This window comes from Phyllobates terribilis, unplaced genomic scaffold (assembly GCF_046119375.1).
Source record: "Phyllobates terribilis strain yellow unplaced genomic scaffold, ASM4611937v1 Scaffold_1__5_contigs__length_1240528914, whole genome shotgun sequence".
NCBI lineage: Eukaryota > Metazoa > Chordata > Amphibia > Anura > Dendrobatidae > Phyllobates > Phyllobates terribilis.
Genome location: NW_027362761.1, coordinates 427,874,928 through 427,947,016, shown reverse-complemented (window position 1 = coordinate 427,947,016; position 72,089 = coordinate 427,874,928).

Below are 72,089 nucleotides of genomic sequence, written 5' to 3'. Positions count from 1 at the left end.
CAGCCAGTTAACATGGATTAAAGTTGACTCAACCTCTGTCCTGTGTCCTTGTGTGTACCACAATGAGCATGGAGAAAAGAAAGAAGACCATAGAACTGTCTGAGGACTTGAGAAACCAAATTGTAAGGAAGCATGAGCAATCTCAAGGCTACAAGTCCATCTCCAAAGACCTGAATGTTCCTGTGTCTTCCGTGCGCAGTGTCATCAAGAAGTTTAAAGCCCATGGCACTGTGGCTAACCTCCCTAGATGTGGACGGAAAAGAAAAATTGACGAGAGATTTCAACGCAAGATTGTGCGGATGGTGACTAACATCCAAGCAAGTTCAAGCTGCCCTGCAGTCCGAGGGTACAACAGTGTCAACCCATTCTATCCGTCGGCGTCTGAATGAAAAGGGACTGTATGGTAGGATACCCAGGCAGACCCCACTTCTTACCCCGAGACATAAAAAAGCCAGGCTGGAGTTTGCCAAAACTTCCTGAGAAAGCCTAAAACGTTTTGGAAGAATGTTCTCTGGTCAGATGAGACAAAAGTAGAGCTTTTTGGGAAAAAGCATCAACATAGAGTGTACAGGAAAAAAAAAGAGGCATTCAAAGAAAAGAACACGGTCCCTATAGTCAGACATAGCGGAGGTTCCCTGATGTTTTGGGGTTGCTTTGCTGCCTCTGGCACTGGACTGCTTGACCGTGTGCATGGCATTATGAAGTATGAAGACTACCAACAAATTTTGCAGCATAATGTAGGGCCCAGTGTGAGAAAGCTGGATCTCCCTCAGAGGTCATGGGTCTTCCAGCAGGACAATGACCCAAAACACACTTCCAAAAGCACTATAAAATGGTTTGAGAGAAAGCACTGGAGACTTCTAAGGTGGCCAGCAATGAGTCCAGACCTGAATCCCATAGAACACCTGTGGAGAGAACTCAAAATGGCAGTTTGGAGAAGGCACCCTTCAAATATCAGGGACCTGGAGCAGTTTGCCAAAGAAGAATGGTCTACAATTCCAGCAGAGCATTGTAAGAAACTCATTGATGGTTACCGGAAGCAGTTGTTCGCAGTTATTTTGGCTAAAGGTTGTGCAACCAAGTATTAGGCTGAGGGTGCCAATACTTTTGTCTGGCCCATTTTTGGAGTTTTGTGTGAAATGATCAATGATTTGATTTTTGCTTCATTCTCTTTTGTGTTTTTTCCTTGCAAGCAAATTAAATGAAGATAATAATACCAAAGAATTTGTGATTGCAATCATTTTCAGGAAGAAACTGAGTATTATCTGACAGAATTGCAGGGGTGCCAATACTTTTGGCCACCACTGTATATGATGTAAATAGGGCTTCCAAAAGGCTTCTTCAAAGTTTCCAAAAGTAAAATGACATAACTGTGGAACTTGTCTAGTTATAAATAGTGTTGAGCCACCCCCGTAGTGTTCGAGTTCGGTTCGGTTCGTCGAACACCCGTGTGTTCGCCGAACTGTTCGTCGAACTGTTCGTCGAACACCTTCGAACACCGTTAAAACCAATGGCAGGCAAACAAAAACACATAGAAACACATAGAAAACACCTTCAAAGGTGTCCAAAAGCTGACAAACTGCTCAGAAGACACAACTAACACATGGAAAAGTGACAAGTACATATAGTCATGCGAAAAGAAAAGAGGTGGAGGAGTAAAAGGAGGGGGAGACACAGATAAAGGCATGTCATGCCCTTCTAAAATCCAAAAAGTGAGAAGCCGACACGTTCAGTCCGCTCCTGCCCGTGCCACCTCCGCGTCGCCGGGTTTGTGCCAGAGCCGCGGTGAACCCTGACGGCCAGCCCCCCTCTCCCAATACTGGTGCCTGTCCGCTGGTGGGTCGAGCGAGCCCCCCTGTGGTTGAGGCAGCTCTAAGCTTTTTAATTTAAATTGTCTCTCTAATTTGAATGAATACACTTTAAATCCATTTACAAGGATCTATTGGAGGGCAAGTCTCATGCCAGCAGCCGCGTAATTCCAGCTCCAGTAGCGTCCACTAAAGCTGCTGCAGTTAAAAAGCTTTTATAAGGATCGAGCTCGGCTGTCCACCGCAAGGCATCCTACTGCCAGTCCCAGCCCCTATGCCTTGGGGTGCCTCCTGATGCTCTTCACTGAGTATCCCGTGGTCCCGAAGCATTTCCTTTGAAAAAATTAAGTGTCCAAACTACAGGTGGTGTAGCTTGCTTAACAGCCGGGATAATCCGCTGACTAGCAGACCCTGCTACTAGGCACAAAGTATTTCCTGGGCTAGATGCAGTTAAAAATTTGTAATTAGATACTCTCGTTGGATGCTGAGAAAGCATTCCATAGAGTCTCCTGGCACGCCATATATGATTCTCTTAAAAAGCTTGGGGTAGGGGTCTAGGGGACCCTTTTATAGCCCAAATCACGGCCCTGTATCGCAATACGTCACCTAGGCTGAAGATAAATGGAACTGTAGCACCCTGAGGGCTCGGTTGCTACAGAGGTATTGCACCTCACCCAGAGGTATGATATCTCACTCTCAGGTAAGGATGTAGTGTGGATCAGGACCCGACACCTGCATGCATTACACCACATTGCCGTGGGGCAGGGCGACCAATATGCCCCTGAGATGGGCACGACAGTCCCTGTCCCTGGCTGGAGTGGGGGGAGGGAACACTGAGGAAGGGGAACCCTGTAGTGCAGGAGCAGGGAGGAAGCAGTTCCTGGGTGTATTGAGAAGGGAGTATAAAAGGTGGGCACCATCTTAGTTCAGTGCAGAGAAGTCTGAGCAGAAGTGGCAGGGAGCAGGGGCTCTGCATGAGCTCTGCTCCGGAGGCGGGCCTAGTAACAGAGGCCCAGGCCTGGAAGAGGGAGAAGGAAGGAAGAGGAGCGGAGAAGGCTCCAGGAACGAGGAACGAAGGGATCCCAGGGGTGCGGACGGGCGAGTCGCCACCGCACGCCCGAATCCACCTGCGTGGAGGGGTCAGGCCAAAGGGGGAGACCGGTCCCCGAAACTAGTGGAGGCAGGAAACGACCCTCAGCTAGAAACAGGAGGCTGTGACATTTTATGTGGCGCAGCCCCTCGCTACACCCGCTAGGAAGGCACCACATAGGGTCAGGGAAACTGGCGCCAAGTTTACCAAGAGGAGGCCCGAGGCAGCCGGACAGAAGGGTTGGTAAGAAGGGCCAGACAAAGGACACACAAAGGGGGTCCTGTGAAGCGCTCCAAAGTTATCTGGGAGTTGTCTGAGCCCCTCACCTGGTGAGCACAGTACGACGTGGGCAGCCGTTACCTGCAGACGTGGTCTGGATAATAAGAACTGTGAGTAAAGGCCCTGGACTGCATCACTGACTCCGTGTCGTTACTGCTGCTGCCCTGCACCATCACCCCCATCCTCCGCATACACTGCCCTGAGGCTATACTCCTCCCGTGGGGAGTTATGCTACGCTCTGCTGCACCCACAACACCAGCCTCAGCGGTCTGCCCTGGAGTGGCGGTTCACTCTGACCGCAATCCACGGGTGGCGTAGTCGGACATTTAAACATCAAAACCACATAAATAGTTCCGCCAGTGGTTTGACCGCCCTGAGCCACGAAACCGGGTCGCCGCCACGGAGACTACAACCACCAGCATCCACCAAAAAGGGTCCGACTCCGGGTGTCCCAAGGCCCAGGGGGCGCGTCAGAACATTTTCATCACCTTTCACAATCACCAATGGGACAAGGCAGGGATGTTCTCTGTCCCCTCTCTTATACATCCTAGTGACGGAGCACCTGCTCTCATCAATTCGCCATAACCCCAATATTAGGTGGATTGAGGTGGGAGGCACCGAGTACAAGTGCTCTTTATTTGCTGATGATGTCCTAGTATATATCACTCAATCACATATATCCATCCATGCTGTTATGGCTGAAATAGATCACTTTGTTACATGGTCAAATTTTAAAATCAATGCAGCGAAGTCTGAGGCCCTCAATGTCTCCCTCCCCAAATCCATATAGGATTCCATCCAGTCCAACTTTCCCTTTGCCTGGCCCTCACAGGGTATCAAATACTTAGGAATTCCTATTCATAGAGACCTCTCCCATCTATGTTATCTTAATTTTGGGCCCTTTATTGAACAACTCCATACAGACCACGGTTGGCAAGTTAGAACTGTAAGATTCACTACGTGAACCACTGTTGTTTTGTGGAAAAGCACATGTACACTGTGTTCCAAATTATTATGCAAAAAGTGTTTAGGAGTGATAAGGGAAGAATTTGTTTGTTTGTCAGTTAAACTCATTGATGGTGATGTGTGTCAGGGCTCTTTATATCACTGTAAGCAATTGCAGACACCTGTGCTAATTAGTTTGGCAGGTGTGTCCAATGAAAGGCAAGACTACTTAAGAAGGCTGTCTCACATTATTAAGCAGCCTACATTTTCTGCCAAAATGGGAAAGAAAAAGGATGTGTCGGCTGCTGAGAAGCAACAAATTGTGGAGTGTTTAGGTCAAGGCATGACTACAATCAACATTGTGCGATGATCAGGATGAAGTGTCTTGGCAATCAAGAAGTATGTAGCTGATTCACAGTACACACGTGTGCGTGCTGATAAGGGCAAATTGAGGACTCTTTCCTACAGGCAATTACGTCAGGTTGAAAGAGCAGCGGCAAAAAAGCCTTGTCATAGCAGCAGACAAGTTTTTGAAGCTGCTGGTGCCTCCAACATCCACCGAACAACAAGATGCAGGGTCCTTCAGAGGTTTGCAGCTGTGCATACGCCATCCTGTCGACCTCCTCTATCCACTTCACACAAGCAGAAGCGGCTCCAGTGGGCCAAACATTACATGAAGACTGATTTCAAAACTGTTTTGTTCACGGATGAGTGCCGTGCAGCGCTCGATGGTCCAGATGGATGGAGTGGAGGATGGCTGGTTGATGGACACCCCACGCAAACACGGCTACAGCGCCAACAAGGAGGAGGTGGAGTAATGTTTTGGGCTGGAATCATGGGGAGAGAGATTGTCGGCCCCTTTAGGATCCCTGAAGGCGCTAAAGATGAACTCCATAATGTATGTGGATTTTCTCAAACAGCACTTCCTGCCATGGTTCAAGAAGAAGAACCGTGTATTTCACAGCAAGATCATTTTTTTGCATGATAATGCACCATCTCATGCTGCACATAAAACATCTGCATCTCTGACTGATATGGGCATAAAAGGGGACAAACTTATGGTGTGACCCCCATGCTCCCCTGACCTCTACCCCATTCAGAACCTTTGGAGCATCATTAAAAGGAGTGTCTATGATGGCGGGAGGCAGTTCACATGTAAGCAACAGCTCTGGGAGTGTATTCTGTCCTCATGCAAAACAATTGAAGCAGAAACCATCCAAAACCTGACAAATTCAATGGACGAGAGAGTTCAGAAGCTCCTTTCGAACAAGGGGTCCTATGTGAAAATGTAACATCACCTAGAATAAAGTTTTGAGTTGAAAACTGTTTGATTTCAGTTTCTAACAACCTGCTAATGCTTATAATTTCAAAAATGACCATTTTTTTGGTCTTTATTAAAATGAAAAGGTTGATCGAAAAGTTTGGGGGATCTAAGAGTGTGGCTACCCAGTAGTCATGATTACTTCGAATTCTGACAATATGAGGGTCATGCTGCAGGTAGTGCAGCAAGAAGGCACTTATGTGTCTTGCGCATCTCGGAGCCCCAAAATTATTTTCCGGGCTAGATGCAGCTAAAAATTATTATTAATTTTAAATCTGGTGAAGCTTTAGTATAGATGGCCTAATAGGATCAGTGCTGCACACTGCTACAAAGCCCAAATTATTTTCCAGTCAAGATACAGATAAACATGATTAGTAATTTTAAATCTGGTGGAGCTTATTATAGATGGCCTAATAGAATCAGTGCTGCACACTGCTACAAAGCCCAAATTATTTTCCAGCCAAGATACAGATAAACATGATTAGTAATTTGAAAGCTTAAAACGGTTGGTAGGGTGATTTTAACCAATCATCAAGCTTTTACTCTCCCCAGGATGACACAGGGGTAGAAAAGTCGTTTCGGATCCATGATTTGTTCATCTTTATGAACGTGAGTCTGTCTACATTATCAGTGGAGAGCCGCGTGCGCTTATCTGTCAGCACACCACCAGCAGTGCTGAACACACGTTCAGACAGAACGCTGGCTGCGGGACATGACAAGATCTCCAAGGCGTAAGTGGCTAGCTCCGGCCATTTATCCAGATTGGAAGCCCAAAAAGAGCAAGGGTCCAGTGACACAGTCATGGCTTCAATGTTTACTTGGAGATACTCCTGTACCATCGTCTCTAGGCGTTGACTATGTGTCAGACTTCTTGTCTCCTGTGGCCTTGCAAAGGATGGGCTAAAAAAGTGGTGAAATGATTCTGCAAAATTGATGTTACCAGCAGATACTGTGGTTCTGTTACGGTTTGAGTGCTGAACACTTGACGGTCCCACGGTTGGCAAGTTGGAACTTTGAGATTCACTACGTGCACCACTGGTATTTTGTGGAAAAGCACATGTAAGATTCTGCAACAGTCTCTGCTGATACTCCTGCATGCGTGCATCCCTTTCTATAGCAGGAATAATTTCTGCAAATTTACTTTTGTACCGGGGATCAAACAGTGTGGCAACCCAGTAGTCAGGATTATTTCTAATTCTCACAATTCGAGGGTCATGTTGCAGGTAGTGCAGCAAGAAGGCACTCATGTGTGTTGCGCATCCAGGAGCACCAAGTCCCTGTTGTGTTGGTGGCGAGGTAACAATCATGCTTCCTTCCTCTGTCCTCTCCCCCCAACCTCGCACAACAGAAATGTGATCAAGGTCTCCCTCATCTGATGAGTCTTCCATCAGTTCGTCCTCCACTTCTTCCTGGGCTCCTGCACCTTCCTCACTAGTTTGGCTGCTACCATGCGCCCTGGTAAAACCATCTCCCCCACCCTCACATGCCTGCCGCCTTGGTGCTGCCGACCGTCTGGACCTTGCAGATGTTAGCCCTTCCGCATACAACTCCTCCTCCTCTACTTCCTCCACCTCCTCTTGTGCCACCACCTGACTCCGAATTCTGTTTAACATGTGCTCCAGCATGTAAATCACCGGAATAGTCATGCTGATAATGGCATCGTCAGCACTAAACATCTTCGTCGCCATTTCAAAACTGTGCAGAAGGGTGCATAGGTCCCTGATCTGAGACCACTCCTCCAGCGTGATTTGCCCCACCTCTGGATCTCGTTGGCCCAGGCTATACGTCAGAACGTATTGCACCAGGGCTTGTCGGTGCTGCCACAGTCGCTGCAACATGTGCAGAGTTGAATTCCACCGGGTAGGCACATCGCATTTTAGCCGGTGAAGTGGCAGGCCCAACGACTTCTGTAGAGATGTAAGTCGCTGAGCTGCGGGATGCGAACGGCGGAAGTGAGCACACAGCGACCGTGCCCTCTGCAGAAGGCCATCTAGTCTGGGATAGTGGGCTAAAAATTGCTGGACAACCAGGTTCAACACGTGAGCCATACAAGGCACGTGTGTGACATTGCCCCGGCGAAGGGCCGCACCCAGGTTTGCAGCATTGTCGCACACGGCCTTCCCTGGTTTCAGGTCCAGTGGAGACAACCATTAATGAAATTGGTTCTCCAGAGCTGACCACAACTCCTCAGCTGTGTGACTCACATTTCCCAGACATTTCAATGTAAAAACCGCCTGATGACGTTGAGCCCTACTGCCAGCATAGTAAGGAGGTGTGCAGGATCCCTTCTGCGCAGTTAGAAAGCTTGTGGCATGACCAGACAGGCTTTGGGTGCAGGTGGAAGACCGAGAGGAGGTTGAGGAGGCAGAAGCAGTGGAGGAACTTTGACATAAAGAGGATTGATGCACAACTCGTGGGGACAGCAAGACTTGGACAGCAGCCCCTTGTCCTGCTGTCACCATAGTTACCCAGTGCCCAGTCAGCGACATGTAACGCCCCTGTCCATGCCTACTCGTCCAAGTGTCTGTGGTGAAATGCACCCTGTCACACACAGAGTTTCTCAAAGAAGCGGTGATGTTGTGTGCGACATGCTGGTGGAGCGCAGGCACACCTTTCTTTGAGAAGTAGTGCCGACTGGGCATCTGGTACTGGGGCACTGCGACGGACATAAAGTCTCGAAAATCCTCTGTGTCCACCAGGCGGAAAGGCAGAATTTCTGTAGCCAACAGCTTGCAGATGGTGAAATTCAACCTCTTAGCTTTCTCATGGCTAGGAGGAAATGGTCTTTTACTTGTTCACATCTGAGGGACCGAGGGCTGGCTATTGTGCTTAGACGGGGTTGATAAGGGTGTCCCCGTCAAACTACCGGTCTGTGAGGAAGATGCAGGCGGACATGTTAGGTTGCCTTGATCCAAAGGTGGTGCTATCGATGTCAGACAGCGCTCAACACCAGCTGGTGTTACCACCTCCAAAGAAAATGATGACCTGCCAATCACGCTGGCTGTTGCGGGTAAAGAGGTGGCAGGTCTGCGCCCCAAAACAGGTGTGACTGCTGTCCCCCCAGTCACAGAGGATGAAGAGGCCGCGGATGCACAAGATATGGCAGACGGTGGTTGGCCCGGCCGGCTAGGCCGCATTGTAGCACACTGAGCTTCCCACTGCAACTTATGCTTCATGTCCATGTGCCGGTTCATGCATGAAGTACTCAAACTATGTATTTTTTGGCCTCTACTTAGCTTTTGCTGACAAATGTTACAGATAACACGAGTTGGGTCATCTTTACCGATCTGAAAAAATGCCCAGGCTATGCAAGGCTTAGCACCCATGCGACCTGAAGAGCCACCACAACTTGTGGTGAGAGGCAGAGTTGTGTTTGAGGATGCAGTTGTTGACGTGCTTCCAGTACTACGTCTCTGTCCAGGAAGGCACAACCTGACCTCGTCGTCACTAGCATCTTCCTCCACCTCCTCTGCTGACCTCATCTCTTGGCTGACTGTGGGTTGACAGTAAGTGGGATCTCCAACCTCATCATCATCACCCTGTGCGTTATCACACCCGTCGTCCTCAGAGCCAACCTGTTCCTGCCCTGACAAAAAACTAAAGTTGTCGCTCCAATCAGGTATTTGAGTCTTATCATCGTCTTCCTCATTGTCTCCACCAACAGGAGTTACAGTTTGGGAATGAGGGTCTACATTATGGTCAGAACCTTCTGCGTCTGGTCCTGGATCCGACTCATAAAGATTCTGGGCATCAGTGCAGATCATTTCCTCGTCTGGATTCACAGAAGCGCTGGAGTCGACCTCTGATTCCCAGGCTATAGTATGAGTAAACAGCTCTGCAGACTCAACCATCTGTTCTACCTCATACTCAGACGGGCAGCTGGAGATTTGGGAGCTGTGAGGAAGCAAGTGCGATTGGGGTGACACCTTTGAGGACTGGAGTATTTGTGATGTTGAAGTTGATGTGGAGGAGAGCCCACTTAAAGGAGCACTTGATATCCGTTGAAGCACCTGCTGTTTTTGTGCCTCATCTGGAATTTGTAGCGATTGGCGTGGCCGTAAGAAAGGGATCTTATCACATTGTCCGCTAAAAGAAGTAGACATTTTAGTTTGGCTGGAAGATGGTCTTTCTTCTGCAGATGTTACTGTTGCTTTAACACCTACCCCACGGACACAACCTTTTTTCCCCTTCCCAACACGCCTATTCCCCTTTCCACCAGCAGCAGGCCTTTTTCCACTCATTTTGGTGGTTAACTAATTCACAACTCTGGAGTTGTTTGCACAAAAAAACAATGGATGGGAACCGAGCAGAGCTGAGTGGCCAAACTGTGGTATTAGGCCAAAACTAGTGGCTGGGTTAGATGCAGAAAAAAATTATATTCAATTTGCAACCTGATGGAGGTCAGTATAGATGGACTAATAGAACAAGTCCCACACACAGCTAGAAGCTCAAATATTTTTTCAGAGGTAGATGCAGAAATTTTTTTTATTCAGTTTGCAACCTGATGGAGGTCTGTATAGATGGGTTAATAGAACAAGTCCCACACACAGCTACAAGCCCAATATTTTTTCAGAGGTAGATGCAGAAAAAAAATATATTCAGTTTGCAACCTGATGGAGGTCAGTATAGATGGACTAATAGAGAAAATCCCACACACTGCTAGAAGGCCAAATATTTTTTCAGAGCTAGATGCAGACAAAAAATTATTTTGAATTTGCAACCTGATGGAGGTCAGTATAGGTGGGCTAATAGAACAAGTCCCACACACTGCTAGAAGGCCAAATATTTTTTCAGAGCTAGATGCAGAAAAAAATTATATTCAGTTTGCAACCTGATGGAGGTCTGTATAGATGGATTAATAGAACAAGTCCCACACACAGCTAGAAGCCCAAATATTTTTTCAGAGGTAGATGCAGATAAAAATTATTTTTAATTTGCAACCTGATGGAGGTCAGTATAGATGGACTAATAGAGAAAGTCCCACACACTGCTTGAAGGCCAAATATTTTTTCAGAGCTAGATGCAGATAAAAATTGAATTCAATTTGCAACCTGATGGAGGTCAGTATAGATGCACTAATAGAACAAGTCCCACACACAGCTAGAAGCCCAAATATTTTTTCAGAGGTTCTATAGATGCAGATAAAAATTATTTTTAATTTGCAACCTGATGGAGGTCAGTATAGATGGACTAATAGAGAAAGTCCCACACACTGCTAGAAGGCCAAATATTTTTTCAGAGCTAGATGCAGAAAAAAATTATATTCAGTTTGCAACCTGATGGAGGTCAGTATAGATGGACTAATAGAGAAAGTCCCACACACTGCTAGAAGGCCACATATTTTTTCAGAGGTAGATGCAGAAAAAAATATATTCAGTTTGCAACCTGATGGAGGTCTGTATAGATGGATTAATAGAACAAGTCCCACACACAGCTAGAAGCCCAATATTTTTTCAGAGGTAGATGCAGAAAAAAATATATTCAGTTTGCAACCTGATGGAGGTCAGTATAGATGGACTAATACAACAAGTCCCATACACAGCTAGAAGCCCAATATTTTTTCAGAGGTAGATGCAGAAAAAAATATATTCAATTTGCAACCTGATGGAGGTCTGTATAGATGGATTAATAGAACAACTCCCACACACAGCTAGAAGCCCAATATTTTTTCAGAGGTAGATGAAGAAAAAAATATATTCAGTTTGCAACCTGATGGAGGTCAGTATAGATGGACTAATACAACAAGTCCCACACACAGCTAGAAGCCCAATATTTTTTCAGAGGTAGATGCAGAAAAAAATATATTCAGTTTGCAACCTGATGGAGGTCTGAATAGATGGATTAATAGAACAAGTCCCACACACAGCTAGAAGCCCAATATTTTTTCAGAGGTAGATGCAGAAAAAAATATATTCAGTTTGCAACCTGATGGAGGTCAGTATAGATGGACTAATACAACAAGTCCCACACACAGCTAGAAGCCCAATATTTTTTCAGAGCTAGATGCAGAAAAAAATTATATTCAATTTGCAACCTGATGGAGGTCAGTATAGATGGACTAATAGAATGATGCTATGCCCAAAAGATTTTACTTCACTAGGTGCAGTAAAAAAATTGGTATTCTATACACAGGTGGTATATCTTGCAACACAGATAGGCTACTCCACTGACTAACACACTCTGCAATAGGCCAAAAAGGATTAGCTTTGCTAGATTCAGCCAAATGCTGTGAAAAAAACTTGTACAGCACTGGCACAGACCTGCCTGGCAAAAACTGATAGGAACTGATGTAACCTAGTCCTGAAAAGGACTCCAATTACAATTAGTCTTTACTCCCACAATCTATCTATTTAAGAGCACAGACCTGCCTGATAAAAGTCGTAGGAAATGCTGTAACCTAGTCCTTAAAAGGACTGCAATCACAACTATTCCCTACTCCCAAGCTATCTGTAGATTTGTGCGAAAATTGGCTTGAAATTAACAAGGTATAGCGCACACAGCAACAGCGGTGCCGTCTAACACGCAGCTGCAGCAGTGAGAAAATGGTGGCGACGGGGAAAATGGCTTGGTCTTATAGGGCAAGGACATGTGACATACACTGCCAATGACACATGCCCTTGCTTGTGTGAAAAAAAGCACTTCGCTCCGTGTGTGCGCTGCTGATAGGCTGACAGATTGCACCTCCCCACTGTAAATGCGGGAAAGAGAAAAAAAAATGGAGATCTTCATTGTTCCTGCAGAGATCCATCCCCTGCCCCTCCCCCCACCCCGCTGTATACTCAAACTGCGTATTAACATTAATTTTCATCATTACTGAGAAAAAATCCAGTTATGATTTTGGTGCACGAACAGTTATCGAACATAACCTCGAACAGCCGAATTTTTCTCAAATTGTTCGTGTTCGCCGAACGGCTCGAACACCGCCCAAAACAGCTCGAATTTGAGATTGGCGAACAGTTCGAGTAGAACAACGCTCATCTCTAGTTATAAATGTGCTACCGTCTTGTGTATACAGATCCTGCAGAATATGCAAACCTTTATGTCTCAGTGGCTACAAATCACAAACCTTGTGTGTGAGTGTGACTCCTGGCTTGGGAAACAGACAAATCATAAGTGAGATAATTTTTTGCATTTCCATCACATTATTTTGTAAGGTCAGGGTGTTTGTAAAGTCAGGGTGTTTTTTCTTAAAAAAAAATTTAAATGAAAAAAGCAAAATGTTAACATTTCAGAAATATATTTCAACTGTCTGTGTTACAAAGTGTGAGCGTATTAAAAATGTTTTACATTTCTTTGCTCACTTTTGTTGTAAAACTCCAAGATTATACCAGGACACACTACCTGAATATAGTGACGTGTTGCAGGTTCTTCTTTTTGCAACTTGACCCTACCTAACTTTTCTTGTCATTTCCTTTTTGTTTAAGGCCTGGGGTTCTAATTTTTTCACATTTTTTTTATATTTAAATCTTTAAAAACAGGACACATTTAAATTTTTACACCCCTGTTTTATCAGTCCAATTTAGCAACCATACGTGATATAACAATACTGCTGGCTTTTGTAGTTCTGTTCCTTTCTGTGTGTGTACTTATCTAGTGACAAAGATTTTTAGGGTTATGTAATTTTTGTCTAGAAAGAAGGAAAATTTAAACTGGAAATGTCTATGAACAAAATACAAAAAAATGGTTAATGTTTTGCATAACATTTACTAGTCCAATTTAACAACAGTACGTGCCACAACAATACTGCTGGCTTTTGCTACATCTTCCTTTTCATTTGTGTATCTATGTAGTCATATTAAAAAAAAGGTTAATATTTTGCTTATTTACAAAATTTGGGAATTATACAACCCAATGAGCTGTTGACGCATTTGCAGGTCATGTGCCTGCATCCTGGCATTTGTTGTTATGTCATCCTTTTTGGGTAGGGGAAATTAATATTCTTAACCAAAAATATGAACAGAAATTATTACACTAAATCGAGACATTTCAGTGTGCAGCTCTCTTTTGGCATTCCTGTTTAAGGTGTCAAATTGGAGATAAGTAGATGTCAATCCAATACTGTGGGCAGGCTGGTGCTGAATTAGCCTTTTTCTTTGTCAGGTGTATTCTACCTAGCATTTCTGGTTGATACCATATTTTTCCATGGTTGGTTAAGTATGGTGAAAATTTTTTGTAAAGATTTTATACACTTTTGTACAAACTGTGTGGTAAATGAAAAAGTGGTGCTGGCAATGAATGTGGTGGTGTTAGAGAAAAAAACAGATACCACTGCATAAAATGAGTGAGCCACTAGCATTAGCATGGGCACTGCTTGCACCAGCCACCCCAGCAGTAGAACCACCAAACGCAGGTCACACTTGACCTCTTTTGCCTCTGGCAAGCATATTAGAGTGGAGGAAATGGAGCGCATAATGAAATACATGTCACACTCATCTCAGTCAAAAAAAGATAATGTTACCTCTGAATGAGACCCCATCAGCTTGATTCGGTGTCCACTTCCTACGCTGGCATAACACTCTATGTTGTAAATAGCGAAATTTCGATTCCATCAATTACACCTGTTTCTGTTACATAGTAACATAGTAACATAGTAACGTAGGTTGAATAAAGACCTGGGTCCATCCAGTTCAACCTTTCTCCCCCAATTGTACTCCCTACACTAACATACTAACTTACTGGGACTTGGCCTCACAAATGTATTGTTACCATTTTTATTATTGCTGCACTATTACAATTAAAAATGAACCTGCTTATAATTTTTCTGATTAGTTTTATATTTTGTATTACTCTTATGATTCTAATAATGATATTACTAAAATCCCTATGCCGAAATCTGTTGATCCAGAAGAAGGCAAAAACCCTAGGACACATTCAGCCAATTTGCATCACGGGGAAAAATTCCTTCTTGACCCTGAGAAAAGGCGATCAGTCCTAGAACCCTGGATCAAAAGTAATTATGATACTACTTATGTAATTACCATTATCATATTAAACGTACTACTATAGGGGTAACATTTTGTTTAATTTAACTGTAACCCACAATTTTATGTGTTTCGAGGAAATCGTCCAGCCCTTTTTTGAAAGCTGTTATAGTGTCGGCCATTACTGCCTCTTGCTGTACGGCATTCCACAGTCCGGCTGCTCTGACTGTAAAGAACCCTTTCCTGTTTAGGTGCCAGAATCGCCTTTCTTCCACCCGTAAAGAGTGCTCCCTGGTCCTTCATATGGTCTTTGGAAGGAATAAGTCACGTGCTAATACTTTGTACTGACCACACATATATTTATACATGTAAATGTGATCCACTCTGAGGCATTGTTTTTCTAAGTTAAACAAGCTCAACTTTTTCAACTTCTCATCATACGAGAGGCCTTCCATCCCTTGTAATAATCTAGTTGCCCGCCTTTGAACTGACTCTAACTTCTGAATATCCTTTTTAAAATGTGGAGCCCAAAACTGGATCCCATAATCCAGATGTGGCCTCACCAGTGATTTATAAACAGTACATTGGGATCGGGGGATTTTATTTTTCTTTTAATACATCCTAAATTCTTGCTTGGTTTTGTGGCTGCTGCTTGACATTGAGTACTGCTGCTCAACTTACTTGTAACCAGAATACCCAAGTCCTTCTCCTGTTCTGTAGTCTCGAGTATACTCCCATTTAATGTACAGTACAGACGAAAAGTTTGGACACACCTTCTCATTTAAAGATTTTCCTGTATTTTCATGACTATGAAAATTGTACATTCACACTGAAGGCATCAAAACTATGAATTAACACATGTGGAATTATATACTTAGCAAAAAAGTGTGAAACAACTGAAAATATGTCTTATATTCTAGGTTCTTCAAAGTAGCCACCTTTTGCTTTGATGACTGCTTTGCACACTCTTGGCATTCTCTTGATGAGCTTCAAGAGGTAGTCACCGGAAATGATCTTCCAACAATCTTGAAGGAGTTCCCAGAGATGCTTAGCACTTGTTGGCCCTTTTGCCTTCACTCTGCGATCCAGCTCACCCCAAACCATCTCGATTGGGTTCAGGTCTGGTGACTATGGAGGCCAGGTCATCTGGCGTGGCACTCCATCGCTGAATGAGATTCAGCGGTTTGTCAATTACTGAGCTCAATTCCCTCAGTATGCGTTGATGAATAACATCTGTGCCGGAAGATTTGTCATTTTTTAATTTGCTCAAACGCAGGCGTTCTTCTTTTTGTGTCAAACTAGTTCTATCAAGTGGTGAACTTTGATTTTTGCCCTGTTCAAAGACCCCTGGAACAGATGGTTTGTTGGTGAATATGGATGAAAAGTGCCTGTTTAATATCTCAGTCTTTTCTTTGTCCTCTATAATTATCTTCTTGTTATCGTCTTTTAAGGGGAGAATACCATCTGATTTTTTCTTTTTGGCGTTGATTTTTGTATACAATTTTTGGGGATTTATTTTAATGTCATTGGCTATTTGTTGCTCTGTAGATAATTTTGCTAGCTTGATTTCTTTTTTACATTTCTTATTTAGATCTTTATACTCTTGAAATTCTATTTTTATATTCTCGGCCTTCAAGATTTTGAATGCCCTTTGTTTTTGTGTTATTAAACTTTGTACTGTCTTATTTATCTTATTATAGATGGTGGCCCGATTCTAATGCATCGGGTATTCTAGAATATGTATGCGGCCGACCGGGCGCGACTAATCAGAGAAGCAGTGTTTAAATGGGTTGTGCACTACTTTAAATTAACCCCCCAATGTATTCCCCGGGGCCCCTAATGAATTTTGTAATTACGTCATGTTGTCAATACTGCTTGTGACAACATTGCTGACCACGCCAGCACGTAATTCCCCCGGCTGCAACCGGCTCTTGCTTCCGCTTACATCACGACTATTTGCGGCTGTTGCCAGGGGTCTCCTGTTCCGCATACTATGGTGAATGATGGGCTGTGGGCGGGGTTATCCCCCATCGTGTCACACCCAGCATCCACCGCGCGCTTTGTCTCTGCCATGACCAATCAGAGAAGCGGTGTTTTAAATTTTGCGCCAATATCGCTGATTGGTTGTGGCCGGGCGGGTGCGACCAATCAGCGAAGCGTGTTTCAAATCCGCCGCCAATTCGCGGCCGGACTGCGCTCGTTGTTGATTGGTGTCGGCCGCCGGCCGTGACCAATCTGGACAGCGGTGTTTTAAATTTCGCGCCAATATTGCTGATCGGTCGCGGCCGGCGGCCGCGACCAATCAGCGAACCGTGTTAGTGAGGACCGGGGAGCGGCGGTCATCTCCCGGCTGCATCGCCACTGACCTCCGTGCGGCAGATGAGCCACTAACGGCCGCCATCTTGTTCTAAAATCCCGCGTCGCTGATTGGCCGCGGCCGGACCAATCAGAGACGTGGGATTTCCTGGACGGATAGACAGACGGGATAAGCCGATTATATAGTAGATAATGGTTTCTTTTTATTCCTGGATATGTTATTACTAGAGGGTACAAATTTTCTTCAGGATTCTAGTAGTATTTCCTTATACATGTCCCATTTACGTTCGGTATCCCCAGTTACCATGGCATGGTCCCAGTCTACTCGATTAAGTTCTTAATTTGTTGAAATCAGCTTTCCTAAAGTTCCAGATTTTTGCATTTCCTTTTTGAAATGTTTTATTGAATATTACATTGAAACTTACCATATTATGGTCGCTGTTTCCCAAATGCTCCCGGATCTGTAGATCTGAAATTGTATCTGGTCTATTTCACATAACCAGTTCCAGCAAATTACCTCCCGTGGTTGGTTCATCTACCAGCTGAGAGAGATAATTGTCCTGAACTGTGGATAAGAACTTGCAGCTTTTAGCACAGCTGGAAGATTCTGTCCAATTAAATATCTGGATAGTTAAAATTCCCCATAACAAGGACCCTATTATTTGCTGCATTTTTAATTTGTTGCAGCCTTTTGTCCACTATTTGTTCTACCACATAGTTTCCTATCCCACAGCACCCATAAAGCAATGGAATAAACTTTATCAGAACAACTTAATCAAGATGATTTATTGGTAGAGATGAACAGTCATCCTCCGTACTCAGATGATTTGATACCGTAGGAGATGGAAGTGACATTTCAATCTACTAGCTTTACTGCTGTCTTTGTGAACCACACTCGTAGGAGCACTTACAGTGGCACTAGCACTCTGAACCAGGGTAAATTTATTTTGGGGATTCAGGTAAGGATGAGGGGAGGGTAGGCAAGGATGAGGGGAGGGTGCGCAAGATGATCAGGAAATTTTCCACTTGGAGGAAATTATCAACTGATTTAGATATGACAATGATAATAAGTCTGTGGTGGACAAAACCTGGAAATTGGCAAGAAGGTGATGTCATTACAGGAGCATAGTGTTGGCTTTGGTGATACACAGTAGAGGTGACATGCAGCTCAAAGATCCTCTGGGGCAATATCTACTTCTTCTGCAGTCACCTCCAGAGCAGTTAATGACACATGTGCTGTCAGTAGAAGAAGCTCAACAGCATCTGAAAGCACTGGTCGTGGTGGTGGTGAGTCATACATGCAGGCATCGCATGTGTGGGAGATCTTTTCCTACGTTGCTGCCAGATAAATTTTTGGCCATCTACAGGAAGAAAATAAATTGATGATGTACCAGTTCGCATAGACTAGGAACTTTGTTTCTCCATCAACACATAAGCAACATTGCATTCTCATTTGGGAAACAAAAGCCGACCATCAATCAGAGCAAATATTAAATAGTCCTCTTACTCCCTGTCCTCATGCTCTTCTTTATGTCAGAAAGGCCCCATTCTCAAGTGCTACCTGGTTAGGGTCATCATCACCATCATCGTCATTCACTACTACTGTTTGTCATACTCCAAGTACTACTCATTCTTCACTGTTGCACAAGCCATTCCTAATTGTGTGTCAAAGAAACAGGCAAATGCTTCCAGTCCTAACTTGAGTGACAACTAAACTCTCATCTGGTCATGTTACCAGTGGAGCAGTTGTTGCAATACTACCTAGAGAAATCATCTGCCTTTTAAGAAATGATAGTGTGCACTCAGCCTTGCTGGAAGATACCCAGTCCCAATTATTTCTTGCAAGTATGGGTGCCCACTCTGTGCCGTCATGTGCAGGAGAACATGGGAAGTTCTATTGACTTGTCTTTGAGTTCCAAAAACGCATTGCATCGTTGAAACCTGCAGCAACAACTATGGGTAGGCACAAATCATAAGTTTCACAGCCCACTGGGTGAAAGTTTTTTAGCGGCAGCAATGCACCAATTAGGCCAGCTGATGAGCCTCTGTGACTGTTGTCAATCTCAAAAAGGGGATAAGTTTTTCATTCCTAGTTGAGAGGCCATTGCTTCTTCACTTTCAAAACAGCTCACCTGTTTCTGCTCCCTAATTGAAGAGATATTTTTTTAATGGTTTAGCAAAGAACAAAGCTCTTGATACTCCATAAAGAGTGATAATGTTTGACCTATCTCTTGTGAAAAAGCTAGCGCTTCTTCTGTTTACTATGCCTGTGTATAAACATCAACAAAGTAGGTATATGCGCTCAAAAAGGGATCATTTTTGAACTGTTATTAATATTAATTGCCTAAAAAGTCTGTTAGTGCAGTGTGTTATTAAATAGCCTGTTAGTTATCACTTATGATTATCTATTTTCTCCCAACCAGATACATTAACAGGTGGATATGGCAGAAGAAAGGTGTATAGATATCTGCGCTTCTCCGTATGAAAAGATGATCCGGTGATCAAAAGGGTTAATTGAAATATTTTTCTTCTGCCATATCCACCTGTTGATGTACCTTGGAACCCTGATTTGGGCTGGTGTTGTCTGCAGCTCTCTACACAAGCGCCTACATGTGTTGTGCATTAACACAACTCTACGAGGTGAGCAACTTATCTGCATATATTATTATTTGTCATTTGGTAATGGCACCACCTGTGCCCTTTTCTCTATTTCTTTTTCCTTACTCCCAACCAGATAGAAATTCCAAACTGACCTCAACCTAAGGCCGAATTAGCATTAAAGCGATAGAAAGGGATTCAATACATCTCTAGATGACCTCAGAGTCTTAAACATCTTTTCTGGGCAATTATTGGTTTAGTAACACTTGACATTAACAACAAATCAATTTGCCATGAATCAAGGACAAGATCCAGAAACAGAATATGGGATCTGAGGGGAATAGAGTAGCAATATGAACCACGACATAGAAAAGAAGGATAACAGGATCATTGCCCAGTGTTAGAATATCTTGTGATCCTCTGCATTAAAACTAGAACTATAAAAGTTTATTATTCCTCAGGGGCCAGTTGTTCTAAGAGGCTAATAATAATAGCCCAGTAAGTAATTCTTTAACCATGCTGGCTGCTGACTTAATGGCTGATTTAACCCTATTTTAATGGCTGCTTTAACCCCAGTAAATGGGAGAAGCAGACCTGGATTTAAGCTTCATGCTCTGGATCACCCTGGGATGATTGCTTGAGTTCTTTGTAATAAATCACTTACTTCTCTCCACATTATAAAATTACTTCTCTTGGATGAAAACTAATTATTGAACCTGTGATTTCCGCCAACATTGCAGCAAATTAAATCACAAGCTGTTGAGTCCTAGACGAATGAGTAGTGGCCCAGGGAGAACTCTTCTATCTTATTACTTCTTCAGTTTAGTGTCTCTAGTTGAAAGGCTGCAGTTGATATGGAAAAAGCCCATCCTCCCATGCTTAGAATATTAAATAGATACTTTGTTCTGTCATCCTTATCATGTTACACAGTATAGGATAATCCCTGGATAGCTAGTCTAATGAAAAACCGGCACTGACTGTGAGGCTACAATACATTTTATGTATTTTAACTCAGTGCATCTATTAGAGGAATTAGTTCAATCAAGATCGGTGTGATTTGCAAGGTATACAATTAATTTAAAAGGATTGTCCAAGAGTTTTAAAAGTTAAACAAGCCTTAGGAACATAAAATAAACAAAAGTAAATGATTACTCACCTGTAAAATCCCCCTCCACTCCAGTGTAGATTCTCTGGTGGTCCTCTTTGGTCTAAATTTACTTTTCTTGATCGATGACATGCTGTAGCGGCACATGACTGCTGAAGCCAATCACTGATTTCACCAGTGATGCAAGAATGTCACATGACTGCTGACACCAATGATAGACTGATCTGATGACATTCTACTAAAGCTTGCCATATCTTTAGGATATTGACTAAAGACATACAGGAACTATGAGAGCATTGGACCCGTAATATTTACTTTTTGTTTCATCATTTATTGCAGATAGTTTAATTTCTTTAATTCTCATGTAACCCCTTTAAGACTTGATAAATATACAGTAATGAACAAGAATGCAGGCCAAGCAAAAAGCTTATATTGCAAAAGGAAAGATATTGTTTATTAGGTTAAATATTAGTCATTTTTGAAAGATGCTTTATTTCTCTGCATTAATTTGTGTGATTTGTATACATTTGAGAACCCAATATCACATTGCAAGGTTTCACCAGCAGTGAAGCAGAAAACAATAAAAGTGGGTCATTCAAAAAAGCAGCAATCACTCCATGCATAACATTAATAATAATACTAATAATATTAATAAATATCATCATCATATTTTAAATTTTTGAATATTGAAAAAATCACGTCCTAATGAACTGTTCAAGAAGCTCAAAGAGTAGATATCACCAATCTGCGGTTGGCCCTCTTATTTTAAAAGTGGGCAGCCCCAGACTAGTGACTTTTCAACATGTAAGTTATTGTCCACAGTGGGCAGAACACTTCTTAATGCGTCCAGAAAGGGTCTAATTTTCTAGCAAAACATGTAGCTGAACTTCTGGGTTGTGGGATCCTGGCATTTAGATATCAGGATCTCATAATCCTGCACCTCTCACAGTGAAAGTGTGATTCAGATTCAGCAATGCTGCATGCTTTACTAACTGGTGACCAAATGGTAACATTATTACAGCAGTTACCGTTCAGTAACTGCTTTGTAAATGATGCAACAGCACTGGGTTTTTGGTGCAAACAGCGACTCTCGATAACAAGATCTAGCGCTTTACTGTGAGAGTGGTTGTGAGGGATTGTGGGATCCCAGCATACATAACGGGCTTGACTTTTGCCAAAAGGACGGTCCATTAAGGGGGGGCATTAGGGAGTGTTCTTTGCACTTTGGACAATAACACTTTCCCTATTATGATGTATATGAATGTCAAATGTCTGGCAGAAGTTAAGTTGAAATATGACAAATGTAAAAGTCAACTTTGATGTGGTCTTAAATCAGCTTAAAGGAAAGTTCAAAATAAGAAAGATAATAGATACTTTGTTGTTAGAACAAATTCACTGACAGATTCACTGTTCACTATATGAAATCTGCTATGTACAATGATCTATAGAGGCTGTAGAAGCCAAAAAAGTTCAAAAATTATAAGGAAATACTAATGCAATAATGATAAAAAGGCTTGCCGTATGGCTCAAGAGATTATGCACAATGTGTGAAATCAATAAAAATATAAAGACAAGAAATGATAAATAAATAATACAAAACTAAAAAGAAGTCACCACCAGTCTGAATATCTGTTTTTATCCACACCCCATTTTTTTAATAGGGGTAGAGGTAGATGTAAGGGTCCTACAGGTGGAATTCCAACCTAATACATTTTATTGCTTATCCTTTGAAAGCATTTTATTATAAGATATTATGAAGTAAAAATTATAATTTTCCAAATTTGAATCTATCAATCACAGTCTAAAAATCATCAAATATAATGTAAAATATCAACTCACGTGGTGTCAGGAATTTCAGAAAAAAATTCTGCATCTATATATGTGCTGCTTCTCGGTGCCATGCTTGTTTATGCTCCCTTAGCAGTCATGTAAGGTCTAACTATAGAAAGTAATAAAATAAGAAGTGAAATACAAAATCCAGAGTTCTTGCTTCATGGGCTAACAACTGTCTTTTAATTTATAAATGGTTTCAAAACAAAATAATCAAATTACATTTTCTTCAAAGTGGAAAAAAGGTTTAAAGTAGGTGCTCAGTGGTTGTGGTCTAGCTATAAAATCATAATGGAGCAGGAGAACCCCAGGGAGCCTAGCAGGTCAAATTAACGACATGTTAAAACTAACACATTTTCTGAGACGGATGTAACAAAAAAGAGTAAATGCTTCATTGAAACGTACACATCAGTTTCTTAGGCAGTTCATGTCTGTCATATTGTAACTATACTTGACATCTGCAAGCTGAGGGACTTTTATAGTTCCCCAGGATAAAATATGTATCGTTGTGTTTCATCTAGCTGCCTTGCTGAATTTTTAATAAATGTTATTGGCAGAATATATGTGTTTAATTCTTAATTGCACTTGATAGGGCACCATTGGTACCTGCTAAATTAGCATTCGGGTATTATACATAAAAAAAAAATCTGAAGGTATCGGAGAAAAAAAACTGTGTCAAATAAGAACTGACAAAATGTAAAATGAAAGAGAGAATCCCCAAGCACCTTAGTGCTATCACACCTTGTGATGATGGAAGTGTCCTTGGCTGGATTTTACAAAATCAATTTCTTTCAGTGATGATAAGTTGATAGTCTTTAGTTGTCACAGGGACCCAAGTTACATTGTGAAATGAAGGTTACATTGTACAGTACATAAAATTACAGGAAAGGTGGGAAAACACTTTATTATTAGTTTGTTCTATGCATCATCATTGTCTTAACCAAAAATCTAAAGGTCCAACTTCATAGTTCAAGAACTTTCATTTTTCTCTTGAACGTCATATTTTGACAAATAGATTTACTGAGCAGAGTTCATTTTTTTCCTTCAGCAAACTGCTAAACAGCATGGAAAGAAAAGGTTAGGCAAGTTGGGGAATCGATAGCTAATTATTGGTCTGGATATCTTCAGTAATGTAAATATTAAGTGAAATGTGACTGTGCCCTTTTCTTCAACTGCTTAAAAACAACTTATTTAGTTGGATGTGCTATTTGTTGAGTATAATCCTTCTTGGTTCATATTCTTTCAATGTTTAGTTTAGTTTAGTTAGTTATGGAATATCTTATGTCTTATCTTAGGTTATGTGCTAACCACACTTTATCTTTAGTGGAATCAAACTTGAGGTAAATGCAATAGTCCACATTTTCCCAATAGTCTCCTGCAAACGAAAGACTGTAAGCTGCACTTTATTATAGCATGGGAACATCACTAGTGTCAGTGGAGATTGAAGCATGGGCAAGAATTTTATGTACATAAAACCATAAAATCCACAGCTGCGCACTATAGTCAGGATAATACAATGTCCAGAATGGAAAACATTTTACTGGAGTTACAAAAAGGTCCACTTTCAGTCAAAAATTATTTATACTAGTTTTATTTTCATTAACTCCCAGTCAATAACCAGAACCTACATATTAGTCTGAAGCAAACCGGCTTTATTACGATAAAGGGATGTTTCGGTACCTAAAATTAATTTTATAACTATCTATCTTTACATCCTAACCACTTTTGTAATGAGCTCTATTATACAACATCCTACACTTCTACCTAATCTCTTAATGTATTATTTACTGCATTTCCTGTGATGTTTTGCTTGAGAGGAGTCTCAAATGTGACATGACAGGAGGCTGGGGCTGCACTCATTCCCCGCAGCGTCCATCACTTCTCCTGGAACAGTGCATCACAGGGGTCAGCGCTGCAGTTACTCACTAGTTTCTTGCATCACTGAATTGCAATGTATTCGCAAAATTTGATGACCAGTATGGGATCCGATTTTTTTTTTGGCCTGCCCATAGACTTGAATAGGCAAGTTTCATCCAAAATACTTAAGAAACTAGTGCTGCATTTTTTTCACATGGTCACTTGTGAAAAAAATGACATCTAGACAACTCTATGCAGTAACATTCAGTGTCAGTGTGCTATCCAGTTTTAACATGGACAGCACAATTATAATATGTTAGAAAAAAGGATTAAGGCTAGTCTTAATAATGCTGGATCCTACCTGCCCTATAAATTTAAAGTTTTTGGTCCAAGAGGCATGTTTGTCAAAAGTATGAAAGGAAAGGAAAAAGGTTTTCCTACCGAAACGTGCGTCGGGGTGACGGTAGCAGAGCCTGTCTGGTGGCCTTACCCAGGTACATAGCTATTTTAGCTTATTTATGACCAATTGTTTGTATTGCTTCCATCTGTATAAGGGTTTTAACCCTTTTGTTTCTGGGTATTTTGATTGTGATGGGATATTATTGTTTTGGGGGTACAATTTGGAAAAGGTATTCTTGATGGGTGGTATATATTTATTAATACATGTGACCCTGTTGCTGTCCCCCTTATATTTCCACTTGCTATATAGGCTGACCTTTCGGGCGCTGTGTCACAGTTTTTAACATTGTTTTATTCATGTGGATCCAGCACTCTGTGCCTACTCTGTCATCCGCATTTATCTTTGTAATTTGTGTTTACTACATGTGTTAATAAAGGGATTTTCTTATTTCTTTACAATTTTGAACTTGTGTGGCCATCTTTTTGTTTCTCTGCTTCACAGAGGAACAATCCCCCCTTTCCTTTACTGTTACAAGATGATGGCCCGTTCTCTTTATTAGTCCTATATGCAATAACATGAGTCCATTGGGATTAGATTTATCTTCACTGTGTTGTTTGCATCTGTGTTTCTGTCTCTCACCAAAAGTATGAAAGGAAAGGTTGCCTTGTCATGGCTGGCACACACTAATTGGCCAATCTGTGGGCTAAGGACCTCAATTTTACAACTATAGTCTATTTGGTATTATTACAATTTAAATAATTCATATATTCAATATTTGCATTAATCAGCATGTTGCTGTATTCTTTGATTTGCATGATTATATGTTGCAGGACACGCTCATACATGATTCTTGTATAATAGAGTATATTGCAAATAGTTCAGAACTTACTCCACAAGCTGTGTTCTTGTAAACTTATTGACTTGTGGATTTATCATCCTGTTGTGTTCAAAGCCTGTCATATCCTTTGCTGTTGCAATGGGTAATTTTGACTGTTTGCAAGGAAGGGACTGGTTACTTAAGTTGGTTTATTTACTTGGTAAAATCTATATTCATGCTTATGCTGATTTTATGTTGTTTTCTCTGCTGCGTATAATTAGCCAAGAACTGTTTCTGGATACTCAAGTGTCTAGAACAGTAAGGTATATCTGCACTGTAAAGTACACTGACATACTGTAACCCGAGGTGTATCTAGGTTTTCTGGCACCTGGGGCAAAAATTCAGTTTGGCACTCCACCCCCAAGCACATATGTGATTTGCACACTTAGTCATGCGCCGACGAGCTGCTCTGCCTACTTCTCTCAATGTTCAGTGAAAAACTGAGAGAAGCAGGAAGAGAAGCTTGTTGTCAGGTGATGGTAAGAATGAAAATTGCATATGAGTGAAGTGACCATGTAATGACCTCTGGAACCAGCAAGCAGAGCTGAATCCTGACAGCGAGTATATTACACACTGTTAGGATTGGCTACAATGTTTCATTTTATAATTAAAGGGCTTGTCCAGGTTTGAAATTAAAGTCTGCAGTCACTCTATGTCTTCAGGCATCAGAATTCTCACAGCGCATGCACTGCACACTTTTAGGGTATGTGCCCACGATGCAGATTTGATGCACAGCGTTTTTGTCTCTCCCTGGCAGAAGAAATGCATGCAGATTTACATGCATTTTTTTCTGCCAGGGAGAAGCGTTTTTCAGCGTTTTGACATGCGTTTTCGCATGTGTTTTTTCAAGAGCTTTTCCAAGCGATTTTGAGCATCACTTGGAAAAGTGCTTGACAAGTTGGTCACACAATATAAATCCATGCAACTGGCATGGATTTATATTGTGTGACCAACTTAGATGCTTTAAATGCTGCATCTATAGTAAAAAAAAAAATAGAGGTCGTGACCATCAGCTGATTAAATGACATCACCGCAGGTCCTACCAGTACTCCACGGGACGCCGAGGAGAGAGGATCGCCACCGCCGGGAGGAGACCGGAGAGGTGAGTATACAGGTTTTTTTATTTTTAACTTTTTTATTTCTTTTTTTCACTGCGTGGTAGCTGGGATGAAGAGGAGTTGTAGTCTCCTCTTCACCCTGGGTACCACACGCACCGCGATTACGCTGTAAATTCGACGCCATTGAATGTAATTGAAACGCAGCAAATCCACATATACCTGCGGATTTGCTGTGTTTCAATGTTCCATAATGGCTGCGAATTTGTGACGTAATCGCGGTAGAAATGGTCATGCTGCGTTTTGCAAAGCAATGCGTATTTGGCGCGCTATTTAGAGCATCATGTGCACAGCACATCCGAATTCACATTGCTTTGCATGGCAGACGGTTTTACAAGCGTTTTTGCGGTGTTTTCGCGGCCGCAAAAACGCCGCAAAAATGCTACAAGAACGCTACGTGGGCACATAGCCTTAGGATTCTCCCTTGACGGTGCGCACTGTGAGAATTCAGACTGCTGCAGTCACATAGAATGACTGCAGACTCATCACAAACTTGGACAAAAGTTTACATACACTATATAAAAATACACATATGCATGTTTTTCTCAATATCTGACATGAAATTAGAATAAACCTTTCCCGTTTTAGGTCAATTAGGATTACCATCATTTTTAATATTTGACAAATGCCAGAATAATGAGAGAGAGAGAGAATGTTTTAAGGCATTTTTATTATTTACTGCAAAGTCAAAAGTTTACATACATTTCAATAGTATTTGGTACCATTGCCCTTAAACTGAATGACTTGGGTCAAACGTTTGGCATATCCTTCCACAAGCTTCTCACAATAGTTGGACAGAATATTGGCCCATTCCTCCTGACAAAACTGGTGTAACTGATTCAGGTTTGTAGCTTGCCTTGCTCGCACCTGTCTTTTCAGCTTTGCCCATATATTTTCAATAGGATTGAGATCAGGGCTTTGTGATGGCCACTCCAAAACATTGACTTTGTTATCCTTACGCCACTTTGTTACCATTTTGGCAGTATGCTTCTGGTCATTGTCCATTTGAAAGACCCATTTCCGCCCAAGCTTTAACTTCCTCGCTGATGTCTTGAGATGTTGCTTTAGTATTGCCGCATAATCTTCTTTTCTCATGATGCCATCTATTTTGTGAAGTGCACCAGTCTCAAAACAACCCCACAACATGATGCTGCCACCCCCGGGTTTCACAGTTGGGATGGTATTCTTAGGCTTCCAAGCGTCTCCCTTTTTCCTCCAAATGTAACGATGGTCATTATGCTCAAAAAGTTCAATTTTAGTTTCACCAGACCACAGGACATGTCTCCAAAAATGAAGGTCCTTGTTCCTGTTTGTATTTGCAAACATTAATCTGGCATTTTTATGTTTCTTTTGGAGTAATTGCTTCTTCCTAGCACTGGCCTTTCAGCCCATGTTGATACAGTACTCGTTTCACTGTGGATATTGACACAATCTTACCAGCTTCCGCCATCATCTTCACAAGGTCTTTTGCTTTTGTCCTTGGGTTGATATCACATGTCGGACCAAAGCACGTTCATCTCTGGGACACAGAGCCCATCTCCTTCCTGAGCAGTATGGTGGCTGGACATTCCCATGTTGTTTGTACAGATAAACGATGCACTTTTGAGGTATCTTGAAATTGTACCCAAGGATGAAACTGACTTGTGCAAGTCCACAATTCTCTTCCTGATATCTTGGCTGATTTCTTTAAACTTTCCCATGATGCTACACAAAGAAGTAGTGTGTTTCAGGTGTGCATTAAAATACATCCACAGGTGCTAGCTAATGCAAGAAGTCTGAACTGGAGACTCCTATGTCGGTCACAGAATACGATGTGGTGGGTATTACAGAAACCTGGCTGGATGAAAGCCATGACTGGGTGACAGACATAGAGGGATACACTACATTTAGAAAGGACAGGAATGACAAAAAAGGTGGAGGGGTGTGTATTTTTGTAAGATCCAACTTAAAACCTTTGCTCAATGAAATCATTGGGGGAAGCTGCGACAATGTAGAGTCAGTCTGAGTAAATGTACATGGTGAAGGTCAAAATGGAAAGCAGCTAATTGGAGTTTGTTACAAGCCTCCTAATATAGCTGAACAGATAGAGTACGAAATGCTGGAACACATTAAAAATGCAGCAAATAATAATAGGGTCCTTATTATGGGGGATTTTAACTATCCAGATATTCAATGGGACATAGAATCTTCCAGTTGTGCTAAAAGCTGCAAGTTATTATCTACAGTTCAGGACAATTACCTCTCCCAGCTGGTAGATGAACCAAGCAGGGGAGGTAATCTGCTGGATCTGGTGCAGTCAAATAGACCAGATACAATTTCAGATCTACAGGTCCGGGAGCATTTGGGAAACAGCGAACCATGATATGATAAGTTTCAATGTAATATTTAAGAAAACTTTTCAAAAAGGAAATGCAAAAACCTGGAACTTTAGGAAAGCTGATTTCAGCAAATTAAGGGAAGAGCTCAATCGTGTAGACTGGAACCATATCATGGTAACTGGGGATACAGAACGTAAATGGGCCATGTTTAAGGAAATACTACTAGAATCCTGTAGAAAATTTATACCCTCTGGAAATAAAATGTCCAGGAATAAAAAGAAACCATTATGGATAAGTAAGACAGTACAAAGTTTAATAAGACAAAAGCAAAGGGCATTCAAAATCTTGAAGGCCAAGAATACAGAAACAGCATTTCAGGAGTATAAAGACCTAAATAAGAAATGTAAAAAAGAAATCAAGCTAGCAAAATTATCTACAGAGCAACAAACCGCCAGGGACATTAAATTAAATCCCAAAATTTTTTATACATACATCAATGCCAAAAAGAGAAAATCAGATGGTATCGGCCCCTTAAAAGACGATAATAATAAGATAATTATAGAGGACAAAGAAAAGGCTGAGATATTAAACAGACACTTTTCATCCGTGTTCACCAACAAACAGTCTGTTCCAGGGATCTTTCAACAGGGGAAAAAAAATCAAAGTTCACCACCTGATATAACTAGTTTAACACAAAAAGAAGTACGCCTGCGTCTGAACAAATTAAACATTGACAAATCCCCTGGACCAGATGGTATTCATTCACAGATACTGAGGGAATTGAGCTCAGTAACCGATAAACCACTGTATCTCATATTCTTAGACTCTGGTAACAGGGGTTGTGCCACAGGATTGGAGGATGGCCAATGTGATACCGATTTTTATGAAAGGTAAGAAGGTGGATCCAGTTAACTACCGTCCAGTAAGTCTGACATCAGTAGTGTGCAAAGTTTTTGAGGGCATCATAAGGGATGTACTGCAGAGTTATATTGCAGAGAGTAATATAATAAATGATAATCAGCACGAATTCGTGAAGAATAGGTTGTGTCTAAACAACATGTTGGGGTTTTATGAGGAGGTAAGTGTAAATCTTGATGTTAGTAATGCAACTGATGAGATTTATCTGGACTTTGCGAAGGCATTTGATACTGTACCACATAGCAGCCTTATACTGACGCTACCGAAGTAGGGACTTGGGGGAACTATATGTAGATGAGTGAGGAAATGGCTAAATGATAGAAAACAAAGGGTCGTCATAAATGGTACATTCTCTAAATGGTCAGCAGTAGGATGCCACAGGGATCTGTGCTAGGACCAATTCTCTTTAATCTCTTTATTAATGACCTGGGGGATGGGATTGTGAGTAAAGTGTCAGTTTTTGCTGACGATACCAAACTATGTAGGATATTAAAATCTGATCTTGATATTACGATATTGCAAAACGATCTGGATAAGATGACTGAATGGGCAAACCCTTGGCAGATGAGGTTTAATGTAGATAAATGTAGAGTCATGCACCTAGGACGGAATAATCCTATTGCTACATATACATTAAATGGGAGTATACTTGGGACTACAGAACAGGAGATGGTTTTGGGTATTCTGGTTACGAGTAAGCTGAGCAGCAGTAATCAATGTCAAGCAGCTGCCGCAAAAGCAAACAAGATTTTAGGGTGTATAAAAAGAGAAATAAAATCTTGTGATCCCAATGTATTATTAACCCTTTATAAATCACTGGTGAGGCCACATCTAGAATATGGAATACAGTTTTGGGCTCCACATTTTAAAAAAGATATTCAGAAGTTAATCAGTACAAAGGCAGGCAACTAGATTATTACAAGGGATGGAAGGCCTCTCATATGATGAGAGGTTGAAAAAGTTGAGCTTGTTTAGCTTAGAAAAACAACGCCTCAGAGGGTATCTGATTTACATGTATAAATATGTGTGTGGTCAGTACATAGGTCTAGCCCATGACTTATTGATTCCAAAGACTATACTAAGGACCAGGTGGCACTCATTACGGGTGGAAGAAAGGCAATTCCGGCACCTAAACAGGAAAGGATTCTTTACAGTCAGAGCAGTCAGACTGTGGAATTCCCTTCCACAAGAGGTAGTAATGGCATATACTATAACAGCATTCAAAAAAGGGCTGGACGATTTCCTCAATACACACAACATTGTGGGCTACAGTTAAATTAGACAAAATGTTACACCTATAGTAGTACTTTTGATCCAGGGTTCTTGTACTGATCGCCTTTTTCGGGGTCAAGAAGGAATTTTTCCCCGTGATGCAAATTGGCTGAATGTATCCTGGGGTTTTTGCCTCATTCTAGATCAACAGATTTAGGTATAGGTATTTTAGTAATACCATAACAGTAATACAAAAATAAAACTAATTAAAAAATTTAAACTGGTTTATTTGTAATTGTAATAGTGCAGTAATGATAAAAATAAAAATGGTAATTCATTTGTGAGGCCTTGTTCCAGTAAGTTAGTGTAGTGCTGGTATGGGGAGTACAATTGGGGGAGAAAGTGAACTTGATGAACCTAGGTCTTTATTCAACCTACGTTACTATGTTACTCTCAGTCCGGGGAGCGGCAGAATGCAGCTGCCGGATAAACACCTCGGACCGCCGCATTAGGCACCCGACTGCACTCAATGCCGGCTGCGCCCGGGGCACATGCCCCACCTGCCCTCCTTAGATATGCCTCTGACTGTAACAATAATTGTATACACACAATACTATGCATACGTATTAGGTAGGAGACGTTTTTCAACACTACAACACTAGGCCTCTTGTTGCTCGCTCTATTATGAGCAGCCTATGTGGCCTAAACATTCTACCATGGCCTGCAGAGTCCCTGGACTTATCTCCCATCGAGCACATTTAGGATGTGCAATTTCAATGTACAGCAATATTTATTTACCTACCGTATTTTTCAGACTATAAGACACACTTTTCCCCCAAATAGACTGAATGTAGCTTACCCAGGGGGTGCCGGCAGCAGTCAGGCAATACTGCAGGCCCTGGGCTGGGAGGAGGGCATATTCAGAGGTGCGACGCTGCGGGGCTATGCTGCAAGTCCCAGGTTGGTGCTCGGCGGTGCTCAACACTAGGGGTTGATGCTGCAAGTTCCATCCCAGGCTGGTAGTGGTGTAGAAGGGGGTGTTCACTGGAACTCGGCGGTGCGGTCGCTTCGCCGACATTTTGTGAAAGCTTGAAGCCCCCGCACTTACATGGTTTCAATGGGACGGACACCATGAAAATGGCCACTGGAGGCAGTGGAGATTGAGATCTCTGCAATGAGATCTTGTCTCCCGAGATATCGGCTCCTGAGATCTCAATCTGCGCATGCGCCACCTCTGGCGGCCACTTACCCGGAGTCCATCGTATTGAAACCATGGAAGTGCGGGGGCTCCGGACTTTCACAAAATGTCAGTGGAGCCTTCGCAATGCCCTGTACCGTCAAGCACTGAACATCCCCTTCTAGCCTTTTACCAGCCGGGGACGGGACTCGCAGCATCACTCTACAGTGTCTCACCTACTGTGACCCTGATCCACCACTGCCACCGCCTCCCCTGTTGGTAATCTGAATTCGGACTGTAAGACAGACCCTCATTTGACGCAATACATTTTTTCCCCTATTTTCCTTCTGAAAATTTGGGGTGCGTCTTATGGTCTGGTGAGTCTTATGGTCTGAAAAATATGTATATGTTGAAATGTGAATATAAAAAGTCATACCAAGAATAATTTCAGAACTTTTTCTACCTTTAATGTCACCCATAACCTGTATAAATCAATTAAGAAAGAAACTGAAATCATTTTGAGGTGGAAAATAAAAACAAAACTAAAATTATTTGGTTGCATAAGTGTAAACACCCTCTTATAATTGAGGTTGTGGTTGTGTCCAGAATTAGCCAATCTCATTTAAACTCATGTTAAATAGGAGTCGGTGCACAGCTGTTATAATTTAAAAGTATTTCTGAATAACCCCATATAAAGTTTAGCTGTTTTAGTAGGATTTTCCTGAAATTTTCTTAATTGCATTTTACAGCAAAAGCCATGGCACGTAATGTTATAAGAGAGGGCCTAGCTCGCAATTTACATAATACTTCATCCCAAAGGTGTTTAATGGTGTTGAGGTTTGCTCTCTGTGTGGACCACAGAAGTTCTTCTGCACCAAACTCATCCCACCATATCTATATGGACCTCTGTTCACTGGGGCACAGTTATGCTGGAATAGAAAGAGGCCTTTCCAAAATGGTTGCCACAGAGTTGGAAGCATACAATTGTCTCAACTACCTTGGTATCCTGAAGTGTGAAGGAAATATATAATTGTAAGGGAAACTATAAAATAACTAGTTAATGCTCCATCCACATCCTGTCTTTACACACACAGGAAATCACATCTGCCTGCTCTTATTGCAGGAACTGCAAACTGAGGAGGGTCCCCTTGGAGAATACTAGAGGTGTCAAACTTGGAAGCTCGGCCTTGGAAGCCTTAACTTTAAAGAGCTAGCAGATCGGCTGTAACTAAGAAAAAATATTTCCTTTTGTCTGTATAAGAGAAAGGAGGAAACACAGGTATTTGAAATGCAACACATGCAGGGATTGCCTGTTTGTCAGGCAATCTCTGCATGTCTCGCGGCTGTCAAACAGCCATAAGTCATTGAAGCTGCTTGGATAATACCTTATCCAAGCATGTTTGTGCAATACTACTCATCGTCAACTCACAGACAGCAACGTTTGAGTGGGCCAATCCGGGTCTTCCTGGAAATATGAGCCTATGGTGAGAACTATAAAGAGCTGGGTAGCAAAAAGAGAAGGGGTTCACATGTGAGGGGGGCTGCCTATGCTGATGTGCTCCATAATTCACTTCTCCTTCCCTCAAAGAAACAGGATAACTGTAGACGGAAACATTTAGGTATTTCTGTTGTTTCTCCCTTTTTAATTTATAATTGTATTACATATTTGTGTGTCATTTTATTTATATCTTTATATATCTTTTATTGTAAGAACTGTATATTTTTAAATTAAAGCTTAAAATCTTTAACAAGTTGATCCTTGTATGCTTTAAAGAACCTATAGCCTTTAACAGAGTGTGTGACCTTTTTGATTGTCAGACAGTAACATAGATTGGGGATTCATCACCCTGTGTGTTTGATGAGTGGTGGCAGCGAGTTAAGAATCGGGGTGTGCTGAATGTGTCGAGGTGTGATTTATTCTCACTTTATAGCCTAAAAAAGAGGTTGAGTCCTGGATTGAGTGAGATAAGATAAATTAACCATTGCAGGCATACTCCATGTCATATACTGAGAATTGTGTACGTATCATGAAGCATTAAGTTTTCCTTATATTTAGGGATCTAGGCCAACCCCCTGAATAACAATCCCGTGGCATTATTCCTTCTCCAACAAACTTTACAGTTGGATCAATGCAGTCAGGCAGGTAACACTCTCATAGAATTTGCCAAACCCATACTCATCCATTAGACTGCCAAATAGAGAAGCACTATTTATCACTCTTAAGAAAAGTTATCACTCCATACAACACTTGGTATTGTGCTTGGTGATGTAAGGCTTTCATGCAGATGCTCGGATATGGAAACGCAGGTCACTAACCTTCCAGCACACAGTTTGTGTGCTGAGGAGGTTTGGTCCTCTGCAGTTATTGAGTCAGCAGAGCATTGGCAACTTTTATGTACTATGTTCCAAGGCACCTGGTGACTCCGTTCTGTAACTTTAAAACTCGGCCCCTCTAAAAACAATCCTTCATTTAGTTATACCAATGGAAAAATATAAATAATCATATACAGTATACAGTGTGAGATACCATGAGGACAGCAGGAAAAAAATATAAAAAGAGATGTAATTTAATAGAACCAGTCTCCTTACCTCACAATCGTATATAAAATACCAGTGAATACTATACAAAAATACTATACAAAAATATACATAAACAGCCAATTGTAAAATTATTAACCTTTATTGAATTATTAAAAAAAAAAATTGAACTATTAAAATTAAAACAATTAAAGAAAAGTAATTCAGGTAGAATGGCCAGCTTCAGGACACAAATACATTAATATGAGTATTATCCAGTACCATGAAAAATCCCTAAGAAGCACATAGGGGCTAATTTATCAAGACTGGAGAGAGGCACACACCACTTAATGGATTCGGCGACTATAGAAAGAAGCATGTGCCTCCATGCTCTGCACCAGAAATACTACTCTAGTCACAAACTAGAGTAGCATTTCTGGCATGGAAAACACCAGCAGATTTGATGAATTTAACAGGTGGTGTAGTAGCGCCACTTCCTCCTCCAAGCTTTGCCTATTTCAATACACCTGATCCAAAGTGTCGTGAAAATGCCAAGTATTAAATTGTTTGCGCAACTCTGCTTTGTGCAAAAATTTTGCGACTTTTCAAAGTTTTTATACCACTTCTATGGCATAGAAATGTTGATGAATCAGCCCAATAGTAATCTTGAGCTGAATAGGAAGTTATACTCCTCTATATGCACAGTGCACAAACAAGTAATCACATGATGTGTCTAGATAATGTAGCTGTAACCTGTCCACTTGGTGGCTTGGCGCCAACCCCTACGCATGTTTCAACGCTTGTCTTCTTTCATGGATGATCTTTGTTTAAGCATCTTGCCATTGTAAATGAAAGACTTACTTTTTAATTCTCTGTTTTTAATAATTCATTAAAGATTAGTCATTTTTCTATTGGCTATTTATGCATATTTCTGTATCGGATTCAATGGAAAAATATAACATACGTTTGACCTCTTGCAATGGGATGATAAAAAAATTCAACTGTAAATACTAGAGACAATGGAGTCTGAGTACAAATTAATGACTACCTATGACTCAGAATAGAAATGAAAGTATTGCACGGATTTATGACTTCTTATTTCAATTAGGAATGTGCCCTCAAACCTAGTGGACAACATAACCATGGATAAGATCATGATCATAGGACAATAAAAATGTCACAATCCTTATCTTTGAACTGCTCCAACAATTTACTGCTACACTTTTGTGTATACATCTGTGACTTTTAAAATATTGTGTTATACCATGTATGATGAAGAGAGCTTGCTACTGTAAGTGTCAAGATCTTTACAGTTAGCCAATGAAAGGTATGAAAATCTGAGGATTCTAGATTTTTACCTTTAGAATTGGCATGAAATTTCACTTGCAAAATAGTGTGAAAAATAGAAGTATACAACATTATTAAAAAAGGTTTTTGTAAGCTAGGTAAAAACACAACTTTTCTGTTCGAACAAAACAGTCTAAAGCCCTCAACAAGATTCATAACTTTCTGCCTTGCCAGCAGAATAAGATAATGAGCCAATTATTCTCCAGGTAATTTTAAAAAAGGCAAGCTCGAGTTTATGGAGCCAAGCTAAAGTTCTTGGCTTTACTGTTGCTAATTTACAGTCATCTTCATGTAAAACATGCTTATGAATTGCATTATGTTGATAAGTAATTTTTCCTGGGAAGAAAAGTGACACAGCAGGGCATTTACATTTGCAATTCATTTTTTTTTTGTGGAAGGTACTACGTTATTATGTCTTATACAAAGACTATTTGCTATCTCATTGATAAACAATTCTGACAGGAAGAATAGTGTTCCTATCCTTAAGAATCAGAAAGCATACAGTAGTTACTTACATATTGGTGACGCTTAATGCACTGTGGACCAGAAATAAAATAGTCTAGACACAGTAAAAAAGTTGATTAATAATCCAAAGACAGAAAAAACTCATGCATATATTTATCTAATATTCTCACTCAGAGTAATACGATATCCCTTATTTTTAGGATAATTGACAATGTTACAATTCTTCTTACCAACAAAATATTTAAGCCTTTTATCACCTTCCTTGATTGGAACGTCCACCCTTTTTTATTTTACAAATGGTCATGCAGCGCTACTGAATTACTGATCCTCCGGCATGCCTCTGTACAAGTCCTCCATAAGTCTTTTCTCTTCCTCTTCCATTTGGGTCAGCATGTAACAATTGCAGACAATCAATGGCCCCATGAATCAGGGGTTTTATGATTTCTTTGTACATTGCGGCCATTTGTAAAATAAAAAAGGTGAACAACCCCTTTAAAGTGAATGACCAACCTTGAAAACGATTTTTTGCTAATCTAAGTAGGCAAAATCTAAGACAGAACAAAAATGAGCATATACCCTGCTGTAAGTGAGCAAATAGTTTACTATTTACTTACAGCAGGGTATATGCTTACTTTGCTTCTATATTAGGTTTTGTCTGTTAAGTAGCCACAGTGTGAACATGCTCCTCCTATACATTGCATGTATTCTTCTCATGTACTGCACCATGGAATCAATGGCGCTATATAAATAATAATAATAATAATAATAATGTATTCCAACTATTGCTCTGGCTCATTTCTTTGGTTTTGCTGTAGTTTCTTGTTCTTTGTGCAAACAGGGGTCTGACCCCCTTTTTGAGCTAGGCATTTCATTTATATACCGTAGCTTCTTATGGCTGGGTGCCTGAACAGTCGAGCCTCGACCCTGCTCTAGCCCACCTACATTGAGGTCGTCTGACACAAGGTGAGGTTTTAATACTAGAGGATAGGACTGTCCCGATTGGGGTACGCCTTGTCGCAGTAGGATGACTTTTATGCTTTTTTGATCAAAAACAGTGTTTACTAAGTACCAAATGTTATTTATATGCACTATTACTATTTACTTACAGCAGGGTATGTGCTCTTTTTGTTTGTATCGTAGGCTTGGTCTGTTAAATGGCCACAGTGTGAACATACATCTATACGTCGCATGCATACCAACTTATGCTCCAAATCATTTCTTTGGTTTTAATCTAAATAGGTGCAAAATTGGGCTGCTTCATTATTATATTTAAACTATGTTAAGCACTAGATAATAATATTACATCTACATGCAGTTGCAACTGTGAGTTAAAATCCTAAACTTCATCTAGTACTTCCGAAAGCCAGAATTTTCATGGCTCTTTAACCCCTTGCATACTTTGGTCAGTAGCTTCCCTGGGTGCCTATGAGTTGCCATGGAACCCAGGACCTAATTCAATTTGTTACTAAAAGGCAATAATGCCTTGGAAGACTGAGTCTATCAAAGCATTATATTAGCAATCAGCAGATCACATTGTAAAAGTGTAAACACTGAAAAATAAGTACATAAAGATTAATAGAGTTCACAGTAAAAAATGCAAAACATTATTTTCCATAATAGTGTTTTTATTTTGCCAACATCTCAAAAACATGAATCATATGTTATCGCCATAATCGTAGTGATCCACATAATAAAGTTCATTAATTTATCAAATGTTAATCAATACGATAAATATACACTAAAATAGGAACTTTTAAAAATACAACTCATCCTATAAAAAACAACCACATCATGTTAATGAAAAAATAAAAAAGTTATGTCCCAATGAAAAAAAAAAGTAAATAAATACAGTAGATTCCTTTGATCCATAGGCTTGGTCCTTAAAGTGTAACTGTCATATTATAGAAGTTTGTATATATTACAGGCAAAGCATAGTGTTTCGGATCACTGGTGGTCTGAGTCCTGAGACCCCCACCGATCGCACAAAACACTGCTTTCAAGTCCGCAGCTCCTGCTTCTAGCTCAGTGCACAGAGAGGTATACGGCCTAATTAGTAAGTCTATGGGTCTGTGCACAGCTCTATGAGAGGGAATGTATGGAACCATGGACTTAATATTGATTACTGTGTGCGCAGCTTATGCATGAGCTGCAGACTTCAGAGAAGTGTTTTCAATGATAGGTGGGGTGTCAGGCCACAGGCCCCCCACTGGTCAGCAACACCATGTAGCACCAGTAATATATAAAAACTGGGTGAAGAGAACCATATATTTACTTAAAAAAATGCTGTAATACCAATTCATCTGCATCCTTGCTAGAGATGGGAGAATGCATTAGAGTGGAATTTAAAGAAGTTGTCCACTACTTTTCCATTGATGACCTGTCCGTAGGATAGGGCATCAATGTTTGATCAACTGGGGTCCCGCACCCGGTACCCCTGCTGATCAGCTGTTATTAATGCCAGCGGTGGCGGGCGCCGACCTTAAGTACTTACTTGCGGTGCTTGGCAGTCTAGCTGTAGTGGCCCCTGCTGGGTACTGCACATCTGCCTCCCATTGAATTGAATAGGAGGCAGATGTGTAGTACCCCGCAGTGGCCACTACAACTAGACAGCCAAGCACCGCAAATAAGTACCTCCGGCCGGCGGCTGGCGCTGCAGGCACCGATAACGGTTGATCGACAGGGGTGCCGTGTGTGGGACCCCAGCCGATCAAACATTGATGCCCTAGCCTACGGACAGGTCATCATAAGTCTGGAAAAGTAGTGGAAAACTTTTTTAATTCTAATTGAATTTTACAAAAATGTGCATTCCATAGAATTTGGATTTTTTGTAATTCGCTTCACACAAAATTCTGCCAGCTGTAGTCACCATATTTTCTGAACAGTAAAGGGTCAGCAAAAGGTTTAAAAAACTAAACAAAAACAAACACTCACTTCACTGCTCACTTCTCTGGATGCCCTTGCTACTCCCTGCCCACTGTGTGGTCCTCCGCGCCTCTGTTGCATCTCATATTTAACCCAGTGTTCACTATAGGATATGGCTTCTGGCCATGAGCAAACCCTAAAGTTCACTACAAATGCACTGGGGACAACTTGAGGCCAGAAGCTCCGGGCCTAGAGTGAACACTGGGTTGGAGATAAAACACGACAGAGGCACGAAGGACTGGACAATGGGCAGGGAGCAGCGGAAGCAGCTGCAGAATTAAGCGGTGAGTATAAGTATTTTTTTTCACTTTTTACATCTTAAAGGGAATCTGTCACCTCCAGGGACGTTTCTACTATTAATATGGGAATAGAGGTAATAGAATGGTTAAAGAATTCATACCTGTATGCCCATATCTGTGGTCTTGATGTGCAGAAATCGCCTTTTATTCATGTATGTTAATGATTTCTTCCAGGCTCTAGGGCGTGCGGTGCTTGGAAGAAAACTTGGCCTCTGGTCTTCATTTGCATACCGCTCCCATCAGCATCACAGTGCCCTGTGACGTGTATTGATTTTCAGTAACAGTGACTTTCTGGCGCCTGCATAGAAGAACAATGAAGCCAATGCCTATAGCAGAGCAGAGAGGTAGGTATAATCGCGGGACTCCGGGGCCAGCTATACATCACAGGGCACTGTGACATGCATGGGAAGTGGGTGGTATGCAAATGAAGACTAGAGGCTGAGTTTTCTTCCAGGCACTGCATGCCCAGAACCTGGAAGAAATCATTAGCATACGTGAATAAAAGACGATTTCTACACATCAAGACCTCAAGGGAATACAGGTATAATTTTTTTTAACCATTCTATTACCTGTATGCCCATATTAATATGTAGAAACATCCCAGGTAGGACCGGCATCAGCACCTGGCACACCCGGGCAAGTGCCAGGGCCCTGAGGAAGGGAAATGTCCCCACTCGCCTTTGGGGACACCGGCACACTATGGGGCACTTGAGTCGGCGGGGCCTGGTGCCAGTGCAGGCAATGGCATCAGGCTTCCCCAGTGATTTAAACTGTTTGAAATACTTTACTCTCCCTGTTCCTCCATAGCTCCAGTGTCTTCTGCGTCTTCTGACTCTGTGACATCTCAGGGCAGAGGACGCAACGACGTCACTACAGTGCACCATCTGTGCTGAGCAGTTACAGTGCAGAGTGCGGGAAGACGCTGAAGAGACCGCAGCAGCGGCCAGCAAGGAGAGGTGAGTATTTAATTTTTTTCATGTATGGAGCATTATATGGGGCCTATTATGTATAGAGCAATATATGGGGCCCATTATATATGGAGCAATATATGGGGCCCATTATATATGGAGCATTATATGAGGCCCATTATATATGGAGCATTATATGAGGCCCATTATGGATGGAGCCTTATATGGGGCCCATTAGGTATGGAGCATTATTATGGGCCCATTATGTATGGCGCATTATTACAAGCCCATTATGTGTGGAGCACTATATGGGGCCCATTATGTATGGAGCAATACTGTATACGTGGCCCATTATGTATGGATCATTATATGAGGCCCATTATGTATGGAGTAATATATGGGGCCCATTATGTATGGAGCATTATATGGGGCCCATACGGTATGGAGCATTATATGGGCCCCATTCTGTAAAGAACATTATATGGGGCCCTTTCTGTATGGAGCATTATATGGGGCCCTTTCTGTATGGAGCATTATATGGGTCCCATTCTGTATGGAGCACTATATGAGGCCCATTATTCTGTATGGAGCAATATATATGGGTTCCATTACTCTGTATGGAGCATTATGTGGGGTTCATTATTCTGTATGGAGCATTATGTGGGGTCCATTATTCCATATATAGCATTATATGGGGCCCATTATTCTGTATGGAGCAATATATAGGTTTCTTTATTCTATATGGAGCAATATATGGGGTTCATTATACTGTATGGAGCAATATATAAGGCTCATTATACTGTATGGAGCATTATATGGGGTCCATTATTCTGTAAGAAGCAATATGAGGTTCATTATACTGTATGGAGCAATATATGGTTCTCATTATACTGTATGAAGTACTATATGGGGCTCATTATTCTGTATGAAGCAATATATGGGGTCCATTATACTGAATGGAGTAATATATGGGGGCCATTACATGGTATGGAGCACTATGTGGTGCCCATAATACTGTATGGAGGACTATTCTGTCTGGTCTAAAATGATAAGTCTGTAGTCACTCTGTGTGACTGAAGACTTTTTAATCCCCCCAGGGCATGCACTGTGCCCTGCGAGGATTTGCTGGTTTCTGAGCTATTGAAGAATTTACAATAGATATCACTCATGTAATGTAAGAAGTGAAATGTTCGGCATTGTACTATATCTATATTTTCTGCCGTATCTGTGCATCATGAATCGTGATATGTGTTAAAGGGGCCCACTGGGACTCTGTCGCCCGAGACCCATGAAAACCTGGAGCCGGCCCAGGTCTCAGGAGGTGACAGATTCCCTTTAACCCCTTCGCAACCTTGGGTTTTGTCGTTTTTGCTTTTTCGTTTTTAACTCCCCTTGTTCCCAGAGCCATAACGTCTTTATTTTTTGGACAATATGGCCGTGTGAGGGCTTATTTTTTGCGGGACAAGTTGTACTTTTCAACGCCATTACTAGTTTTACCATATCGTGTACGGGAAAACGGGAAAAAAATTCCAAGTGCGGTAAAATTGGAAAAAAAAGTGCAATACCACAATTGTTTTTTAATTATTTTTTTTACCACGTTCACTGAATGCTAAAACTGACTTGCCATTCTTATTCTCCAGGTCATTACGAGTTCGTAGACACCAAACATGTATAGGTTATTTTATATTTAAGTGGTGAAAAAAATTCCAAAATTTGGTAAAAAAACCTAAAAAAAAATAGCGCAATTTTCCGAGACCTGTAACGTCTCCATTTTTCGGGATCTGGGGCTGGGTGAGGGCTTATTTTTTGCGCGCCGGGCTTATGTTTTTATTGATAACATTTTGGGGTAGATCCAATGTTTTGATCGCCCGTTATTGCATTTTATTGCAATTTTGCGGCGACCAAAAAACGTAATTCTGGCGTTTAGAATTTTTTTCTCATTACACCGTTTACCGATCGGATTAATTCTTTCTTTATATTGATAGATGGGGCGATTCTGAATGCGGCGATACCAAATATGTGTATGTGGGATTTTTTTTTTATATTTTATTTTGAATGGGGCGAAAGGGGGGTGATTTAAACTTTTATATATTTTTTATTTTTTTTATATTTTTAAAAACATTTTTTTTTCACTTACTGCATGCTTCAATAGTCTCCATAGGAGACTAGAAGCAGCAGTTGTCTGATCGTCTCTGCTACATACAGGGGATCAGCAGATCCCCTGCATATAGAAGAAATGGTCCTGTGCTATGAGCGCCGACCACTAGGTGGCGCTCATAGCGACGAGATCATGACAACCACAGGCGTCTGCTGCAGACCCTGGGTTGTTATGCCCACCCATCGGTGACCCGCGATCACGTGACGGGGTCGCCGGTGGGCGGGGCTTATGACGTGCAACCGGAAGCACGCGTTAAATGTCGCTGTCGGAGATTGACAGCGGCATTTAACATGTTAACAGCCGCGGGTGGATCGCAATTCCACCCGCGGCTGTTGCGGGCACATGTCAGCTGTAAGAATCAGCTGACATGTGCTCGGTTCAGTGAGGGCTCAGCGCAGCAGCCCTCACTGAACGGGGGGTACGCAAATGTGCGTACTAATACGGCATGGGCTCTAAAGGGGTTAAGTTTATTTTGCTCTGGAGTCTAGAAAGACCCCAGAGCATATCCAGGGACATTAAATGGGCAGAGAATAACTTCTAAGCAAAGTGAATTTCCCACTAAAATATGCACCTACGGGTGAATTCAAATTTTGCCTCATCCCCCCTCATCTCTAATTTTTGCCTCACCAACATGTAGATACATTTGAGCAGAATGGTAGCACCTGGGATACCAGACAGCAGACCTGGGTCAAATGCCCATGCTTTGCAATGTCACTGGTTACAATTATTTGTATATATTCAAATATATCGTAAGCTATCTGTACAATTTTAGGCTAGTAAATATTTTACCTTTAAATTGTTTTGCTGATAAACAGTATCCTTACAGTGGCATTGCTAGAACCACAACCAGGGTCACACACCTATAGATATTAGTCTGGTGCCCCAAATCTCCAGGCATCAGTGATCACAGCATTTAGTTATATCTCCTTTCAGCAGTATTTCATGGCAACCTAGGTATCTTCAAGATCTAAAACACCTGGTATGTATACAGGGGTGGATTAAGAGTAGCAAGGGCCCCAGGCGGTAGCCCAGATTGCCCTCATCATAATCCGCCTATGTATGTATATGTATAGAATGTTTTATAATTTTGAGCTGATCTTCAATGTGAAACAAGAATTTCCACTACAATTCTGAACTTCAATTTTCACATAGATACAATCTATATTCTAGTCGCTCTTCAATAAAACAGGTTTTCTAACACTCTCATCAGTGTTTCATCATCAGACATCTGAATGCTCCCTCATGCATCCTGCATGGCTATAAAACATGTCGCCGCTGTGTGTTCTACTCCTAAAATAATATTAAAGCGATAAAGTTATGCAGCACCAGGACTTCTAGTCTGCGCCTCTTATTAACTCTGCTCAGTTTTTATTACAATTTGATCTTTGGTTCTTTCAGGCTGCAGTGATGAATATCCTGATGTGTGCAGTAAAGTGATGCAATTATGTTGTGAATATAAATACACATCAGAAGCAACAAAGGGGTAATAACAATACTCCAGCCGACACAAACTTTATTGGTATTTTCAGACTTCAGTACCATGCATGTAATGTGGATCATAATTTATCTTGCAGGCATCACTGGGGTAGAAAATATATTTAGGCTTTTATGTTATAGATGTAATTTGTGGTGCCTTGTTTATTATTTTAGCTTTTGGTGAAAGAACAAGGCCTATAGATAGATAGACCTATATAAAAGTGAATGTGAAACAATGTTTTTGGGCGGAATGTCAACCTTTTTTTCCAAAATATTTCATGTATAAAATATAATAACCCTTTCATGTGGAAATAAAAAATAATCTCTATTTGTTTTATAAGTTGTTCTACTTTTTAACTACTCAAGTTCTTGCCGGCCAAATCTACAATTCATAGATAAACCATTTCACACATTTACACCATGTTCAGATTTACCATATATTTTGGTCTTTTGTTTGGAGCATTCATCCAAAAAACAGCCCTGTATGTGATTCTTCTGATGTATTTGGGCAAAACATTTCACAACAAATCAATTATTCTTCATAAATGTGCCATCTTCTGGAAGTGTCTCACATTTAGGATGTTTATGCCTCCTTTGCTATCTGAAAGACTTAGAATGGCTAATGTTTAACAAGGCTTTTTGGAGTTCCATGTAAATCAATTTATCAGTCCGTGAGCCATCCGGAAAAGAATAAAGTGTTTGAAACACTTATTGGAATTTTTGGAAAAAAATTATTAATTTTTTTTTTCATTTTATTTATGACAAATGGTATTCGCTTGCTGTCTAAGAAGAGCGGTTACGTTTAGATTGTGTACTGTAGTTCTGAGGGGTCTCTGGATTACAGATGTCAACCCATTATACAAGTTAGGCCACAGCCCCACTATCAGTATTTGCTCAGTATTCAGTCAGTCTTGTTTCTCATGAGTGGGAGCCAAAACCATGTGAGGAACAATCAGAGAAAATGTATATTAGAAGCAAGTCACCAATTCAGCATTTATCACCCACTCCTGGTTTAGGCTTCCACTCCTGAGAATAAAATACTGAATACTGACCAAATACTGATAGTGGGGCCATGGCCTTATTTGTGGCAGAAAATAAATAAAAAGGATCCTTCTCTTTGCCGATAGTGAAGGATCTGGTCAATTTTTAACAAGCAAAAAAAAAGGTATTTCGTTTTTTAATCCTTGCATTCAAAGAGCCATCATTTTTTGTCCATACCTAAAATTGTATGAAGTGTAAGAGGGCTTGATACCCTCTTGATGACATGCATTTTTTATATATACAGTATATATCATTGATTACCTTCTATTCATTTTCGAGGGAGGGAGTGAAAGAAACTAGTAGTACTATTATTGCTCTGTGTTTTTTTCATTTTTTATAAGGTGTTAACTTTATAGTTTCACTGTATGGTAAACTTTATTCTATGGGTCATTGTGAATGCAGAGATAGCAAACATTTATAGTTCTACATTTTTTACCTTTGCACAATTTAAATGCTTTAAAGGAACAAAGATTATTGTATCACAGCATTACAAGAGAAATAACTTTTTATTTTTCCTTCAATATAGCTACATGATGGTGTTTTTCTGTGTACGAGTTTTGGGGATTTTTGGGGGGAAAAGGGAAGAGGGGAGAATTATGAAACTTTTTTGAATTGTATTTTCATTCTGTTGTTCCTGTTGGAAACTAAAAGCGCACCTGTCAGCAGGATTGTGCTCAGTAAGCTACATATACTGTCAGATGGGCGACATTACACTGATTAATATGATACCTTGGTTGATGAAATCCATCCTGTTGTTCTTGTGTAATCTTTACTTTCAGTTTGGAGATAATGATGTGCTCATGCTTCGGGGCGGCCTGTGGGGGGCGCTCTATCTGGTGCTCTGCTTACATATTCATCTGTATGTTCTTATGACAGCTCACGGTGCCTTCACTGACCTGCCTCCAATTTTAACTAGCCCCGCACTACTAGACGCATTATGTAAAATAGGAGGCATAATATAGGCAGACACCATTGACAGACTTGGGGCCATTGTAAGGCCCATGGCTGCCATTCCAGTCCATCTTCAGAGTTGAATGATGGAATACATAGAGCCTCCACCCGCTGTCAAACACTTTAAATCTTTAAATGCTGTGGTCACTATTGATTGTAGCATTTAAGGTGGTTAAATTGCCGTCATGATTGATAATTCCAGAGGGGCAGCTTAAAGGGGTATTCCCATTCTCCAAAAGTCTATCCCAATATGTAGTAGGTGTAGTAACAAAAATATCAGCAAATGCTACCAGTTAGAAATATACAGTTTTTCTGATTTGCTATGTCGCTTACCGCATGTGCAGTGCATTGCAGTAGCTTAGGTATACATGGTTAAGACCACTCATATAGTGCCAGTTGTTAGTTAGTTGTCGGTGGTCTTAACCAGGGATATCTACTGCAATGCCCTGCACATGGGGTAAGCGACATAGCGAATCAGAAGAACTATACTACATTTCTAATTGGAGGTATCTGCTAATATTATTATTATTACTACCAGGGCCAGCGTCAGCACCCAGCGTACCTGGGCAAGTGCAGGGGCCCTGGACCATCAGGGGGGCCCACTCGTTATCGGGGCCCAGGTCGCTTCCCCGGCATCTATACAGGGCCGCCGGTGCTTAAACAGCACCAGCGGTCCTGCACACATGCTGGGGAAGCGGCCCGGGCCCTGACGGCGAGTGGGCCCCCCTGATGGTCCAGGGCCATGTGAGATGCCTGGGGCCCTGCACTGCCACATGACTGAGGAGCTGGACGGGACACAGGCCAGGGGGCAGGTGAGCGAGCTTCCCCAATCTCCATATAAAAAATATTTCTTATGTGTGTGTGCATGTATGATGTGAATGTCTGTGTATGTCAGTGTGTATGACTGTGTATATATATTTATATCTGTTCTATATGTGTTTTTTAGAATGTGTTCAAATATGTATGTGTATGTATCTGTGCGTGTCTGCGTATTGTGTGTGTATATCTGTATACCATGTTCATGTGTGTATGTATGTGCATTACTGCATACCGTGTGCATGCGCATGTCTGTGTACTGTGTGTGCGTGTCTGCTTATTGTGTGTGTGTGTGTCACCCAGGGGGAATATAGGGGACTCGGTACCCGGGCCTTTTTACCTTGTTTAGGAGGTCACGTCAGTCGACTCCCGGGCCCGTACTCTGGGTCTCTCTTTAAAAAGGGGTTTTAGTATACAGTTTGTCTCGTGACGCCACCTGTGGTTTCTGGTAATGGTTACCGGCACTGCTGCAGACCTCCGGGGGTGATGGGATGGCAGCTGGGATGTTCCTGCTCCCCATAGGTGGAGCTGGCCCCCGGTGCAGTGTAGGTGCAGATGGTGGTGATGCTGGGGCTTGTAGTGCAGGAGAGATGGCGCAGCAGGAGTAACTGACAGAGACAGGGGATTCACTTCAGTACCTTTACTGGTGCGGATGTCAGGTACGGTCCACGGTACTCAGTAGGAAGGGTGCACTTCAGGACTTCTCCCCAGTGAGCGGGTATAAGGCCTCCTGGTCCGTGTCTCCCTCTCTCTAAGCTCCTGGCCAGCCTACAACTGGGCCTAGCTTCTGTGTCGTGCTGTTCCTTCACCTGTCGCTTGGTAGTAGGACCTTTTTCTGGCAACCACTATCCCTGGACACCGGGGCCTTCGTGGTTCCTAGTCCTGTCAAGGGTTTAGCTTCAGGTCGACCAGGGACTTGTAGTCCTCCTGGTATGCCGGTGATCCCTACTGGGTATAAAGGACCCTGTAGGCGCGGACCCGGTGTTCCGGTTCGTGTCTTGGGGTGAGCCTATGATGCTCCTCAGCCCCCTCAACTCCTTTCTCCTCTCCTCTTTGCCTCCGGCCACACTCGGTGCCCTCAATACAGCAGCCGCAGCTGTGCTGCGTCTTCACTGCTCTCAGTGGCAGCACACTCTCTGAACAACTAACTCTGACTGACTGCCTGGCTCCACCCTCCATATATATATATGCCTAACAGGGCTCCCTCTGGTGGTATGAGGTGGAAGGGTGGAGGTGTTTGTTTGTAATGAGGGCCTCTTGTGGAGAATTCCATCCATGCACCTTTTTGGGTCCTGTGGCACCTGTGAACAGCAGGGTGCCACATTCCCCCCTAGAACAATTCAGTACTCCTGGACTGAAGCATTTTAAACAGGTAATAACAGTAACAATAATTATAATAACAATAACAATAATAAAGTTACAGTAAGTCCTGTAACCCGGTGTCCATTTCACCGAAGAAAGCGTAAAATGAGTAGCATGAGGGACCCGCCCGAAAACCCTCAACGAAGGTCCTGGGCGTGGCTGCAGGGCATAAGTGATCCAGGTGTTGGACCACGTCTTCGACCACGCCAAACGGGTTTTTGTTCAGTGGTCAAATAAGGGGACACTTTTGATTAGTGCAACTATTTACAAGTACAGTTTTTGGCTGCTCATAGTCCTCAGCCTACAAGTCTTTATACCCTTACGGGTAACTAAAGACACACATTAATTTCAGTTTACACAATAAACAACTGGCAATACCCAACTGGGTAACTATTTATACTTTAGGCATTTTGTATTTTAATCCCTAAAACTGGCAGGAATTTGGCCTTGTGTGCTGTGTGTGGATCTTCGTAGCACTGGGGTGATACTGGTGTCTGTGCATGCACTCTCTGTTAACCTATGAGGTGTACGTGCTGGTAGATTATAAAACTGCCTCAATCTCTCTATGGGACTGGCAAGTACACTGATTACTGGGCCTTCAGGCTCTGCTTCAACGGGTGATTCTCCTCTGACTGGGTACTCTTCCTGTTCAGTAGAGATGAGCGGTGTTCGACTAGAACTGTTCGCCAATCTCAAATTCGAGCTGTTTTGGGCGGTGTTCGAGACGTTCGACGAACACGAACGATTTGCAAAAAATTCGGCTGTTCGAGGTTATGTTCGATAACTGTTCGTGCACCAAAAGAGTGTCCTGCATGTCTGGCGCTATTTAGAGCACCAATCATGCAGGGATTGTCTGCTACTCACTGTAATGCCACAGCCATGGTGGTTGTGGCATTACAGTGGTTGCCCAAATCGATGGGAACAGTGCTCACAGTGAAACATGAAAAGCCGGCAATTCAGCAGCGGCATACAGCGGTACCCGACAATTTAGAACAGAAAGAATAGAGTATCACACATAGATTAGATAGATAGAAACATGTCAGTCACATATATAAGAAGTACAGTGACAGTGTTGGTTAATGTACTTGTCATTTAGTCTAAAGGATTTATTAAAAAATATATTAGTGTTTTCATGCACCATCTCTTTAAAAAAGCCAGCCGGCAATTCAGCAGCGGTGCCCGACAATTTAGAATAGAAAGAATAGAGCATCACACATAGATTAGATAGAAACATGTCAGTCACATATATAAGAAGTACAGTGATAGTGTTGATTACTGTACTTGTCATTTAGTGTTAAAATAAAGGATTTATTAAAAAAAAAATTGCTGTGGGGTTCCCCGTAATTTTAGTCTCTAGCGGAGGTTAAGCAGACGGCTGGGGCAGATGTTTGAAGCCTGGGAAGGGTGTAATACCCACGGAGCTTCCCAGGCTACTAATATCAGCCCCCAGCTGAATACCTAGCCTTTACTAGCTATTAAAATGGGGGACCCCAAAAAAAATGACGTGGGGTCCCCCCTATTTTAATAGCTAGCAAAGGCTAGGCAGACAGCTGTGGGCTGATATTAATAGCGCAGGAAGAGTGCCATGAATATTGGCCCCCTCCCAGGCTGGAAACACCAGCCGTCAGCCGCCCCAGAAATGGCACATCCAGTCAGTGACGTGCATGAGGTGAGCTGAGTTCATTGAACATGAGCTCACCACATGCACGTCACTGACAGCGTGGGAAAATTCTCCTGCACTCACCGCATGCGCAGGAGAATTTTCCCACGCTGTCAGTGACATGCATGAGGTGAGCTGAGTTCATTGGACATGAACTCGGCTCATCTGGATGCCGTCAGAGCCAGACACTGAGGAGCGCAAGCATGCCTGCGCTTCTCAGTGTCTGCCGCATGGCAAGCAGGATGGCAACGTTCTGCTGCGGTCCAGCCTGTCATGTGAATGTAGCAGAGCTGGAGCCATCCTGGGAACCATAGAAAGGTAAGGATGATGTTACTTTATTATTTTACTTTTATTGCAGGAGATCGTTGGCTTCAGCTGGAATGGGCGTGATGGTAAGTATGGTTTAATTTAGAACAATAAAGAATTGTGTCTTTATTTCAATTAACCCTTTCGCAATCTTGGGTTTTGTCGTTTTTGCTTTTTCGTTTTTTGCTGCCCTTGTTCCCAGAGCCATAGCGTTTTTACTTTTTGGTCAATATAGCCGTGTGAGGGCTTATTTTTTGCAGGACGAGTTGTACTTTTCAACGCCATTACTAGTTTTACCGTGGACGGGAAAACGGGAAAAAAATTCCAAGTGCGGTAAAATTGCAAAAAAAGTGCAATACCACAGTTGTTTTTTATTTATTTTTTTTACCATGTTCACTGAATGTTAAAACTGACCTGCCATTCTTATTCTGCAGGTCATTACGAGTTCATAGACACCAAACATGTATAGGTTCTTTAATATTTAAGTGGTGAAAAAAAAATTCCAAAATTTGTTAAAAAAAAAAAAATAGCGCCATTTTCCGAGACCTTTAGCGTCTCCATTTTTCGTGATCTGGGGCTGGGTGAGGGCTTATTTTTGTGCGCCGGGCTGACGTTTTTATTGATCACATTTTGGGGTAGATCTGATGTTTTGATTGCCCGTTATTGCATTTTATTGCAATTTTGCGGCGACCAAAAAACGTAATTCTGGCATTTAGAATTTTTTTCTCGTTACACCGTTTACCGATCGGATTAATTCTTATTTTACATTGATAGATGGGGCGATTCTGAATGCGGCGATACCAAATATGTCTATGTATGTTTTTTTTTTTATATTTTATTTTGAATGGGGTGAAAGGGGGGTGATTTAAACTTTTATATTTTTTTCATTTTTTTTATATTTTTAAAAACATTTTTTTTCGCTTACTGCATGCTTCAATAGTCTCCATAGGAGACTAGAAGCAGCAGTTGTCTGATCGGCTCTGCTACATGCAGGGGATCAGCAGATCCCCTGCATGCAGAAGAAATGGTTCTGTGTTATGATCGCCGACCACTAGTTGGCGCTCATAGCGACCAGATCATGACAACCACAGGTGTCTGCTGCAGACCCTGGGTTGTCATGCCCACCCATCGGTGACCCGCGATCACATGACGGGGTCGCCGATGGGCGGGGCTTATGACCCGCAACCCGGAAGCGCGCGTTAAATGCCGCAGTCGGAGATTGACAGCGGCATTTAACATGTTAACAGCCGCGGGTGGATCGCGATTCCACCCGTGGCTGTTGCGGGCACATGTCAGCTGTAAGAATCAGCTGACATGTGCTCGGTTCAGTGAGGGCTCAGCGCAGCAGCCCTCACTGAACGGGGGGTACGCAAATGTGCGTACTAAGACGTCATGGGTTGTAATTATTCTGGGTGTTTGTGTTTTTTTGTAACTTTGACTATGGGGTTAGTAATGGGGGTGTCTTATAGACGCCTCTCCATTACTAACCTGGGCTTGATGTCAGCTGGCATTATAAGCTGACATCAACCCCAACCCTATTACCCCACTGCCACCGCTACAGGGCAGTGGGAAGAGCGAGGCTAAGTGCCAGAATTGGCGCATCCTATGGATGCGCCATTTCTGGGGCGGCTGACGGCTGGTGTTTCTAGCCTGGGAGGGGGCCAATATTCAGGGCACCATTCCTGGGCTATTAATATCAGCCCCCAGCTGTCTGCCTAGCCTTTGCTAGCTATTAAAATAGGGGGGACCCCATGTCATTTTTTTTGGGGTCCCCCATTTTAATAACTAGTAAAGGCTACGTATTCAGCTGGGGGCTGATATTAGTAGCCTGGGAAGCTCCGTGGGTATTACCCCCTTCCCAGGCTTCAAACATCTGCCCCAGCCGTCTGCTTAACCTCCGCTAGAGACTAAAATTTCGGGGAACCGTACGCCAATTTTTTTTTTAATAAATCCTTTATTTTAACACTAAATGACAAGTACAGTAATCAACACTATCACTGTACTTCTTATATATGTGACTGACATGTTTCTATCTATCTAATCTATGTGTGATGCTCTATCCTTTCTATTCTAAATTGTCGGGTACCGCTGCTGAATTGCCGGCCGGCTTTTTTAAAGAGACGGTGCATGAAAACACTATTATTTTTTTAATAAATCCTTTAGACTAAATGACAAGTGCATTAACCAACACTATCACTGTACTTCTTATATATGTGACTGACATGTTTCTATCTATCTAATCTATGTGTGATACTCTATTCCTTCTTGTCTAAATTGTCGGGTACCGGTATATGCCGCTGCTGAATTGCCGGCCGGCTTTTTTAAAGAGAGTGTCTTCTGAGCAGTTTGTCAGCTTTTGGACACCTTTGCAGGTGTTTTCTATGTGTTTCTATGTGTTTTTGTTTGCCTGCCATTGGTTTTAACGGTGTTCAAAGATGTTCGACGGTGTTCTAAGGTGTTCGACGAACAGTTCCTCGAACATCCTGGTGGTCGACGAACCGAACCGAACCCGAACACTACGGGGGTGGCTCAACACTACTGAGCAGGTTCCTCTAGGGCGCTCACAGGTTCTTCTTGTGGTTGATAGAAGTGTATTACTGGTATAATAACTGCTCCATCAAGTTGAGGCCAGTCCGCAGGGAAATCTCCTAGAACTGTGTGAAGCACATCTTCCTTGGGTTCTTCCGGTGCTATAGGAGGTACTTCTTCCTCCTTTGTCTTCAGTAGACCTGGGCACAATTTCAAGTGGTCTCTTGAGACTGTTGCAGTTATTTTACCTCCATCCTTGCTAATCAGGCAGGTTTTACTGTTGTCAAATCTGGAGTTTAACACGGTGTAGGGCTCGCTTTCCCACTGGTTATCGAGCTTGTGACCTCTTCTTTTCCGCTTTAGCACTATCTCTCCAGGTGCCAAGGGTTCTGCTGGTGCATGTTTGTTATAATGCTCTTCCTGTCTTTCCCTCACCTTGTTCAGAATGTCTTCGACACAGGCCTGTACCTTCCTGTACTGCTCTTGCCGACTTGTGTCCCAATCTTCAGTGGACGTATCTGCAGCAGGTTCTACCACTCCGAGCTCCAAGTCCATGGGCAATTTTCCAGGTCTTGCTCTCATAAGGTACGCTGGGGTACAATTTGTAGAACTCACTGGTATGTGGTTATACAAGTCCACCAGGTCAGGTAGCTTTTCTGGCGACTGGTTCCTTTCTTCCAAAGGTAGGGTTTCAACAGGTCTATAATGATGTTGTTCATTTTCTCGCACATACTGTTGGTTTGCGGATGATATGGCGTAGTCCGGATCTTCTTTCATCCATACAGGTGGCAGAATTCCTTGAATAGCTCAGCTTCGAAAGCAGGGCCTTGATCTGTGAGCACCTTTTCCGGATATCCATGGGGTCTGCAGAAGTAGGCTTGGAAAGTTCTTGCTGCAGTTTCTGCTGTCAGATCCTTGACAGGGGCTACCACCAGGAACCGGGAATAGTGATCCACCATGGTCAGGGCATAGGAGTAGCCTGATCTGCTGGGTGACAGTTTGACGAGATCCAGAGCGACAATCTCCAGGGGTTGGGTTGTTTCGATGGACTGCAAGGGTGCTTTCTGGCTGCCGTAGTCTTTCCTTCTGAGGCTACAGGGTCCACAATTCCGGCACCACCTTTCTATGGAACTCCGCATTCCAACCCAATAGAACCGGTCCTTCTGCAGGGTTTCCAGCTTCTTCCTGCCAAAGTGACCTGCTTGGTCGTGGTAGGCCTCTAACACCATCTGGATATCTGTCCTAGGTACAACAATCTGCCACACCATTTCATGGTTTTTGGGGTTGACATACCTTTCGCACAGCTTCTCTCTGTAGATGAACAGCCGGCTTCTCTCATTCCACAGGTGCTTGGCTTGTGGGGGAGCATCCTTCTCCAGGTGAGAACCTTTTTGGGTTATCAGTCTTTTGATGAGGCTGACAACCGGGTCACTGTCCTGGGTCTCCTTCCAGCTGTGATGAGGTAGAGGGTTTGGCGTCCTACCATGACATCTTCTTGAGGCGTGTTGTTTGTGGACCACTCCGCTTCTGTGGAAGGCATGTAATTCAACTTCTTCTAGATCATCCACTTCATCCTCGGTGTCTGACTGGTGGGGCATCCTTGACAGGGCATCGGCATTGGTGTTCTTGTGACCTGCCCGGTACTTGATTGTAAACTGATAATTCGACAGTCTGGCCACCCAACGCTGTTCCATGGCTCCCAACCTGGCTGTCTCCAGGTGTGTCAAGGGATTATTGTCGGTAAAGGCTGTGAATTTAGTTGAGGCTAGGTAATGCTTGAATCTTTCGGTGATAGCCCAGACCAAGGCCAGGAACTCCAGCTTGAAGGAATTGTAATTCCCCGGTTCCTCTCAGTAGGGCGAAGCTTCCTGCTGGAATACGCAAATACCTTTTCTCTGCCGTTTTGCTTCTGGGACAACACAGCTCCCAGTACCTCGTTGCTGGCGTCGGTGTACAACAGGAAAGGCTGGCTGTAGTCAGGGTAAGCCTGGATTTCTTCACCAGTTAGGAATTCCTTCATGGATGCAAAGGACTCAGTCTGCTCTTTGCCCCACTGGAATGGAGGACTTTTTCCTCTTTTGGACTGTCCTACCAGGAGATCTTGTAGAGGTGCTACTTTTTTGGTATAGTCCTTTATGAACCTCCTGTAGTACCCGACCAGTCCCATGAATTGCCGTACTTCTTTGATGTTTCTCGGTTCAGGCCACTTCTGGATGGCAGTGACCTTTTCCGGGTCTGGTGCTACTCCCTCTGAGCTGACTACGTGTCCCAGGTACTAAACCTTCTGTTTGAGCAGGTGGCACTTGGAAGATTTTAGTTTCATCCCATACCGGGACAATGCTTCAAATACCTCCGCCAGGTGCTTCAGATGGTCTTCATACGTCCTCGAGTACACGATAACGTCATCCAGGTACAGCAGCACTGTCTCAAAGTTCCGGTGTCCCAAGCAACACTCCATCAACCTCTGGAACGATCCAGGTGCGTTGCAGAGTCCAAACGGCACGCTGTTGAATTCGCACAGTCCCATCGCGGTGGTGAAGGCTGTCTTCTCCCGGTCTTCCTCAGCAACAGAGACTTGCCAGTACCCGCTAGTGAGATCCAATGTAGTGAAGTAGTTGGCAGATTTTAGTGCAGCCAGGGATTCCTCTAAACGGGGCAAAGGGTATGCATCTCTATGTGTTATTCGATTAATTTGTCTATAATCTACACACATCCTCATGCTACAGTCCTTTTCCTGACCAGGACCAGGGGAGCTGCCCAGGGGCTACAGCTATCCCTTATTACCCCTGCCTTTTTCATGTCATGCAACATTTCCTTGGCTTTTTGGTAATGTGCTGGTGGTATGGGTCTGTAATGCTCTTTAATTGGTGGATGGTTACCAGTGGGTATGTGGCGTTGTACCCCTTTAACCCTTCCAAAATCACGTGGGTGTTTACTAAACACTTGTTCATATTCCTGAACCACTCTGTAGACACCGTGTTTTTGATGGACAGGAGTGGCGTCAGTTCTAACATGGAGCTGTTGACACCAATCCTCCAGCTGAGCTTCGGAGTCATTGTCCTCCACTGTATCCGGTGGGGTCAAGGATTCCACTGTGTGTATGGCATCATTATTCACAGTATACAGTCTGGCAACAGTGGCGTATCTTGACAATTTGACTTCCTCCTCCCCACAATTTAGGAGACGTACAGGTACCCTCCCATTGCGTACATCAAGTACACCTCTAGCAGTTAGGAGTGTAGGTCTGTGCTCTGAGCTAATGGGCTCCACTACCGCCTGGTAGTTCTGTCCCTTGAGACCTATTGCTGCCCTACACCAAATCAGCATTTCACTCATTGGAGGAATCACAATGGGTATCGGGTCTGTCACCCGTACATTACCAATCTCACCACCTGTTAGTTTTACCTGTTGCTGGTACAGGAGGGCTCGAATTTCCATCTGGAGCACCTTCCTCTGCCCTGGTATGGCAGTGTCAACAATCTGTTGGAGTAAAAACAACACTTCTCCCAAACAGTTACCAACAATATTTGTACCTAGTATCATATACGGATTGGTATCACCAGGGTTAGATTCTATGACAATTAGTCCTTGGTCCTTTAGTTCCACTCTCCTCATCTTCACTGTCACGTCCTTAACCCCTACTAGGTTAAGAGGAAGGCCGTTAGAGGCATACACAGAGAGGTTCAGGGCTGGCGGGTGGAGTTCATCTATGGACCAGTACTTTTTGTAGAGGACATCAGGTATGATGGTTACCTGTGAGCCGGTGTCCAGTAATGCTGGTGCTGCTATGCCGTCCAACACGATGGACAGGAAAGGCCTTCTTCCTACAAACCGGTCGTACCAGCTGGATGGGCCTGGTTGATCTACTCCTGGGTGTTGGCCCTTGGCCCTAGGGTTTGCCCGTTTAAAGGACAGTTCTGCGCGGTGTGGCCTGCCTTGTGACAACGGTAGCAAATTAAGCCTCCTGGAGGGTGACGTTGGTCGCTGGTCCTCCCACGGGGTGGCGTTGCCCTCCTACGGATTGGCATTGTCCTTCTTCTTCTCCTCATCCAGGGGACATCTTCAGGACTGTCCGCGAGTAGGATCCTTCCTTCCGGCTCGGGCTCCACCTGTAGCTGCAGGGCGCTCAGGACAGTGGTCAGGGTTTTACTTAGCTGACGCACTTCAGAGCGCAGGCTGTCCAGCTCACTGTAACATACCTGGCGGCGTCCTTGCATAGTGGTCCATCTCCCACTGTGCAAGAGCGCGCACTTGATTTCCAGTCCAGACTATCTCTGGCTTTCCTCCATGCTGTCTGCTTGCCTCTGTTTCTTCTGCTTAAGGGCGGCGCCCCATCACTTCCTGCTTCTTGTAGCTGCTGCGGGCACACCCCTTGTGCGTCCTCAGCCTATTGCTGTCTGTCACCTGGTATTTAACCCAGCTCTATCCTGGAATCCTTGCCTGAGCATTGTGTTCTGTCAGTTGGCTTCTAGTCACTGATGTGCCAGGTCCTGTCTATGTTTCCTGCCTTGCGGTATCAGTTCCTGTTTCTGAACTGTGTCCTGTCTGAAGTATCTTCTAGCCTGTTGTCTTCTGCCTATCCTGGAGGCTGTATTTCCAGGCCAGTGTGAACACGCTCCTAGCCTGTTCTTTCCGCCTTCTAGGGGCCACATACCTAGACCTGTTCCTGTATCTTGCCTGTTCCTGTCTGAACACGCTCCTAGCCTGTTCGTTCTGCCTTCTAGGGGACGCATACCTAGACCCGCTCCTGTATCTTGCTGCTGTGTCTGTTCTTGTCTGTATACTCTCCTAGCCTGTTATCTGTTTTTCTCTATGTCCGTACCTTCCCTTTTCCTGCAGAATCTGATCCCGTACCTAACTCCTACTCGTTTTCCCTGTACTCCCATTTGTGAGTTTAGAATCCACTCGCTACTTCATTGCAAGTATCTTGTATGTACCTGGTTCTGCCTTTCCCTTCCAGTCTGTTCCGTGTGAACAGAGCCCTGTCCCCTCTGCTCTGCCTTGCTCACCGCTCTGGCGGTTCTTGCCTGCTCTGCCTTGCTCACCGCTCCTGCGGTTTCCGCTCTGCTCTGCCTTGCTCACCGCTCCTACGGTTTCCGCTCTGCTCTGACCCTTTGCTCGCTGCTCCGGCAGTCTCGCTCTGCTCTGACCCTTTGCTCGCTTCTCCGGCAGTCTCGCTCTGCTCTGACCCTTTGCTCGCTGCCCCAGCAGTCTCGCTCTGCTCTTACCCTTTGCTCGCTGCTCCAGCAGTCTCGCTCTGCTCTGACCCTTTGCTCGCTGCTCCGGCAGTCTCGCTCTGCTCTGACTCTTTGCTCACTGCTCCGGCAGTCTCGCTCTGCTCTGACCCTTTGCTCGCTGCTCCGGCAGTCTCGCTCTGCTCTGACCCTTTGCTCGCTGCTCCGGCAGTCTCGCTCTGCTCTGACCCTTTGCTCGCTGCTCCGGCAGTCTCGCTTTGCTCTGACCCTTTGCTCGCTGCTCCGGCAGTCTCGCTCTGATCTGACCCTTTGCTCGCTGCTCCGGCAGTCTCGCTCTGCTCTGACACTTTGCTCGTTGCTCCGGCAGTCTTGCTCTGCTCTGACCCTTTGGTCGCTGCTCCGGCAGTCTCGCTCTGCGCTGACCCTTTGCTCGCTGCTCCGGCAGTCTCGCTCTGCTCTGACCCTTTGCTCGCTGCTTCGGCAGTCTCGTCCTGCTCCTCTCTCGCTGACCGCTCCAGGCGGACTTGTCCTGCTCTTCTCTCGCTCACCGCTCCAGGCGGTCTCGTCTTGTTCTGTTCTTGCTCACCGCTCTGGGCGGCCTCACTCTGCTGTGTTTGTCCACCGCATCTGCAGTTCTGTTCCTGAGTCCCAGTCTGTACTGGGTCCTATCCACTCGGTGCTCCAACCTGTCATACCTGCCAGTACCTCCCTGCCTGCATACCAGTCGTGCTTACCAGCATCCGCCAGTCTGCATACCAGCCGTTTCTGCCTATACCCAGCAGTCTGTGTGCCAGCCTAACCTGCCTGTTCCTGTACTCCCCTGTGTGGGTCAACAGCCGTGTCCGGAGTCTGTCCTGGAGTAGCACCTGGTCCCTCTGCTCGGTTCCTCCTTGGTGCACTGGCGTCGTATGCTGTCGTGTGACCCTGGTTGGATCGGGTGGATACTTAGTTACGCCCCTCCAGGCATTCACTCTCCGGCACGGTCCAGTGGAATCACTACATATACACGCACACGCCACTCAGCCCGGGCGTGTGCATTACAGCATGCTCAGGCCATGGTTCCCGTTGAGCCCCACGGCCTTCGCTCTCTGAGACGTTTTCCAGCGAATACGTGCATTAAAAATAAATAAATAAAAATAAATAAATAAATAAATTTTTCTTTAGCTGAGTTCCAGGCGAATTACGCACCCGTCCAGATGGAACTTTCTGCACTCGTTCCTGCGGATCCGCCACGGTACTATGGGGATCCAAGACAAAGTCGTGCATTTGTGGAGCAATGCTTGCTACACTTCAAGTTCTACCCTCTTTGTTTTCCCACCGATCGGGTTAAGGTGGGATTCATGATGTCTTACCTAGCGGGTGATGCATTGAAATGGATCACCCCCCTATGGGACGCACAAGATCCTATCGTCCTGGACTTGCAGGCCTTCCTGGTGGCCTTTCTAATGGTCTTCGATGACCCTAACCCGGAGGCTCCTGCTGAAGCTTCACTTCCCAATATCCCGGAGCAACCCCGATGGGTAATGTGTGTGGGTAGCGCACTAGTCCTCCTGCCCGAAGAGACTACTGCCCATCCAGAATCCACACAGGATGACTAAGCTCTCCGGAATACTTCTCGCAACCTCAAGAGGCAGTCCAGACGTACTAGGCATAGAGGCAAGCCGTCACGCCAGGATCTGTCCTCCCAAAGACCTCCTGATCCCACCTTGAAGTCCCTGCTGAAGCTTCATTTCCCTGTATCCCGGAGCAGCCCCGACGGGTAATGTGCGTGGGTAGCGCACCAGTTCTCCTGCCCGAAGAGACTTCTGCCCACCTAGAATCCACACAGGAGGACTTCCTGCACCCGGTATCTGATGCTTCACCCACTATAACCGGTGAGCCTGTCCAAGGGTACTCCGAAACAGTGAATACCTCCGAGTCTGTGCATCTCTACTACCTGGCGGAGGACCCCCTGTTGCCTCCTGGATCCTCCGGGATACCACCTGATGACAAATGGAGAGAGACTTCCCTACACCCGGTACCCGATACTTCGTCCTCTCCGTCCTGTGAGCCTGACAATGGGTACCTCAAAGCGGTAGTTAACCCCGAGTCTCTACATGCCTCCGACCAGGCGGAGGACCTCCAGTTGTCTCCAGAACCCTACGGGGTGCTACCTGGTAGCGAATGGACAGAGTCTTCCCTATACTCTGTACCTGATACCTCGCCCGATTCGTCCAGTGAGTCCGACCTAGTGTACTCCGAAGCAGAGGTTATCCCCGAGTCTCTACACCCCTCCGACCAGGCGGAGGACCTCCAGTTGTCTCCTGAACCCTTCGGGGTGCTACCTGATAGCGAATGAACAGAGACTGTCCTATACTCGGTACCTGATACCTCGCCGGCTTCTTCCAGTGAGTCCGACCTAGTGTACTCCGAAGCAGAGGTTACCCCCGAGTCTCGGCACCCCTCCAACCCGGCGGAGGACCCCCAGTTGTTTCCTGAATCCTCCGGGGTACCACCAGATAACAAAGAGACAGTGACTTTTCTACACCTTGTACCTGATACCTCGCCCATTTCATCCTGTGAGCTTGACAAGATGTACCCCGAAGCAGAGGTTACCCCCGAGTCTCTGCACCCCTCCAACCCGGCGGAGGACTTCCAGTTATCTCCTGAACCCTCTGGGGTGCTACCTGATAATAAGTGGAGAGAGACTTCCTTGTGTGCTGTTTCTGGTACTCCTCCCGTTTCGTCTGTTGCTGAGGATGGCTGGATAGGAGGTAGCATCCTAGCTACCCAGATGAGACCAGTTTTTTCTGTGGACAGCAGAAGTAATCTCCTTTAAGTGAAGGAATGGCCCTCGAATTCCCTGCGGAAGATTCTGGCAGGCCTGAAGAAGAGGGGTACTGTAACATACCTGGTGGAGTCCTTGTATAGTGGTCCATCTCCCACTGTGCAAGAGCGCGCACTTGATTTCCAGTCCAGACTATCTCTGGCTTTCCTCCATGCTGTCTTCTTGCCTCTGTTTCTTCTGCTTAAGGGCGGCGCCCGATCACTTACTGCTTCTTGTAGCTGCTGCGGGCACACCCCTTGTGCATCCTCAGCCTATTGCTGTCTGTCACCTGGTATTTAACCCAGCTCTTTCCTGGAATCCTTGCCTGAGCATTGTGTTCTGTCAGTTGGCTTCTAGTCACTGATGTGCCAGGTCCTGTCTATGTTTCCTGCCTTGCGGTATCTAAGGCCCACCACCGTACGGTTCTGCTCTCCTCCTGGGTCCTCAACCCCCGGATGAACTGTTCTGTCAGCATTTTGTCCTCACCATATATGCTGGCTGGACTAACCTGTTTCAGGGCCCGCAGGGCTTCCTGTAAGCGCCAGGCATAGTCCCGGATACTGTCCTCAGGTTTCTGGGTACAGTGGTAGAACCTCATCCGGAGATCTGTCTCAGTGCGGTTTTCAAAGACAGTTTGCAGTCTCTTAAAGATAATGGATACTGATTCCTGGTCTGCAGCTGGCCAGGTTTCAACTTCCAGCTCTGCGGCACCAGTCAATTTTCCCAGCACAACAGCGGCTCTCTGCTTACCAGTCATTGAGTACATATCCAGTACAACGCATATTTTCCTTTTGAATCCAGACAGGGTGTCTGGTTTGCCGTCATACTGGGGAAGACATTTCGCTCCGGGGATATACGGCCGGGCCACCATGGGTATTAACGGAGTCACGAACCCTGCTGGTGGGGCGGCCGCTCCGGCCTAAGCAGCGCCGGGCGCAAGTTGAGCATCAGGAGCGTTAACCGGTGCTCCGGCGTTTTGCTGGTCGTTGACCATGGTTGCGCCCCCCTAGTGAACCGTAGCCTACCTCCTTTACTTTTGATTGGGTAAGCCGCAGCTCCGCAGATGACGGTCTCCTTCCAGGACCTGATGCTTCCTGGTGCTGCGTCAGAGCGCGAGGTGGGGCTTGAGATTCACGCACTTCCAGCAGTTACGCCCCTCTTCTTAACGCGCGGCGACATGGTAATTGCGGCGATGTTCACCACCGTACAAACACATTTCAATTACGGCACACAGTACCTGGTGGCAACGGGCACGAAATCCTGTTCGTGACGCCAGGAAGAGAGAGCTGTGTCACCCAGGGGGAATATAGGGGACTCGGTACCCGGGCCTTTTACTTTGTTTAGAAGGTCACGGCAGTCGGCTCCCGGGTCCATACTCTGGATCTCTCTTTAAAAAGGGGTTTTAGTATACAGTTTGTCTCGTGACGCCACCTGTGGTTTCCGGTAATGGTTACCGGCGCTGCTGCAGACTTCCGGGGGTGATGGGATGGCATCTGGGATGTTCCTGCTCCCCACAGGCGGAGCAGGCCCCCGGGGCAGTGTAGGTGCAGATGGTGGTGATGCTGGGGCTTGTAGTGCAGGAGAGATGGCACAGCAGGAGTAACTGACAGAGACAGGGGATTCACTTCAGTACCTTTACTGGTGCGGATGTCAGGTACGGTCCAGGGTACTCGGTAGGAAGGGTGTACTTCAGGACTTCTCCCAAGTGAGTGGGTATAAGGCCTCCTGGTCCATGTCTCCCTCTCTCTAAGCTCCTGGCCAGCCTGCAACTGGGCCTAGCTTCTGTGTCGTGCTGTTCCTTCACCTGTCGCTTGGTAGTAGGATCTTTTTCTGGCAACCACTATCCCTGGATGCCGGGGCCTTCATGGTTTCTAGTCCTGTCAAGGGTTTAGCTTCAGGTCGACCAGGGACTTTGAGTCCTCCTGGTATGCCGGTGATCCCTACTGAGTATAAAGGACCCTGTAGGTGCGGACCCGGTGTCCGGTTCGTGTCTTGGGGTGAGCCTATGATGCTCCTCTGCCCCTCCACTCCTTTCTCCTCTTCTCTTTGCCTCCGGCCACACTCGGGCCCTCAATACAGCAGCAGCAGCCGTGCTGCGTCTTCACTGCTCTCAGTGGCAGCACACTCTCTGAACAACTAACTCTGACTGACTGCCTGGCTCCACCCTCCATATATATATATCCCTAACAGGGCTCCCTCTGGTGGTATGAGGTGGAAGGGTGGAGGTGTTTGTTTGTAATGAGGGCCTCTTGTGGAGAAGTCCATCCATGCACCCTTTTGGGTCCTGTGGTACCTGTGAACAGCAGGGTGCCACACGTGTCTGCGCATTGTGTGCGTGTCTGCGTATTGTGTGCGTGTCTGCATATTGTGTGTGCGTGTCTGCATATTGTGTGTGCCTGTCTGCGTATTGTGTGTGTGCGTGTCTGCGCATTGTGTGTGTGCGTGTCTGCATAGTGTGTGTGTGCGTGTCTACGTATTGTGTGTGTGTGCATGTCTGCCTATTGTGTGTGTGCGTATCTGCGTATTGTGTGTGTGTGCGTGTCTGCGTATTGTGTGTGTGCGTGCGTACTGTGTGTGTTTGCGTGTTTGCATATTGTGCGTGTGTACTGTGTATGTGTGTGTGCGTGTCTGCGTACTGTGTGTGTGTGCATGCATGTCTGCGTACTGTGTGTGCGTGCATGTCTGCGTACTGTGTGCGCGTTTGTAGTTTAGTGTGCTTCAGTGCATATAAGGGTGTTGCCGCCCTTTGCCTGAGATGAAAGGTTCGTTCTGCCTCTCAGGTCTATGCTTCTACTAGGGGTTCAGTCTCTCTGCCCTTATCCATATGTATGTCACTTGACAAATGGTAAGGTTTTAATATTAGAGTTAGGACTGTCCCATAAGGGTTGCCGTGACATGGCGGGATGGCTTTTACATTATTTTGATCAAAATTATGTTAACTAAATACTCTTTATTATTTATCATTATTTTTATGCACTGTGCGATTTATCCATTTACTTCCAGTTATTTGGGTGTTTTGCTTGTCTTTGGTTTTTCTCTGTGTGTGCGTGCATGTCTGCGTACTGTGTTTGTATGTGCATGTTTGCATATGTGAATGATGAGGTGGCAGGCTGGGCCCTGTGTTGTATACCTATATTTCTCCGCCATATCTGTGCATCATGAATCATGGTGTGCGCTAAAGGGGCCCAGGGCCCACAAAAACCTGGAGCCGGCCCTGATTACTACACCTATTACATATTGGGATAGGATATTGAAGATGGAACAACCCTTTAAACATGGCTGCATTTTTCAGCTAGCCTTCATATGTGATCTCGTGAGTACAATGGACAGCACTCATAAGATTATCATGATGGATATATTTATCAAGGGTTCTTTAGAGCTTGTTCCAATGTGTAATAGGGCTTTTATAATACTTTATTGTCAGTACTTAGATGAGCATTTATTCTGGTTGGGACAGTTTTAAATGATAGAATATTTTGCCACAACATGAAATCTTCATTCAATTCAAATGGCATAAATAAGTCATTACAAACACATTTTATGCAATCAAAATCACTTTGAATATTAATTAACCTATGCATAGAGATTTTCATGCATATCCACACCTATTACTCTCCTGAAGTTCTAAGGACTCTGTTAATTAATACATTAGTACCATTGAATATGAGACTAATGACTGATTCATTTGGGGTCAGATTCAGAGGAATCCAGAATAGATGTCAATGAAGAGCTTCTGCACACAGAATGTAGCAGGTTGTTATATGTAGCAGAGCTCACTTTACCGTATGAAACAACTTTGAAATCACAAAATGTTTTCTGTGAGTTTATACAGAAATATAGGCAACAATACTGAACGATCTTCACTCATATAGTTGTCATGATTCACAATACATCAGTTGGAAACTGCACAACACAGGTTGGGCTGAAATTTTGCTGTGCATGGTAAAATAAAACACATAATCTTTTTTCATAGATAAATTGTAGTTCTGATAGAGATAAGCAAATCTGTTCAATGCAAATTGAGTTTTACAAAAAAAATTGGATTCACCCTAATATGAATTTTCTTGTGGTTCGGTTTGTGCAAAACGATCAGTCTCCTCTCCTTCTTTCACTCAGCTCTGGCGCTTCATGCACCAAGTAGATCTCGGGGATGATACAAGATGTGACGTCGCAATATCAGGACATCGGAATTGGTGTCAGCAAAAGCCTAGCCTTGGGAAGTGCTGAGGTAGAATGAAGAAAAACCTGGAGGTGACTCATAGGGAGCCTGTGGAGGACTGGACGGATAGCTGCGGCGATGAGGTGAGTATGCTATTTTATTTTTGAATCCCTATGTTCATCATGTTCTAGTGTTTGGAGAGATCCCAGAGCATGATAAGATATATTTCATTCAAAACTAATAAAATTGATTCAAATCAAATTTCCTGGACAAATTTGAATGAACTGCCAAAATCACTAAGTGCTGCCTTTTTTTGAATATCATCTATCGATCTAAAAATGTAAAAAGTGGCGTTATTCCAAAATAAGCAAAAAGAAAAAAGGACCTTTAATAGCCCATGTGGCATGGCAACGTTTTGGTTACATAAAACCTTTTGGTTCTATATAACCGAAACGTCTCCACGCCACATGAGCTATTAAATGTCCTTTTTTCTTTTTGCTTATTTTGAAGTGCTGCCTCTTTTATTCATTTTTTATCTATTTTGTGACTTGAGGGGCCCTGGACTCTATTTTTTCTATAAGGTATTGGTGCTAATTTTTCTGCCTTTATCTATCTATCTATCTATCTATCTATCTATCTATCTATCTATCTATCTATCTATCTATCTATCTATCTATCTATCTATCTATCAAGAAAAAGCAGCAGCACTCCATTATGGCCAAGATGCATAAAGACAATAAAAACATTTGATCTAAACTGTGTTATTACTCAGTAAGCTTTACTTACAAAAACGTCAACCGCTGCAAAGTGACCTCCTGTCTGATGGGTACTACTCTGCCTACATGCCTCTCCTAGGACTATAAGCATACATGGACAAAACATGTCTCTTTTGGGCTAAACCTACAATTTAAATGGGCTGGTAGAATAGAATATACATCACCTGCTGGTTAAATGGGAGGAGTGCAAGGTCACTCAGAAGGCAGTTACAACCTCCTATAGTAATATATAATAAGAAAACTGACCAGCACATCCTAAGTGTGAACAGGTGCTAGCTGCAGAAACTGCACAATATATATAAAGAAAGCGCAGCATCACTCCATTATGGCAAAGATACATAAAGACAATAAAAACATTTGATCTAAACTGTGTTGGGAGAAAGGGAGGAAAAAAATGAAAATGAAAAAAAAGGAAAATGGCCATGGCGTGAAGGGGTTAATTTAGATTTTAGTCTCCTTAGTAAAACAAAGATTTGGTTAAAGGGATATCTGTAAACTTGAACTGGCCCCATAAACAAGTCTTTTGTTGCCGGATGTGCGTTTTAATCCCTAATTTTATTCAAATTTAATTCCCTTAACAAGAGTTCAGCTTCAATCTTTAGTTTATTATTATTAGTGATGACGATTAGAGATGAGCGGTGTTCGACTCAAACTGTTCGCCAATCTCAAATTCGAGCTGTTTTGGGCGGTGTTCGAGCCGTTCGGCGAACACGAACGATTTGAAAAAAATTTGGCTGTTCGAGGTTATGTTCGATAACTGTTCGTTCACCAAAATCATAACTGGATTTTTTCTCAGTAATGATGAAAATTAATGTTAATACGCAGTTTGAGTGTACAGCGGGGTGGGGGGAGGGGCAGGGGATGGATCTCTGCAGGAACAATGAAGATCTCCATTTTTTTTTTCTCTTTCCCACATTTACAGTGGGGAGGTGCAATCTGTCAGCCTATCAGCAGCGCACACACGGAGCGAACTGCTTTTTTTCACACAAGCAAGGGCATGTGTCATTGGCAGTGTATGTCACATGTCCTTGCCCTATAAGACCCAGCCATTTTCCCCGTCGCCACCATTTTCTCACTGCTTCAGCTGCGTGTTAGACGGCACCGCTGTTGCTGTGTGCGCTATACCTTGTTAATTTCAAGCCAATTTTCGCACAAATCTACAGATAGCTTGGCAGTAGGGAATAGTTGTGATTGCAGTCCTTTTAAGGAATAGGTTACAGCATTTCCTACGACTTTTATCAGGCAGGTCTGTGCTCTTAAATAGATAGGTTGTGGGAGTAAAGACTAATTGTAATTGCAGTCCTTTTCAGGACTAAGTTACATCAGTTCCTATCAGTTTTTGCCAGGCAGGTCTGTGCCAGTGCTGTGCAAGTTTTTTTCACAGCATTTGGCTAAATCTAGCAAAGCTAATCCTTTTTGGCCTAATGCAGAGTGTGTTAGTCAGTGGAGTAGCCTATCTGTGTTGCAAGCTATACCACCTGTGTATAGAATACCATTTTTTTTACTGCACCTAGTGAAGTAAAACCTTTTGGGGATAGCATCATTCTATTAGTCCATATATACTGACCTCCATAAGGTTGCAAATTGAATATATTTTTTTTCTGCATCTAGCTCTGAAAAAATATTTGGCCTTCTAGCTGTGTGTGGGACTTGTTCTATTAGTCCATCTATACTGATCTCCATCAGGTTGCAAACTGAATATAATTTTTTTCTGCATCTACCTCTGAAAAAATATTTGGGCTTCTAGCTGTGTGTGGGACTTGTTCTATTAGTCCATCTATACTGACCTCCATCAGGTTGCAAATTGAATATAATTTTTTTCTGCATCTAGCTCTGAAAAAATATTTGGCCTTCTAGCAGTGTGTGGGACTTGTTCTATTAGTCCATCTATACTGACCTCCATCAGGTTGCAAATTAAAAATAATTTTTATCTGCATCTACCTCTGAAAAAATATTTGGCCTTCTAGCAGTGTGTGGGACTTGTTCTATTAGTCCATCTATACTAACCTCCATCAGGTTGCAAACTGAATATAATTTTTTTCTGCATCTACCTCTGAAAAAATATTTGGGCTTCTAGCTGTGTGTGGGACTTGTTCTATTAGTCCATCTATACTGACCTCCATCAGGTTGCAAATTGAATATAATATTTTTCTGCATCTAGCTCTGAAAAAATATTTGGCCTTCTAACAGTGTGTGGGACTTGTTCTATTAGTCCATCTATACTGACCTCCATCAGGTTGCAAACTGAATATAATTTTTTTCTGCATCTACCTCTGAAAAAATATTTGGGCTTCTACCTGTGTGTGGGACTTGTTCTATTAGTCCATCTATACTGACCTCCATCAAGTTGCAAATTGAATATAATTTTTTTCAGCATCTAGCTCTGAAAAAATATTTGGCCTTCTAGCAGTGTGTGGGACTTGTTCTATTAGTCCATCTATACTGACCTCCATCAGGTTGCAAAGTGAATATAATTTTTTTCTGCATCTACCTCTGAAAAAATATTTGGCCTTCTAGCTGTGTGTGGGACTTGTTCTATTAGTCCATCTATACTGACCTCCATCAGGTTGCAAACTGAATATAATTTTTTTCTGCATCTACCTCTGAAAAAATATTTGGGCTTCTAGCTGTGTGTGGGACTTGTTCTATTAGTCCATCTATACTGACCTCCATCAGGTTGCAAATTGAATATAATTTTTTTCTGCATCTAGCTCTGAAAAAATATTTGGACTTCTAGCAGTGTGTGGGACTTGTTCTATTAGTCCATCTATACTGACCTCCATCAGGTTGCAAATTAAAAATAATTTTTATCTGCATCTAGCTCTATAAAAATATTTGGCCTTCTAGCAGTGTGTGGGACTTGTTCTATTAGTCCATCTATACTGACCTCCATCAGGTTGCAAACTGAATATAATTTTTTTCTGCATCTACCTCTGAAAAAATATTTGGGCTTCTAGCTGTGTGTGGGACTTGTTCTATTAGTCCATCTATACTGACCTCCATCAGGTTGCAAATTGAATATAATATTTTTCTGCATCTAGCTCTGAAAAAATATTTGGCCTTCTAGCAGTGTGTGGGACTTGTTCTATTAGTCCATCTATACTGACCTCCATCAGGTTGCAAACTGAATATAATTTTTTTCTGCATCTACCTCTGAAAAAATATTTGGGCTTCTAGCTGTGTGTGGGACTTGTTCTATTAGTCCATCTATACTGACCTCCATCAGGTTGCAAACTGAATATAATTTTTTTCTGCATCTACCTCTGAAAAAATATTTGGGCTTCTAGCTGTGTGTGGGACTTGTTCTATTAGTCCATCTATACTGACCTCCATCAGGTTGCAAATTGAATATAATATTTTTCTGCATCTAGCTCTGAAAAAATATTTGGCCTTCTAGCAGTGTGTGGGACTTGTTCTATTAGTCCATCTATACTGACCTCCATCAGGTTGCAAAGTGAATATAATTTTTTTCTGCATCTACCTCTGAAAAAATATTTGGCCTTCTAGCAGTGTGTGGGACTCATTGTATTAGGCCATCTATACCAAGCTCCACCAGCTTTTAAATTAATAATAATTTTTAGCTGCATCTAGCCCTGAAAATAATTTTTCTTCCCAATAGTGGTAGCAATAGAAATATGGGGCGCGCTCCTGGCTTACAAAAATATACGCTTCATAACAAAAAACTCCAGCCTAGCGCACTGCATTAATAAGATGGCATCATCGTCTCTCCCAGTGCTAGGCCTACTACCCAGGCTAGCATTCCTGTGCCTAAAACACAATGTATGGGTCCGCGCTAGCCACTATGCTAAGGGGTCTAAAGCTGCTGCTAACGCTTTATAACAATTCAATTGGCAGATTTTCACAGAGCTCTTCCACAACGCCCACCCAGTTGCCCACCTTCCCTATGGGATCTAGTGGCGAATAGTTGATGCCATTAATCAGAGCGTCAGTTGCCCCGTCGACGTGGCAAGCATACGGTAAGGCATGGGAAGAGTGGACATGACTAGTAGCAGGCAGACGGGTTGACCAATGTGAAAAAGCCAGATCACAAGTCACCATAGAATTTCTCCACCAGCTAATGATGAGTGGCATATCAGGGGCGTCAGCGCAGCGGTGTCTGACCGGAGTAGCATTTCACTTCCAACTACTGAATTGGGGAGATGTGACAAAGATTCATCATCAGACAATCCATAAAAGGGTGGAAAAGGGGTCAGCCAAGTCAGGAGTGTAGACGTCCCGTCCCTTGTCACTAAAACTGATTTCTCACATCATATCCCTAACACCATTAACTTGACACTCACAATTTGAAGCAACACTACTGTCTACTGCATTTGTGATCGCCTTCTTCCGGGCGCTATGCATAAGCGAATTAGTCCCTCAATCCAAAATTACCACCAGTGGAGGCTTATTACACCAGGACGTAGTCATAGCCAATAATGCAATACGTCTACGCATACACAAATCGAAAACGGTTCCAGGGGGCAGGGTCACTTGGGTACTTCTACAACTCACAAACGGTACACTGAGTCGGGAAACAATAGTAATCATCAGATCGCAAAGTAATTTCTTCCTATCACACATTGATGGAACGCCATTATCAAGATACCAGTTCCAAGCTATATTTAATAAATGCATAACATCGGCAGGGAACCACCCCAAAGATTACGGGACACACTCATTCCGCATAGGCGCGGCCACGGAAGCAGCAAGAGCAGGACTGTCAGAAACGGAAGTTCAGAGGATAGGGAGATGGCAATCCACGTGTTTGGCAAGATACATAAGACCGGACTTGTTATCCTAACGTGGTTCGTTTCTTTTACAGGTGACGCTAAGCCAACAGTGTGGGTGATAGGCCACTCGTATGTATATTGGGCAGAAAAAAGGGCGAAAGTCCACCCAGGCGGGAGGAAATTAGAGTTTCATAACAAATATTTCAACTGGAGAGGTATTAGAGGCCAGCTATGGCCACAGGTACTAATGGAGGTAATCAAGGTAGGGAGAGAGGCAAGATGTCCGGTCATCTTAGTTATACAGGCCGGGGGAAACAACCTAGGTCATCACAAGAGCGCATAACTAATGGCAATAATGAAACTAGACACTGAGCGCTTCAGAGAATTTTTCACAAAACTAGCTATAGTATGGTCAGATATTGTGCCGATAGCGGTATGGCAAGGTGCGCGAGACATCACGGCCATCGAACGGACAAGGCGGGTAATAAATATTCGGATGGCAAAAATTTAGAAGAGACAGAGGTGGTGTAGTGGTACGACACCGACAACTGGAAGGAGATAAAGCAGGCCTCATACGGCCCGACGGTGTTCACTTAATGGATATTGGACTGGACATATTCCTGTCAGGACTCCAGGACGGAGTGGAACAAGCGTTAAGAGTGATGGGTGGGGGTCAGAGTCCTGCATACAAGTAAACAGGATCCTCCGTGGCCTGGAAATAGAAAGGACATGTTGGAGAGTTACACTTGTTGGCCAAGTTGCCGGAGTGGAGACCCAGGGCATGCTGCAACAAGCTGAATTATTTTAGAAATAAAATGCCTTTCTAATGGAATGATTATAAAGAGTTAATAAAGCTGTGACCGATTCTCACCCATCCAGTTGTAAGAGTTACATTATTATATTGTCAAGGAAAGGGGGGCGGTAGGGGAGCTGAGCGTCTGGGTTTGGTTGGGGGTCCCCACAGTCTGCCTAGGCTAGATGCATTTAAAAATTCTTATTAGAAACACAGGCGGTGCAGCTTGCTTCGCAGCTGGGCTACTACGCCCAAAGTATTGCCTAGGCTAGATGCAGTTAAAAATTCTACGCTGACTAGCAGACACTGAAGATTTGGAGCAGACCTCTGAGTAAACAGCTCTTTAGACTCAACCATCTGTGTTACCCCAAGCCATAGTGTATGTAGTTTCTTACAGTTAAAAGGGGGGGGGGGAGCGACCCAACCCACCTGGAATTGACGATGCCAACGTCACGTAAGACACAGCAAGGGGACTCCAAAAAGAGTCTCCATTTTTTCCCAAAATTGTGGCACAGACACCACTTAACCCTAGAACGCATACCTGGGGCCTCGCAGTCCCGCCCTGTTAATTGTTTTCTATTTTCTGCAAGATTACTTTAGTTAGAATTTTGAAACTCTAGGTATTCTTCATGTATATAGTTGTTTGTCATTTGAGTTTGAGTTATTCCATGTTATTTGCACATGGGCCTAAAAGGCCCCAGGTATATGAAAGTGTAGATTTTTATGGTCATGCGTTCTAGGGTTAAGTGGCATCAATTGCCCCACAGTTGCCCCACAGTTGCTTTT